The 67,743-nt window shown below is 35.1% G+C and overlaps 10 protein-coding genes and 1 pseudogene across 20 annotated transcripts in view; 4 read left to right on the forward strand and 7 right to left on the reverse strand.

The window, feature by feature from the left end:
• The window catches only part of LOC105134167 (protein YIPF1 homolog), a 4,902-nt gene extending 2,784 nt beyond the window's left edge, over positions 1-2,118 (reverse strand). For 2 of the 4 annotated variants that reach the window (XM_011038477.1, XM_011038475.1), the window contains exons 1-2: positions 286-573; positions 150-189 (exon numbers count right to left, since the gene is read on the reverse strand). In XM_011038477.1, the coding sequence (XP_011036779.1) occupies positions 150-189; positions 286-354 (109 nt within the window). In that variant the 5' untranslated portion in view covers positions 355-573. Of the gene's footprint in view, positions 1-149; positions 190-285; positions 574-1,904 lie in introns of those variants that run through there. The other 2 variants (XM_011038476.1, XM_011038478.1) reach the window with 2 other exon arrangements.
• Positions 2,119-4,588: 2,470 nt separating this feature from the next.
• On the reverse strand, positions 4,589-7,699 carry LOC105134168 (peroxisomal adenine nucleotide carrier 1). The gene is made up of 5 exons (XM_011038479.1): positions 7,366-7,699; positions 6,227-6,458; positions 5,582-5,728; positions 5,308-5,459; positions 4,589-5,230 (listed from the first exon to the last, which is right to left on the reverse strand). The coding sequence occupies exons 1-5, from the start codon at positions 7,506-7,508 to the stop codon at positions 4,951-4,953; spliced, it is 954 nt and encodes a 317-aa protein (XP_011036781.1). The 5' UTR covers positions 7,509-7,699; the 3' UTR covers positions 4,589-4,950.
• Positions 7,700-10,831: 3,132 nt separating this feature from the next.
• On the forward strand, positions 10,832-18,058 carry LOC105134170 (mitochondrial Rho GTPase 1-like). 3 transcript variants are annotated; one of them, XM_011038481.1, is made up of 15 exons: positions 10,832-10,960; positions 11,765-11,979; positions 12,662-12,794; positions 12,908-13,057; positions 13,562-13,738; positions 14,140-14,406; positions 14,510-14,578; positions 14,752-14,807; positions 15,019-15,100; positions 15,568-15,779; positions 15,894-15,963; positions 16,083-16,195; positions 16,555-16,705; positions 17,124-17,310; positions 17,807-18,058. In XM_011038481.1, exons 1-15 carry the CDS (start codon positions 10,832-10,834, stop codon positions 17,878-17,880), a joined length of 2,085 nt encoding a protein of 694 aa, XP_011036783.1. In that variant the 3' UTR covers positions 17,881-18,058. The 3 variants fall into 3 exon arrangements, with proteins under 3 accessions (XP_011036783.1, XP_011036782.1, XP_011036784.1); XM_011038480.1 differs by lacking the exon at positions 10,832-10,960 and adding an exon at positions 11,217-11,345; XM_011038482.1 differs by lacking the exon at positions 10,832-10,960 and adding an exon at positions 11,367-11,646.
• Positions 18,059-18,096: 38 nt separating this feature from the next.
• LOC105134169 (cyclin-P3-1-like) lies at positions 18,097-21,260 on the reverse strand (annotated as a pseudogene).
• Positions 21,261-26,806: 5,546 nt separating this feature from the next.
• On the forward strand, positions 26,807-29,839 carry LOC105134172 (putative UDP-glucuronate:xylan alpha-glucuronosyltransferase 5). The gene is made up of 2 exons (XM_011038483.1): positions 26,807-27,602; positions 28,793-29,839. Exons 1-2 carry the CDS (start codon positions 26,849-26,851, stop codon positions 29,734-29,736), a joined length of 1,698 nt encoding a protein of 565 aa, XP_011036785.1. The 5' UTR covers positions 26,807-26,848; the 3' UTR covers positions 29,737-29,839.
• A 2,183-nt stretch (positions 29,840-32,022) lies between these two features.
• LOC105134173 (mitogen-activated protein kinase kinase kinase 2-like) lies at positions 32,023-37,792 on the forward strand. 2 transcript variants are annotated; one of them, XM_011038484.1, is made up of 17 exons: positions 32,023-32,438; positions 32,942-32,983; positions 33,509-33,574; positions 33,662-33,772; positions 33,852-33,932; positions 34,043-34,120; positions 34,227-34,309; positions 34,918-34,999; positions 35,100-35,200; positions 35,474-35,513; positions 35,643-35,696; positions 35,773-35,822; positions 35,918-36,119; positions 36,221-36,424; positions 36,528-36,862; positions 36,950-37,005; positions 37,402-37,792. In XM_011038484.1, exons 1-17 carry the CDS (start codon positions 32,133-32,135, stop codon positions 37,503-37,505), a joined length of 1,995 nt encoding a protein of 664 aa, XP_011036786.1. In that variant the 5' UTR covers positions 32,023-32,132; the 3' UTR covers positions 37,506-37,792. The 2 variants fall into 2 exon arrangements, with proteins under 2 accessions (XP_011036786.1, XP_011036788.1); XM_011038486.1 differs by having other exon boundaries at positions 35,643-35,687.
• Positions 37,793-39,852: 2,060 nt separating this feature from the next.
• Positions 39,853-41,908, reverse strand: LOC105134174 (microtubule-binding protein TANGLED-like). The gene is made up of 4 exons (XM_011038487.1): positions 41,595-41,908; positions 41,139-41,281; positions 40,973-41,031; positions 39,853-40,828 (listed from the first exon to the last, which is right to left on the reverse strand). Exons 1-4 carry the CDS (start codon positions 41,673-41,675, stop codon positions 40,038-40,040), a joined length of 1,074 nt encoding a protein of 357 aa, XP_011036789.1. The 5' UTR covers positions 41,676-41,908; the 3' UTR covers positions 39,853-40,037.
• An 863-nt stretch (positions 41,909-42,771) lies between these two features.
• Positions 42,772-46,382, forward strand: LOC105134176 (protein DCL, chloroplastic-like). Of its 4 annotated transcripts, none has more exons than XM_011038490.1 (4): positions 42,772-42,876; positions 43,301-43,599; positions 43,708-44,444; positions 46,117-46,382. In XM_011038490.1, exons 2-3 carry the CDS (start codon positions 43,323-43,325, stop codon positions 44,175-44,177), a joined length of 747 nt encoding a protein of 248 aa, XP_011036792.1. In that variant the 5' UTR covers positions 42,772-42,876; positions 43,301-43,322; the 3' UTR covers positions 44,178-44,444; positions 46,117-46,382. The 4 variants fall into 4 exon arrangements, with proteins under 4 accessions (XP_011036792.1, XP_011036793.1, XP_011036794.1 ...); XM_011038491.1 differs by having other exon boundaries at positions 43,301-43,592; positions 43,701-44,444; XM_011038492.1 differs by having other exon boundaries at positions 43,301-43,539.
• LOC105134175 (zinc finger (Ran-binding) family protein) lies at positions 45,883-51,476 on the reverse strand. 2 transcript variants are annotated; one of them, XM_011038489.1, is made up of 6 exons: positions 50,522-51,476; positions 49,098-49,215; positions 48,520-48,872; positions 47,964-48,062; positions 46,528-47,760; positions 45,883-46,380 (listed from the first exon to the last, which is right to left on the reverse strand). In XM_011038489.1, the coding sequence occupies exons 1-6, from the start codon at positions 51,211-51,213 to the stop codon at positions 46,377-46,379; spliced, it is 2,499 nt and encodes an 832-aa protein (XP_011036791.1). In that variant the 5' UTR covers positions 51,214-51,476; the 3' UTR covers positions 45,883-46,376. The 2 variants fall into 2 exon arrangements, with proteins under 2 accessions (XP_011036791.1, XP_011036790.1); XM_011038488.1 differs by having other exon boundaries at positions 45,883-47,760; positions 50,522-51,475.
• Positions 51,477-53,517: 2,041 nt separating this feature from the next.
• Positions 53,518-60,178, reverse strand: LOC105134182 (probable linoleate 9S-lipoxygenase 5). Its single transcript, XM_011038499.1, has 9 exons — positions 59,752-60,178; positions 56,625-56,914; positions 56,306-56,546; positions 55,842-56,183; positions 55,659-55,744; positions 55,431-55,538; positions 54,996-55,300; positions 54,642-54,905; positions 53,518-54,453 (listed from the first exon to the last, which is right to left on the reverse strand). Exons 1-9 carry the CDS (start codon positions 59,951-59,953, stop codon positions 53,700-53,702), a joined length of 2,592 nt encoding a protein of 863 aa, XP_011036801.1. The 5' UTR covers positions 59,954-60,178; the 3' UTR covers positions 53,518-53,699.
• A 1,331-nt stretch (positions 60,179-61,509) lies between these two features.
• On the reverse strand, positions 61,510-66,452 carry LOC105134181 (probable linoleate 9S-lipoxygenase 5). The gene is made up of 8 exons (XM_011038497.1): positions 66,151-66,452; positions 64,426-64,715; positions 64,107-64,347; positions 63,666-64,007; positions 63,485-63,570; positions 63,294-63,401; positions 62,592-63,160; positions 61,510-62,412 (listed from the first exon to the last, which is right to left on the reverse strand). Exons 1-8 carry the CDS (start codon positions 66,359-66,361, stop codon positions 61,659-61,661), a joined length of 2,601 nt encoding a protein of 866 aa, XP_011036799.1. The 5' UTR covers positions 66,362-66,452; the 3' UTR covers positions 61,510-61,658.
• Positions 66,453-67,743: the final 1,291 nt, after the last annotated feature.

The raw sequence follows: 67,743 nt of genomic DNA on the forward strand, positions 1-67,743 counted from the left end.
AAAAAAAAACCAAACTAATCAATCAGCTCATAAAGAACAATTATCATTAACAGTAATCAAAACTAAATAATCCGATTTGAGATACTTTCTTCTCGATTTTCTCCGCTGCCAAACAATGAAGGAAATTTATATATATAAAAAGTGAGTACCGGTGAATTGGACGGTGACGTGGCCGGGATCTGGAACAGCCTACAAAATCGAATCGAAACAAAAGATAAATAGATCTGAATACGGAGAACACGTATGAAGAAAAGTATATATATATAGAGAGAGAGAGAGACTTACAGGAACAGATCCAGAGACTTGTGGTTGATTATCAATGTGTGTGTATTTGCCTACTCCTCCTGACATCATATTTCCTTCCTTCCTTCCGATTTTCTCTTCTCTTCTCTTTCTCAGTAACCTAACAGACCTCTCTCTCTCTCTCTCTCGCTCCCGCGTTGGGTTTTTATTGATTTTCTTTTCTTTATTTCCCTTCCTTCAAAGAGGTTTCTGTTGTCTTTACATGCAAAGCGTGAAGTCTCTGTCAGATCAGATTATAGCCAAGCAAAGGAATTTTATTTTTTTATTTCTTTTACCAAAATGGAATTTTTGGATCGTAGTAGTAGCTAATAAGAAGGGGAGAAAAAATTAAGGATTGGATTGGGCCGGTATTATGAACTTCTTAGGTTGAATTGGCCCAATTAGTTTATAAAAGGTAAGCCTCATGATCGTCAAACACGGTTTAGAGGCCTAAAAGAATATAGATCACTATATCAATTAATGATGAGGTTAATTTGAATTAAGTATTTTTTATTAAAATAATATTATTTAAAAAAAAAATTGAGTAAACCTAACATATTGAAATCAAGTTTAATCAAATTAACCACATTATTAAAAATTTGGCAAAGTTAATTGAATTTATCATGATAATATTTTTTCTAGTTCAACTTAAAACTTAATGAAAGATAAATTTCAGAATATAAATTTTCTTGAATGCTATGAATTAGATTTTATACTATGATTTTATTCTAATTCAATTCAAGGGGTGTGATTAACTAATTAAATATGTATTGTGGTTAGTGTTTTTCTAAAAGCGTGTTTTAAAAAATTGATGTTTTTAGATGTGTTTTTTATAATTTTTGTATCAGCATATAAAATAATTTTTTAAAAATTATTAATTTAATATCTTTTAAAATTTGAATATATCTTGAAAAGTTACATCAAACGCAATTCAAACACATTCTAAGCTGTGATGTTTTCTTTTCTTTTAAAAAAGAAAAGAAAACAAGATGTTAATTTTCAAAAACCTAAAGCAAAACGTGATTGTGCTTCTAAAACAAGATGGTGGGGAAGACAAGATGGCGGGTAAGAGATGATAGTTATCATGATTATTAATTGTCTGAAATGGGATGATTTATGTTATTGTTATTGCTGGAGGGATGCTTACAATTTTACATTGTTACAGCAATACCGTATACATGTATATAAGAATATGGTTGTGATTGTTATTTAAAGTATTTATTATTTAAAAATATATTAAAATAATTTTTTTTATTTTTTAAAAGTTATTTTTAATATCAATGTATCAAAATGATTTAAAAACATAAAAAATATATTAATTTAAAATAAAAAATAAAATAAAAATTTATTTTTTTAAAGCATTTTAAAATACAAAAACAAATAAGACTGAAGATGAAAGATAAAATTTATTATTAATAAAATTGTTTTTTTATAGACAGTTTTTACCACATATATTAAAACTAGTTGGTGATAAATATATTTAATCTAACTTTTTTTTTAAATTTAAATAGCCTACAAAATCGAATCGAAACAAAAGATGAATAGATCTGAATACGGAGAACACGTATAGAAATACTTATGAAGAAAAGTATATATATATATAGAGAGAGAGAGAGACTTACAGGAACAGATCCAGAGACTTGTGGTTGATTATCAATGTGTGTGTATTTGCCTACTCCTCCTGACATCATATTTTCTTCCTTCCTTCCTTCCGATTATCTCTTCTCTTCTCTTTCTCAGTAACCTAACAGACGTCTCTCTCTCTCTCTCGCTCCCGCGTTGGGTTTTTATTGATTTTCTTTTCTTTATTTCCCTTCCTTCAAAGAGGTCTCTGTTGTCTTTATATGCAAAGCGTGAAGTCTCTGTCAGATCAGATGATAGCCAAGCAAAGGAATTTTATTTTTTATTTTTTATTTCTTTTACCAAAATGGAATTTTTGGATCGTAGTAGTAGCTAATAATAAGGGGAGAAAAAATTAAAGATTGGATTGGGCCAGCATTATGAACTTTTTAGGTTGAATTGGCCCAATTAGTTTACAAAAGGTAAGCCTCATGGTCGTCAAACACGGTTTAGAGGCCTAAAAGAATATAGATCACTATATTAATTAATGATGAGGTTAATTTGAATTAATTATTTTTATTAAAATAATATTATTTAAAAAAAATTGAGTAAACTTAACAGATTGAAATCTAGTTTAATCAAATTAACCATATTATTAAAAATTCGGCAAAGTTAATTGAGTTTACCATGTTAATATTTTTTCTAGTTCAATTTAAAACTTAATCTAAGATAAATTTCAAAATATAAATTTCTTGAATGCTATGAATTAGTTTTTATAACTATGATTTTATTCTAATTCAATTCAAGGGGTTTGATTAACTAATTAAATATGTATGCATAATGTGGTTAGCGTTTTTCTAAAAGCGTGTTTTAAGAAATTATGTTTTTAGATGTTGAATATATCTTGAAAAGTTAAGTAAAACGCAATTCAAACACATTTTAAGCTGGGATGTTTTCTTTTCTTTAAAAAAAAGAAAAGAAAACAAGATGTTAATTTTCAAAAACCTAAAGCAAAACGTGATTGTGCTTTTAAAACAAGATGGTGGGTTAAGAGATGATAGTTATCATGATTATTAATCGTCTGAAATGGGATGATTTATGTTGTTGTCATTGCTGGAGGGATGCATACAATTTTACCTTGTTAATGCAACACCATATATATAAATTTAAGGATGTAGTTGTAATTGTTTTTTAAAATATTTATTATTTAAAAATATATTAAAAATATATTTTTAATATTAACGTATTAAAATGACTTAAAAACATCAAAAATATATTAATTAAAAACAAAAAATTATTTTTTAAAATACTTTATAATATGAAAACAAATAAGATAAAATTTATTATTAATAAAGTTGTTTTTTTATAGGCAGGTTTTACCACATATATTGAAACTAGTTGGTGATAGATATATTTAATCTAACTTTTTAAAAATAAATAAAACAATATCATTTTAAATTAATTAAAATTAACCCACCCAATTTATTATTAAAATCTTAAACTAAACCGAGTTTAATATCTTTTGGTTATATTGTTACTTGTTAGTAAATCATTTCATAGGAGATGATTTTATGATTATTACCACAAACTATGACAGCATAAAAAGGAGATCTCTGACAGTCAAACTTATAGTCGTGATTGCCATCTATGAAAAAATTGCTAGAAAGAACATCTCATGGTAGTTTGCTTTCAGCAATGGCAACTAACATGTTATTCTTCCTGCGTGGTTTTACATCCCTTTTTATTTTTATATTTTAAAATCATATTTTTACATTTTAAAAGTATTTTTTTAATCAATATTTTTTTTTATTTTTTTAATTATTTGTTTTAAATATTGTCAGATTATTTTAATATGCTAGTATTAAAAATAACTTTTTAAAAATAAAAAAAGCATTATTTAGAAAAAACCTATGCAATAAACCTCACTTTCAGTAGAGTTGAAGACTCAGTCCTGATCAAGTTTGGAATGCTTTACCGGGCAGTTTAAATCTTTTTTTCTCGTTAAATACACAGAACTCTATGGTTGTGTTGATTTAGAAAACATAGTACTTGAGATCTAACTTGGGTTGAATTTGTAATTAAACCTGACAATATATTGATTAAGACAAACTTATTCGACCTGACCAGGTTTTTAATAATCTGTTATCTCGGCAGACGATGTCCAAATCTGAGCGGGTACGACAACCAAGGAAAAATAAAGAAATCATGATCGAAATGCTGCTATTTTGATATTTGATTCAGGTTATTCCGGTGATCTGCAAGATGATCTAGAACCGGGTCTGCTAAATACTTGATTGCCCCGAGCTTTTAATGACCATGTTGACTAAGCTAAGCCGAATCCAAACCCTGGCTGAGTCAACACCAAGAAAAAAAAGAACAAAATAACATTGTTTTTCTTTTAAAAAATAATTAACCGAAGCTGACTTCGTGACCTACAGGTTGATCTAGTAAGTTATTGAACCTTATTTGTTGGTTCGATTATGATAACTATGATTGTAGAAGCAAAAGCTATGCATAACGTGCTACGGAATACATAACTGAAGTCATCAAACTACCCTAAAGCAAAACAAATCAGAAAATTTGTTCATGAGTGGCATGCCATCAGCTTCAAAAAAGGAGTTCACAAAATGTGCAAAAGCCAGGGTTTCAAGACGTAAAGTAAAACTAAAATTGAATTCCTCATCGCTGTAAATTGGATCCAGGATGGGGATCACATTCCCGTTGAAACCCACTGACTGCAACTTACTTTCCACAACTACAAATCATTTATTTGAATTTTTGAAGAACGAGAAATGATAGGAAGAATATAAATTTGCATTACAAACAATGCAAGTAATAAGTTACACAATTTAATTGGTCTCTTTGGAGAAAAATATTCCGGGATTAAATTATTTCTCTCAAATTGGAACTTCCTCATTCCAAGGATAAGTCGTGCAGGACAGCTAAAATCACAGTTACTCTCTAGCTAAAGAGTATTTATTCGTCTGGATTTGAGCTTCCTATCTAGAAATTGAACTAGGTCTTGTAAAATCCTCCCATTTTCTTGGAATTAAATATGCAACAATATCTACAAAGAATTTCAAGCATATTACCATAGCTGAATCAACATCAGGTACTTTTTAGTCTCCCCCTTGTGAGAAAGAGATACCTTCTAATCGCGAGTATAAGAACCCAAGTTGTTGCAGCTATTTTCTCCTTGATCATCAAAAGCAATGCTGAGCTTAGTACAGTCTTCAAGATCTGTGCGTGCAATCCTTTGAAAAAGCCAAATATTCCCTCTTTTTTCCATATAGCACATATGACAGCAGAAATTGTCTTTTTGGACTTTCGCTGAGCTTCCTTAGTTTCATCATCATCTGTGTCGGCAGCTTGAATCACTACCTTACACCTATATCGAGAATATAATCTCAGTTAGTTCTATAACTCAAGCATTTAAAACTACAGTTTAAGGTGATAACTGTGCACCTGATTGCAGGATATGTCAGAAAAGTGGCTATACTCTTTGAGAGTGCGCCCAGAACAAAAGCAGAGAATGCAGAAAGGGTCACTGCAGTCTTTTCTGCACCGTTCTTGTTTCTCATTAATAGTTTTTGCTTCAGCTGATCAAATACTGTATACTGCAATATATACAACTCTTGTCTCAGTGTAGTCGATTCTCTTAAGCAAAATGCAGTAACCTCCAAATGTAGATTTTGAAGCAATTTGCACTATAGTGAACCTACAAGGCCAGGTCAAGTACCTGAATTGCAGGGTTCGAGGTCAGCAAAAGAGAGATGCTGAGGCCATCAAATGCATCACTCCAGCTGCCCTCAGTCAATGTTTCCCAAAGTCCTTTCGATTTGCCAAAGGCACTTGTTTGCATCCTTGAGGAGGCTGTATCCAGGGGCTACATGATAGTAAGCCAAAAAAAAAGATATTAAACCTTTAACATTCACTCATATTGAATGGAAGAAACTCTTACAATGACAATAGACAGAAAATCGGAATAAAGCGAAATTTCAAGATAAGCTGCCATCACAACAATCAAACTGGGCAGTATGCCAAACTGAAACCCATAGTCTTATTACAAGCAAAAATCACATTTTGAAATACCAAATAAAGAGAATGAAGCAATAAGTCTAATATATATCATGTTCTGAAAAGCTCCATGTTGTAAGATTTGAACAGTTCTTTTGATTGCATATCCAGTTATCCACGGTTCTCTGTATATCATGGCACTGAGAGATGTAAAATCCATCTTTATGTTCACTCCCTCCCTTTCTCACATTTAGAAATTCATCAGTGCCATTTCATATGCATAATTTGGGAAGAAAGAATAGTTATTGTATTATATTGTGTTCAAGAAATCATAGCATAACTTGCAAAATGGTGAGTATTGACTCGCCTGTGTGATAACGGCAGTGCAAGCCCCTGCAGCAGCAGCAATAATCAAGTTTGCTTTTGTTCCAATCTTTTTAAAACCACTTTTCTCCATATATAGTCTTTTAAAGTAGCTATACCCATAGAAGTAGACAAACTGTGAAATGAAGGACTGCAGATTTTTCGTTCCTATGCCCTGGTATAATGAAAAAACTTGTCGGGTGGATATTGCTTCCCATAAAACATCAGTAAGCTTCCTGAATTAGCCATAAAAGCAACACCAGATAAAGTACAAGCTTTACAAAAGCAACTAAGTTAAACATTCCCAAAGATCTAATAATCTGAAAATCACTTGAGAGGCTGCGGAACTAACAAATGGTCCATAAAGTAAAAGGCCACGCAACTAGAAATGCACATAGCATACCATCTGTCAATGCTAAATTTCAATTGAAAAGGGCATAACAGAAAATTTAAAAGAATTTCAATACACATGCTTGATACTACATGCTCCTTAAAGAGATTGACCGGAACATGTTTCATTAAGACTTCACTCTGCTAATTATAAAATACATCAAGCAGCCACCTTTGAAGATATCACTAGCATGACATGATAACCCACCCTCTTAAACATTAAAACTAAATTGATATTAAGAATCAACACACACACGCACACCCGCGAAAAGGTGAAACCAATCTAGAGGAAATGAAAAATATTTACTTCATCCAAGAACATTCATCGTGATCAGGAAACCAACAGATACAACATAAATAGCCTAATAAAGACCAAGTAGTTCGTAGCACAATAGCACAGCATAAATTGTCAGCTTCCAGCTACACTGATCAGGTAGCTGCAGAAGAATTAGCCAATGGCCATAAACTCATCTACTACATTAGTAATAGATACCTCTCATTCAAAGCAGATGCTGTACAGAGCTAAAACTTACCGACTTTCTATGGCCATCTCCACCTAACTACAGTCTACACACGTCACCGTCCATAAAAATCAAAACTTTCAACTACCACAGTCTATAAAATTCACAACCATCACAACTTTTTTAAAAATAAAACCAGTTGACCAATCACAGGATCACACAAAACACAGAACAAAAAACCAAAAAAAAAAAAAGAAAACAAGAAAATTACGAGATGGGTATTCTTAAAAACCTGTATTTTTGCTGTCCATGAGCACGAGCCTCAGCTTGATACTTAGTCTTACACGTATCAAGAGGGTATAAGATTGTTGTGCTTAGCAGTGAACCAATAGCACCTGATGTTGCCTCTGACACAGATTCAAGATCAACACCCATCTCTCTCTGTATCAAAACACTTTTAAAAGATTAAGATTCTATAATTATGGGAGTACCAGGATGATTTATATTGAGTTTATAGGGAGGAAGACAGGGAAGAGACAACAATTTGGTAGGTGGCTGGGGCACGGGTACACAAATGGAGAGATCAAAATGAGAGGAACTGATTTTTGGATTTTTCTTGGTAGTTGCGAGAACGTGACGTTTGTCGAAGTTATGGGCCATTTCATCCCTGTAAATTCATCAATGAAGCAATAATGCCCCTATAAGCAGAAATTTCTCTATACTACCCTGCTTTAAGGGGCATTATTGAAATTTTTAGGGCTAGAGATATGAAAATGAAGTTTACATTGACGGTCCTCTGGGGCAGTTAGACGGTGGGGATCTGACGGATCAAAACATACATGAGATAATTAAATTTAGCATTTAAGACTCCACATCTCTTGATAATTAATCTAGTTTCTATGAATACTATAAATTATGATGATTTTTTTATTTATATTTTCTGTGGGGAAAAAATATTAATTATTTTAGGATGAAAACTCAAAAAGAGATAAATAGTCAAAAGATTTTATGAAAGTATTTGGTAATTTTGTTATTGTTTTTTGAGTTTTCAATACACCTAGGTTATTTATAGACTTCGAGTAAGGCTTAACAAGAGCTCTAATTATTGAAAAATAATTAATAAAATTAATTCTAATTTAATTTAAAATAGCAGCACCAGGACTTGAAACTTTTAAAGATAGGGGTTTTTTGTTTTTTGGGTAAGGATTTATTTTTTCGTAGGTTTCTCTTTCTATTTTTTGTACTTTCCTTCTATTTTCATGTTAAAAAATAATCATGATAAATATTATTTATTAAAAAAATGAAGAAATTAAACAAATCAAGATAATCAAAAAACTTATTTCTACCATTTAGTCAAAGAAAATGATGAAGCATTTTGTATAATTTGTTTTATTTTTTTTTATATGTCTTGTTATATGACACATAAATTCCACATGAATTGAATGTAAAATATGTAATTAAATTATTAAATAATATCATTCTTTTATATTCTAAATTTCAAAGCAGGTTGATAATATCCTACTCTAAATATATTAACTTCCACACTCTATATATTTTTTATTCGACTACTTAAAACATTTTGTTTTTATCATCTTCATTATTAACCTAATATTTTTATTTACTATATTTTTCAATAATAAATCAACCCATGATTTATTAACTCGTCTTCCTTTAAACCTTTATTCCTTGCTTATTGTTATATTTAAGTAGCAAACATAAAAATTTGATTAATGGTTCATGACTTTTTCCCATGATTTTTTTTTTAATGGTTGTAAGTATAAATTAAGTTAAACCTAATTATTGATAAATTAAAATAATTTATTGATGATGATTACTTTGATAAGCAATATGAGTACAATGACAATAAAAATAGTATTACACGTGTCAAACTTATGAAAAATAAAATTATCATGAGTTTAGGGAAATGTTCAGAAAATAATTAAGATAAATAATTTTGATTATTTCCTAATCAATAAAAGAAAAAAACTATGATAATGAGGAAATTATTTCTATTATCCAATAAGAAAAAAATGATCTAAGTATTTTATATAATTTGTTTTATTATATTTCCTTATATATCTTATTGCATGGATGTATAAACTCACATTAAAATATATAATCAAGCTATTAATCACTATTCGACCGTTTCATTAATTTAAAATATAAACTTTATCATTCAACCTTTTTTATTTTTTAAGAGTCAAATGATGAGCTCCATTGATAATTTGAGCAAAGGCAGGTAGATACCGGCACCAGACCAAAAGGCTCACCTTAATTTGTCGAAGTCAATATTAAAATCTGTTCACTTAAAACTCCATCCAGGTCAGATTTCGGGCTGCAAGTTTGTCGAGTCAACCTGCAGGATCATTTAATAACTCTAAGTCAACATCAGTTAGTTCAGAAGTGGTAGATAAATGGGAACTCACGGAGAAGTTGAAAATTGCAAATGATCATAATACTGACATGGATTGCATGAATATTGTACAACTTGGTCTTCACTGACTAGAAACTCGAGAGACTGATCCAGTCTGAAGAGTCTGATAATCTCTAGGGCAGAGCGTCTGCCTTGTAAGCTATCCTCCAAAGATCAAGCGTTTGTGTCTGCACGAGTGCTTCATCTCTGTGGAGAATCTAATGATGATACTGCAAGGCTACAAGAACCTGGTGTTTCTGGACTCGAGCAATATTTGCTATAGTTTCGAAACAAATGCATGACAAGATTATACTAGAGTTGCTTCACTACGAGGCATGTGATACAGAAAGACTCCGAGCTTGATGCGATCCTCTGTGATCTCCGATTACTGAACTGCTGGGTTCGGAAGGTTGGTGTTGACGAGGAGAAATTATGATATCCTGGATTTTCTGCTGGGTGCCGCAGCTGGAATTTTCTGTGTTTACCAGTTTTTGTTGCATGGCTTTGTAGTAGAGATGAGCTACTAGCTTCTAGGTTGCCAAGAAATATGAAATCTGATGCATGTTTATTTCACCCATGCTATTTTTGTAAAAAAAAAAAAAACCTGGTTTGAACTAAAATTTATCCGAGTTAGATTTTAGATAGCTAATTGTTGAATTAACCTGTTATTCTATGAAGGTTTCACTTACTATATTCCTGTGTTTTAAAAATATTTTTAAAAAACTTTAAATATTTTTATCTCAAAAATAAGTTTTTAAAAATAGGAAATTATTAACATATTTTTTTAAATAAAAAATATTTTAAAAAATAACTATAATCATACTTTTAAATATATTAAATTTATAAAATTAAAAATTAAAATTACTAATTTGACATGTCAACTAAACTTATAATTAAATAAAAACTTGAATTGATTTTCGATGTTATAAAATTTAATGAAATTTTTTTATAAATAAATTATTTTTATAAAATAATATAATTTTAATTATTTTAAAAAATAAGATTAATTCTAATAATCATATGTTAACTGCATAATTTGTAATGATTCAAGCTTTTTCACCATTTCAAGTTAAATTTAATGAATATAATTAAAACTATTTTTTTCACCATTTAAAAACAAAGCATAAAAATCTCCCACCACAAAATAATTAAAGTAAATAAAAAAGAATACAAAAGTTTTCAAGCTGTTTAGAACTAAGTTCTAACTTTTAAATGGTGTTTTTTTTATTTAACATTATTTTTTAAAATTTTTTAATTGTTTTTGTATTTATATTAAAAATAATTTTTTAAAAATAATTTTTTTTTTTTTAAATCACCATGAGACTTCCACAATCCGGGTATACGTATGCTTCTTCCCATTCTTTTCTTCTCCAAGACACGGCGCGGCCACCGTTCCCACCGCCACAAACACCTAAAATATAGGGTTTCCTCTGGTGGTATCCCCTCTAACTTCTCCATCAAACAAAACCACAAGGTATTTAACTCAAACATCTCCACCCTCACTTCTCCACTCTATTTACCATCTCGCCATCTTCATCACTCCAATCCACTGCTTTTCACTGATCACTCTGCCTTAGTGCCTTTCCTTTCCTTTTCACCCATTTTCACCCTTGATAAAACACAGATATTTATACTTTTGTCACTCCAACAACCACCAAATTTCACTATTAAGAAATAAAAAATATATTTTTTAAAAATCACCATGAGACTTCCGCAATCCGTGTATACATATGCTTCTTCCCATTCTTTTCTTCTCCAAGACACGGCGCGGCCACCGTTCCCACCGCCACAAACACCTAAAATATAGGGTTTCCTCTGGTGGTATCCCCTCTAACTTCTCCATCAAACAAAACCACAAGGTATTTAACTCAAACATCTCCACCCTCACTTCTCCACTCTATTTACCATCTCGCCATCTTCATCACTCCAATCCACTGCTTTTCACTCATCACTCTGCCTTAGCGCCTTTCCTTTCCTATTCACCCATTTTCACCCTTGATAAAACACAGATATTTATACTTTTGTCACTCCAACAAGCACCAAATTTCACTTTTGCCACTGTAGATCAATTTTCCTTTCATAAACCACCTTTGATTCTTCTTTTTTGAGCTTCCAATTTTTCTCATTACTTAAATCCCTGATTTACCCTTCCAAATCCAGGTTTTTTTCACCGTTTTTCCATTCTCATTGCTGTTTTGATTAGTTAGCGCTTTGGGTGTTTGGTTTCTGATTGAACTGGTTGTGTTTTTGTTGAACTGGTTGTGTTTTTGTCGTTTAGATGACGAAAGCAGCGACGACGGCCAATCCAGGATTTAAAAGTGGAGTGAGAATCGTTGTGGCCGGAGACCGTGGCACCGGCAAGTCTAGTTTGATTGTCACTGCTATCTCAGAAACTTTTCCGTCGAGTGTTCCGCCGGTTCTTCCACCTACACGGATGCCTGATGATTTTTACCCTGACCGCGTTCCAATCACCATCATCGATACCTCATCTAAGTATTTTACTCTCTCTCTATGTAAAAATATATTTTAATATGCGTATTAGTTAGTTTAATTTGCTAAAAATAGCGGAGTATTTGTATTGTTTTGATTGTATTTTTAGCTGATAATTAATTTAGGGTTATGGCTTAGTTAAGTTGCTGTGGTGTATTTGGCTTTGGGATAATGGAAACAATGGGAATCTTTTAATGCTGTTATAGAAAGTGTGGAGATTTTGTGAATGTCCTTTTAAAATCTATTTGTGGACTGGTGGATTTTTTGGGGTGAAGTTGAAGTACTCTGATTAGTGGGTTTTCATGGTTTTTGAAATCCAGAAGGCTAAAATCAACTCTTGAAGTGGAAAAAAAGAAAAAAAATAAAGCTTTGTGGAATAAATTGTGTTTTTGGGTAAGTTTGTTTTTGGTTGTTGATTATTATGTGTGGTAAAGAGGAAACAGTCATTTGAGTTTAGCGTATTTTGTTGGCCTCCAAGATGGGAAGAGCTGTATGTTTACCAGGTTGGGTATGTCCTGTGAATGAACCCAGGAGATCTTTTTGGGAATGATTGATGAATGTTGGAAATGAGGTTCCACATTCTTTCCATTTTTCTTGGTTGGGAAGAGGAGGTGCAATGCCACTTTTTGTTTAAGGTAACAGTGCGAGGTAAATAAGGAATGATCATTTGTCCTGTGTGTTTCAGAGTGGAGGATGCCAGTAAAGTAGCTGAAGAATTGAAGCGAGCTGATGCAGTTGTTCTTACGTATGCATGTGATAGGCCAGAGACTCTTGATCGTTTGAGTACCTTTTGGCTTCCTGAGCTTCGTCAATTAGAGGTTTCTATTCTTTGTTTTCATCCCTTTGTGTGTGTGTCTTCTGTCATTTTATTGGCAATAAATCTGTATGTTTAAATTCAATTGCTTTTGATGGTAATGTGGATGATGAACAGGTGAAGGTACCAGTTATAGTGGTGGGTTGTAAGTTGGATTTAAGAGATGAGACCCAGCAAGTGAGCTTGGAGCAAGTAATGTCACCAATAATGCAACAGTTCCGGGAGATCGAAACTTGTATCGAGTGTTCAGCATTCAAACATATTCAGGTATCCTGTTTGCTGAGTACTTTAATAGATGCTATGTTGTGAATGTTTTGGAGTTATCTAATCTGACCATTACAGTGCACTATTGTTTTCTGAAACCTTTTCTGTAATTTAGTTTCACCATTGCAGTGTAACATTGTTTTAACAGCATGCACAGTTTGCACTTTGAAGGTCTTTTCCGGCTCCTGTAATCATTGTATGCCAGGCTTCATCATGATTCCTCAATGGGAATTTCCTAATATACTGTTTGGAGTTTTCTCCTTGAATTGATAACACTTTTTTTCCATGATGCATGAGTTTCAAACCAAAGATGACTAGTATCTATTTTGTTTACACTTTTTTTCCATGATGCATGAGTTTCCAACCAAAGATGACTAGTATCTATTTTGTTTTATTCTAATCATTGAATCAGTTAGATGGATTACATTGGCGTGCGGTTTTTGTTCGTAACCTTGGGGTTTTGGAATTAACAATTGAATTTCTGATTTTGGTTTCCTTTTTCTACAGATTCCTGAGGTTTTCTACTATGCACAAAAAGCAGTGCTTCACCCAACTGGTCCATTATTTGATCAGGAATCACAAACTTTGAAGCCCAGGTGTGTTAGAGCCTTGAAGCGTATATTCATTCTTTGTGATCTTGATAGGGATGGTGCCCTTAGCGATGCCGAGTTAAATGAATTTCAGGTTTGTATTCATGTTTTTATATTATTCTTCTTTTTTCGCAATTTTGGTGGGCATGGAGTTGGATTTTGAATCTTTTTATCTATATATCTATATATATATATATTATTCCATTGCTTGGCATTTATTTCTAGCTGCACAAACTTAGTCTGTAATATCCCAAAATAGTCTTCATGGTCCTAAGGTTTTTCGTTATCTTGTCATCAGCCTTATAAGCTACAATGTCTTAAGAACATGGTTAATTGGCATATTCTTTTGTGCTTTGTGAGGAGAGAAGCTCAAGCCCAAAGCTTAAAGTCTAGCAAAGGGATGAGTTGGGCATAGTTACAATTTTCAATGCTCAAATATTATAAGTTACAATGTCTTGTGCTTAGGGTTTGTGAATGATCTAATAGCTTTAACAGGTCAAATGCTTCAATGCTCCATTGCAACCTTCTGAGATAATAGGTGTCAAGAAGGTTGTGGAAGAAAAGTTGCCTGGTGGAGGAGTCAGTGGTATGGGTGTCAATGATTGTGGCCTTACACTGACAGGATTCCTCTTTCTCCATGCATTATTCCTAGAAAAAGGGCGCCTTGAGACAACATGGACTGTACTTAGGAAATTTGGGTACAACAATGATATCAAACTTTCTGATGAATTAATACCCACATTCAAACTAGCTCCTGATCAGGTAATACTGGTTCAAAAGAACTTATTTGATGGTCTTTCTGTGGTTCTTTTCTAGTATCCACTGTTTGTATTAAACCACTTATTTTTTGTTGTCATTTTTTCAGAGTGTAGAACTCACCAGTGAAGCTGTCGAGTACTTGAGAAATATCTATGAACTGTTTGACAGTGATGGTGTATGTTTCAGTCTGTGCTTTTATCATTATTATTATTAAGCTCTTAAAAGTGTAGTTAACTAAGCTTCATTATATTTTGAGTTCTTATATCTTCACTACTATAAGTTGTATTCTTTCAACTGGTGAAGTAATTCTGAATTCTCAAAACCCCACTAATGAAAATGTACTGCCAGGATAACAACTTGCGACCTGCAGAACTAGAAGATATTTTCTCCACTGCACCGGAAAGGTACTGTATTTTTTATATATTTTTTTTTGGTAAAGTTGCTGTCATGTTGTGTCCCTTAATAATTTGCAGCCATCTTCTGTCAAGTTTTTTTTTTTCCCCTGTCATTTGTATTGCTCCAACCCTACTATCTAATTTCTTCTCATGAATTTTCAACTTTTTGCTGTTGATTTGAATTTTTTTGTTACATTAACACTTGGCTTTTCAACTTCAGCCCGTGGGAGGAACCTCCATATAAAGATGCTGCAGAGAAAACTGCATTGGGTGGGCTTTCAGCTAATGCTTTTTTGTCAGAGGTATCTCTCACTATCCCTCTGCGTGCATGAGTGAGTGCACTCATGCGGGTGCGATGTGTGTTGGGTGTGAGTGGGTACAATTCTTTTCATGCATGTATCATGCCTGAGTGATATGATTTGAGGTCTTAAAAGTTCTAGAGTATATGGGATATGTGACAAACATAAGTAATGGAATTCATTAATCAATCTGACATTGACTTTTTTGACAAAATAAAAGGTACCTGTTTAGATATTTGGAATATTAATTTCATGACAAGTGTGTTTACTTACTGACAAATATGTATTCCAGTGGGCCTCGTGACTTTTCTTAAAAGTTCAAGAGTGCATGGGATATGAGACAAACATCAGCACTGGAATTCGTTAATCAATCAAACATTGACTTTTTTGACAAAAAAGTACCTGTTTGAATATTTGTAATATTAATTCCATGACAAGTGTGTTTACTTACTAACAAATACGTATTCCAGTGGGCCCTTATGACTCTTCTAGATCCATCTAGAGCTGTGGAGAATCTGATTTACATCGGATATTCTGGTGATCCTTCTGCTGCTGTCCGCTTGACAAGGAGAAGACGTTTAGATCGCAAGAAGAAACAGTCAGACAGAAATGTTTTCCATTGCTTTGTCTTTGGACCAAAAAAATCTGGAAAGTCTGCGTTAGTGAATTCTTTTATTGGAAGGTTCATCTCAACTCATCTCAGAGAAACTTAAATAACTTATGTTTATTTATGTTTGTATTCTTCCTGGTAATTTTTTTTTCGTGGTTAATGTTAGCTTGTTAATTTTGTATTCAGACCTTTTTATGATAGTTATGCTCCAACTGCCGAAGAAATTTATGCAGTTAATGTTGTTGATCTACCTGGTGTAAGTGTTATTGAAGTAGTGAGAATATGTTTTGGTTCTTACTTTGGATTCTTTACGTTATCTAATTGCTCCAAGGCTCGCTTTTGTCTCCAATTGAATCCCCCACTCTCTGTTTGCAGGGAATAAAGAAAACCCTTGTGTTGAGAGAGATTCCTGATGATGGAGTTAAGAAACTCTTGTCAAATAAGGAGTCTTTGGCATCATGCGACATAGCAGTGTTTGTCTATGACAGGTAAGCAGAGTGGTGTCTGATGAATAGTAACCTCTTTTAAGAGTACATTTTTTTAATTTTATGGTATGTGAATTTGAGAGGTAGCTTGCTGTGACTTCGTTTGTTCAAAACTTCAATTTCCTACTTTGCTTGCTATCGATGGGTTATTGATTGGATATATTTAATTTTGTGTGTGAATAAAAGTCTTAAAAAGATCATATGCTGATGTTGTCATGGCTGCCTCATATGAGAATTTAGCCTTCCAACATAGCTAGGAACCTCAATCAAAGGTTCCCTTGGCTGGGAATGTAATGTGAGCTTGTTGCTTTGCAATTTCATTAATACATTCAGTCCATTTAAGGTATCAAATGTTATTGCAGTTCTGATCAGTCCTCATGGAAGAGAGCAACTGAATTGCTTGTGGAAGTTGCCGGCCATGGTGAGGATACTGGATATGAGGTGCCTTGCCTAATTGTTGCAGCTAAAGATGATCTGAACTCATTTCCAATGGCAATACAGGAATCTACCAGGGCAGTTACTTCTTGGCTGATTCTATTTCATGGTTGTAGATTATGAACAAAAGTTGACTTTCTCAAAGTTTTGTCATGAATTTCTGTTTGTGCTTTTGGTTCGTAACCCTTTGCTTTATCAGAAAGTCTTCAGATTTCTCTAGTGCGGTTGGTAATACTTGACTGGCTAGTAATGATCTATGATTATGGCGGCCTTGTTCTTCACAGTTAGATTATAGTTGGTTGTGAATAAGTATAAATTGCAGTTGGATGTTAGTAAGTATCAATTGCAAGTTCCCTGTTTGCCTGCTGGGCAGTAATTCCCCCTCCTCTCTTTGAAGATTGTTCAGCAGTTCTTGTTGGGATCCAAAAGTAATTGGATGGACTATGGATTCTGAAAGTAGAGCAATGCCCTTAATTGCAATTATTTGATTTTGCAGGTTAGTCAAGATATGGGAATAGAGGCTCCTATCCCCATCAGTTCAAAGATGGGTGACACCAATAACGTGTTCCGTAGGATAGTAACTGCTGCTGAGCACCCGCATTTGAGCATTCCTGAAACTGAAGCAGGGAGAACTCGTAAGCAATACAATCGACTTGTCAACCGCACTCTCATGTTTGCTTCAGGTATGTTGATGTTTGGAACTCCTAAAATTAGTGGCACTGCTATAAATATCTCTGGGTATTGTGAATTTTCTGCTATTTCCTTCAGTAATCATGTTTTTCATTTTAAGAACTCTAATTCTGTTTTCTTACTCTGGCCTAGATGTAATAGAAAATGTGCTTAGTCTCAGTCTATTCTAGTAGTTGTTTGGCTGTTCTTCTATTTCGTCGGTTGTTCAACATTTATGGAGTTGTTTGGCTGTTCTATTTCGTCGGTTGTTCAACATTTATGTCAGGTGTCAATTCTAAAATGCTGAAGGATGACCACAGTGAAATATACTCAATTACTGACCAACATTCGAACAAAATATCTCCTCTTGTTACTTGTTTTAGATGATTCTTTCATCTTTCATCTTGCTACCGCTCTATGTTTGTAGGGAAAAAACCAATTAATTGCTGTTAAATTATATATTTCTCATTGATCATCTACCATACTGATGATTTTGTTTCACCATTCTAGTTGGAGCTGCGGTGGCCATTGTTGGGCTAGCAGCTTACCGAGTATATGCTGCGAGAAAGAATTCTTCTGGTTGAAGAATGAAGATTCACCCATTAATGAGATGCAACTCACGCATTCGCCTTCCAACTCATTTGCCATCCATTAGTGTTTTATCAGTTTCGATTGGAAAAAAATGCAACAGATGTAACATGAAACCAGTTGTTGTGCAGGGCTTGTGCAATAATAAAAATTTTGCTACATATTTTTTTAATATGATCACTGTCGTTGGATGTTCTCGCTTTATTTTTTTTATATGATCACTGTCTTTGGATTTTCTTGCCTCGACACCATGTGCCAAGATGATAGTGAGTTTTTGCTATTTGCATATTTAGGATTCTTTTACTTTCCTTAAGTAGTGATGTACTGGGTTGCATGCCAAATTCTTCTTGCTTGGAAGAAGGAAGGGTGCTTCCACCATGGTTTTGTTCCTGTAACCTGCAAATTCTGGGCGCATGTTTCCCCTCATCGTTGTTTTGCCGGCCTTTGAACCCACAGGCTTGGATCAGCCTGTCCATCCTTGTACCCGCCACTTTCAATTTCTAGTTTCAAGCAGCAGTTCATGAATGCTTCGGCTGTAACCTGGAGCCTGAAATCCAAATTGAACAAGAATATCATCTCCATTCTATTCATTTCTCCGGTGCTCACACCTCCAATCCTTGCATAGTAGGCATTGTCATAACACCTGTAAGTTTGAGTGAATCAGTGAACAAAGAGGTTTTATGGCAAGCCCAATGCTATACAGCATGTAAGTATTGTGTGGACTATTTCCACATCCTATACCACTGAAACTGATTAGGAAGAAGAGCCCCTTTCCCCATAGTTGTTAGGTCCATAGGTCATTGGGACTGTTTAACATTGTTCTGAATAAAAATTATAAAAAATTAAATGATGTGGTTTTGGGCACATTAAAAAATATCCTATATTGATCGGGTCTTATCTAGGTTTAGTTGGATTAATCAAGCTGATGGTTGATTTATTAAGTCATATTTTTGATTGAGTCAATGTATAAACTTAAAAGTAAACATGACTCGAGCTACATCCTGAGTTAATAGGTCGCTAAATTAAACTCGGCTATGGCAGATCATATTTAATAATAATATTTTTTCTCTCTTTTATAAACGCTTCCTAGAAGATTTATGAGTTTTATCAATAGCGTGTTATTTTACATAAAAGTAAGTTTACCATTAAAAAATTAATTGATCATTCTAATTATTTTTTTATTACACCACCATCTTTTTTTTAACTTATGAAATCAACTCGACTCGACTTTTTACGAGCAAGCCATACCAGCAAGGCAATCCAACTGTCAACCATTATAGCTGAGCATTCTCTCTTCTAACAATTAATCTCACCTTTTCTTCCCCTTTTCCTACCACTCATTCTCTCTTTGAGGTTCACAAAAGGCAAAACTATTTGCTATCAACTAGAGAAAACCAGTAGGCAAGCATTTAAAACACTGTAAACCACTCTGTCTCAGAAAACCAAATTCTAGAAGACACCTTCTTTCAACCTTCTAATTATGTCTTGCATGTCATTCATACAGAAATCATCAGCTGAAACACTTAAAAGACAACAATCTAGATACACTCCATTGATTCAAACCCAATTTCAATAGCACTAAAAGGACCATAATCAACATGACACACAACTCCGTTGTTACCTTGACAAGGAATTTGACATGAACACTATTATATCAATAAACCATCAGTTTATTGATGCAAATTGTTCTAATAAGTAAGTTGTGTATTTGCCATAATTGGACTTCATAGATAGCCTTGAAAGAATATTTATAAATCTATAATACAAGGCTAAGTCCAAAAAGAGATTTGAGTTACGTCGAGGGATCGCCCTCATAAATAGCTACTAGATTTTGATTCAATCATGATCACATTTAAATTTGTTTAGGAGGTTCTAAAAACCTAGCTTTATAGGAGGGCTAACTATCTATAACTAGCCGAGGCTCGGAAAACCTCTAAATTAGGCTTAGAAGGTGCAATTAAGGTTTTTTTCTCTTTATTTTTTAATTTTCTAGTTAATTGAGGACTTTAATTGTTTTTTCCTTTCTAATTAGAACTCTTAATGTCCAACCTTGTTTAGATCGGTTCTACAGTTTGTTTAAAATGTTATAACCTTCCGAGAAAGCAAAATGCTTACAATAAATATTCAATAATAAATCTTGAAATTAGAATTTTTATGTCATCCTTATTATTTATTTTGTGCTATTTCACGAAATAACAGGATAAGAAATAATGAATCCACCTATTGACTGCCTAATGACTTGATCCTGAATTTTAAGTTAAGCATTTCTTAATCTACAGCAAAACAAGCACTTAGGGAAGCGAACAGAGTAAATAAATATTAAAGAATTCTTGGTTTTAATCATGCAAGTACTTACTCATCATCCAAAAATTTTGCAGCTACCATGATGCTTGTAATCAGAAGACGGTGTGCGTTTAGGGAAGTAAGATGGCCATCCGTTAGTTGAAGGAACTTGTTGATGTATATGTAAGCAACAACAAGGCAAGAACTGCTGCATCCTGAGTATTTGAATATGCGTTCGATATACTGCTTAATGCTCAAGTTGGGTGATCTTGATCCATGAAAGATTGTAACAACATCTTTTCTAGCTGTTTTTAACAGCTCTTCGTCCTTTTGAATGGATCTCTCTAAAACAGATGCAATAAGCAGCAATACCTGTGGAGTCCCTGAAACCCCTCTACTGGATTCATCTAATAAACCCAAAGCCATGCAAGTTTCTGATTCAGCAGCCATGCCATTGGGCACCAAATTTGCCATTCTGAATCAAAGCTAATAAACTAGTTAAAAACAAAACAATGGAGTTACAGTGCTTACAAGCAATTGAAAATCATGCGGTAAGGATTAGCGTTGAACCATCTTTAAGTTGGCCTATCTGTGTGAAAATTATTCTTAAATGAACTTGGGTTCAGCCTACCTGTATAGGTATAACCTGTGTCAAAATCAGAGATAAACCTGCAGTGTATCTTACTTAAGTGACCTGAGGAGTTCAAAAAAGACTCTATTCCAGTAGAGCCAATTGGGAAGCCTTTTCACTGCACTATAAAAGTTTCTAAAAGATAGCAGCACAAAGGAATGCTCCACTATTATGCACTAAGGTACTTGTGCAGCACACAAGGAGAAAAAACAGAACATAGATGTAGATTCCAGGTGTAGTAGGTGTATCAGGATAAAGTCTTAGGAAAAGTCATAACTTTTTGGAAAGTTGGTCCTGCCTTGCTGCTTGTTGAAGGAAAAGAAACAGATTAGAGTTCTTATTTTCTTTCGTGTTTTTGATAGTTAGTGAGGTATCTGTTGATCCTTTTGGCTACCACAACAGCCCTCTACTGGTTTTTTGCATGTCGAGCTAAGGTTCAGTATTTTTTTCGGCTTAGTTACGCAAAGGTGAGTATTGAACTGAGACCGGTTAAATTTCCATCGTAGTTGTGACTCGAAAACTGATAAAAAAAAAAAGATTTTAGAACGTTGGGTCACCAATCAACTGCTTTTAGTAAAACAATTTTTTGTTTTTTTTTTGTTATAAGCCATTAACCCAAATGAATTGGTAAGTTAACTAGATCACTAAAAACTTGATTATTTTAATTAAGTTAAATCAAGTTAAAGTTTCATTCGATTTAACTAGAAATCTACACGAGTTAGATTCTAAATCTATCATTTCTAGAACGAGTTAATTTTAATAAGTGTGATTTAGTTAGAATACTATAAATTAACATTTTAATATAACATATAGAGGTAAAGATAAGGTATTTCTTGTTATCATAATTCAAAAGTAGTAATCATGGTAACTTGAGTATAAAATTTTTGATTTTATTAATTTAATAAAAACTTTTTGTGACTCGTTATCAACAATGAAGTGATAGATTTCTTATGCGACATGAACACCAATGGAATTGCTTAAGTTCAAGAGTGGCTCCTAGGACCATTAACAGAATTGCAACTTGAACACCAATGGAATCGCTTAAGTTCAAGATTGGCTCCTAGGAATCAATTTCTGGTGCTGGACACAGGTTGAATGGCATTGCAGGAGCAGATGTGGACAAAGCAAGAACAGTTGTTGTATGGACCAGAGAGTTCAATAATCTTTAAAAATGGAACGAGGAATTTTCTAAGCAGTGCCATAATATTTGATTTGAGGATAGAATATTGTAGTTATCCAACCTGTTCTGTCCAATCCATGAACATATCAAGACCTGGATACATTAAATCTGCTTCAATTAATTTGTAGTTACATATAGTTTTCGAAGCACCAACTTGGGATCCTAATTAATCAATCAATTGTTGACTATATCATCAAAGATGCATTATTGGCCTTCAACATAATTAGAATGTTGAGATTCTCTGAATTAATTCATGGTGGCCTAATCCGTTTATTTATTTATTTATTAGCACTATATTTCGTTTCCATAGGAGAAATTGACACCTCAACAGCTGGGGACAACATAAAATCCAATACGAGTTGTAGCAGGATGTCATTACCTGCATATCTTAAATAAATGAATAAATAAAAACCACTTAATTAGATATAAAGATGATTTAGAGTTATAAAACCCTTTGCATCTAATAATACTTGTTAGATTATCTTCTAAATTTAGGGTGTTTTTATCCCCACATGTTAATTTTTAATGTCAAAGAACTATCTCAATCTAATAATTTAAATTATTAAATAAGACTCTAATATATAATTTATATTATTTTTTAATATATCTCTTCAAATAAAAACCTTTTAAACTTGAAATTTACACAAATTCATATTACTTTATACTTAATTTTTATTAAATAAATAAAAATAATAAAATTTAATTAAAAAACTATCTCAACCTAAAAATTTAAATTATTAAATGAGTTTTTAATATATAATTTCTATTATTTTTTATTGTATCTCCAAACATTTTTTTTTCTAATTGAATCCTCGAAATCTTGAGTTTTTTAATTGAAAATGTACAGTCTAGATCTCAAGGCTGTTGGTTAATCCATTGAGCAGAATTGGGTTTGCATAACTATACTCTCATCTATAATCGTTAATGTTTAATGTCCCTTTAAAACACCTATTAATTTTCTGCATAAAACATGTTTAAATGAGAAGATCTCACGGTGTACAATACGAATTTATGAATATTTTTAGATGAAAGTACGTACTCAGTTGAACAGGATTTCTAATAGAACATTTTTCTCTTTGAAATTTAGAAAATTTATCCTATTATAAATATATGTTTTATTTTTCCTTCTTCTTTTTCTGGGCTGAGCTAAGACCCATGCATGTTCATGGAAAGAAAGACTAATAATTAAGCACTCATGTGGTTTCAAACGTAAGCCTTTGCTTCTGATTACAGAGGCAAATATCGATATTAATTACAAGTTTCTGTTTTTTTTCTCTAAAAGACCAGTGATGAGTTCTTGTCATAATCGCATCCATCCATTTATTGCATGCATATATATATATCGAGTAATGATTTCTTTGGCTAATAATAGAGCATGAACACACACACACACACCTGGTGTTGAACTGTTAATTTCTTGATGATATATGTATATATTTGTGTATGTCAACCTTCCCATCACTTGTCTTATCTCTAACAATCCTCCAGCACTAAAAGAATGGGGTCATCTTTAGAGATTTGGCTTCCAATTGATCATTTCATGTGTGGTCTTTCTTTCTCTCGATAGAGATGCGTCACCAATATATATATATATATATATATATATATATATATATATATATATACTTCAATATAAATAATTACCTCATCATCGCATTTCTTGGAAAAAAAATAAGTAATTGCGCCCCCTTCCAGGTTATTGTTTTTTAACCTCCATCTTCGAAGCTGAATCCAAGCTTCAGAGATCACAATTTATATAAGAAAATTTAATTTAATTGTTCAATCATGATTCAGACCTAATTCTCCATGTTTCCAATTAATCATACATAAATCTCTTCAATTTGTCATCATTAAGGCGCATTAATTAATTGCTATTCTTTAACAAGGATGTTGGGGTGGCTCTTGTGGGGTTGATTTGGGACGTAAGGATAGAATTCATTAATTATTGACTCATTGAAAATGTTATGTTTTCAATCAATCATAAGAGAAAAAATAAAAAGGTATTTTAAACCTTGATTTCGATGTTTAATATGATCAAATTGTACCAAATAAATATAAGTTAAAGAACATGTTGTTTTATCTTAAGTCTGTCTACCCTTTGTATTAAAAAAAAGCATAACAATATCATAAAAAAAAAACATTATTCCTTTTGAAATTATATACTATAGTTTTATATATAGCAATGTGATTTGTAAAATTCAGTGATCAAACACCTTCATTATCAAGAGATTGACCCTCCCCGGCCCCTTGTTGATTTGAAAAGGTAAGATAGAGGAGAGGACCAATTTCAGACTTCCACGCCTATAACATTCAAAATGTCAAACGATTGGACCATCTAAATGATGGTTTTTAAAACATTATTAAAAAGATAATAATATCGTTCTCAAGAAGAACAAAAAACATTATAATATATATACATCACGATTTTTTGCTTTGATTTGTTCTTGGATAACTCTTAAAGTCTCACGTTCAAGTATGAACAATTTTACGCACCACCCTCGAATAACCAAACCATGGGGGAGGAAAGAAGAAGAAGAAGAAGGAATATCCACAAGTAACGGGTCAATGAAGACACCATGGTATTACAGCTGAATTATTATATAAAAACACAGACTCAACTGATGGAATAATTCGTAGAAAATTGATGAGTGATTAATTAAATTGCCATGAAACCAAACTATGCATGATGACAATCTTCTCCTAGTCATAGGTAACATGTTCATCATTTGTTTTTTTTCTATGTTCCTTCCTTAATTTCTAGCTATTATTGGAATTTCTTTGAATACATGTGCATCAATAATAACTTTAAAAAACTCATATATATATATATATATTATAAATTAATCTAGCAAACTTGCAAATGATTTAGAGTTTAATACAAATTGGATAACAATTTGAACCGATTTTAATATGTATTCATCGAACTTGTATCATCTAACGGGTTTGAATCAGAATAAGATCAAAATTAAGGAATTATTTTTTATTAAAAAATTAAACAGTATCATTTTAAATTAAGAAGATAAAATCATGGTAATCTACCTACCAAAGAACTCCAAAACCCAAATCCTTTACCGGCACCATACGCTAGGAAACATGACATTAGCTTTAATCAGTCTTTTTTAAAATTAAATGTACTGCACATAGTACTTTTTTCTAAGTCGAACAATGAGCTTACAAGAGCCGTATATAGTTGTTTAACCATTCTTCAACGAATAACACTTTCTATATCATGTAAAAATACAACCCTATAGCGGCAAAAGTAGAAAAAATGGCACCGAAAATGATATTTTTTCTACACAGTAGAGAAGCAGAAACAGGTTTTTGAATACTATCAATGTCTACGTACTAAAAGGACAGTAATGAAAGCGAGGAGTTGCGATGGTTATGACTACTGCCTTGGACCCAGACCCAGGACTTCCATGGCGCTGATAACAATTATTAGTGTTACGAAATTGCAATGTAATATCGATAATGAATAAAAAGAAAACTGAACTTCCTTTAATGAACTGATAAACTGCGAACAATGAGTAATAACATGACAAATCAAGGTCTATTCTCCAATTTTATGATTCATAAACACTCTTTAGAGATTTCTAAGTCCCTTAATGTTCTAATTCAGTGTTAATTATACATCCTTTGGTTAGTTCATACGTATGAAACCAACATTCTCTTTTTTCATCATTTTGATCAAAGGTGAACTATATATACATAACAAAAATAGAGAACTCATGATATGAAACACAACTATTTTTAGTGACTTTTTTTTAATAATTATTTTAATAATAAAAAAAGAGTATTATTGATGAATCATGCATGGCTCGTGTGTGTATAATCTAGATTATAATAAAATGTGATTCTTAGAATTTGTTTGTTTTTATATTTTAAAAATAATTTTTAAAAATAATTTTTATTTATTTTTTTCTTTGCTAAAAAAACAACATGAGCTTTCATTTTTTTTTAAAAAAATATCATAATAAATATCATTGAAGAAATTTATATGATCATGTAAATATATCTATATATAATTTTTTTTGTCAAATTTATTTTTTAATAATCCGTTTTTACTAGATTTATTATAGAGATTTCAAGGAAGCATGCATGGCTCGGTTTATTGTTCGATTTAGCTTCGATATAATCAATTTTCACATTGAGATGCTATATTTTTTTATATAATTATAAGTTAAGCAAGGGATATGGATCTATAAAATCTTTGTTCACAAGATGATTTATTAAATTATGTCAAAAGTAATTTCATACATTATTTTTTTTATTAGCACGACTCGATAGAATAGCCTATAAAACCCATAAGCTAACATGAGTCGACTTTAATTGAAATTGATTTTAACATTAACATAATTAAATCCATTCATGTGTATTGTTTTTTAAATTGACATAATTGTAAATAAAAATATAATTCAAGTTAACTCAACGATCCAATTACCAAGATTATTTTTTTGTTTTTTGAATGTATCTCGAGCCGAATCTAACAATTATATATATATATATATGAGAGCATGACCAGCCAACCAAACAACTAAATATGTATATAATTTATTGCAATAAAAGAACAAGGCCAATTTTAGCAAATTTCAAAAAATACTTTTACTCCTCCCATATCAAAATCAAGCGTTAACAAAGCAACATCAATACACACACACACGTATCCAAGCTACTTCCAAGGCATCGTAATTAATAGGAGCAAGTGTAATTACATTAATATTCTAAGACGAAGACAATATTTACAACAGAGAAACGTTAAGCCATGCACCCTTTCTCACCAAACTCATTTGATTTGGAGATGAATATAATAATATTCTTCAAAGCCTTGACTATATAAACACAAACATTGTATGTGATTAGGTCAATCAAAATGGCCTCCTCTAAGCATTCATGTCAAAAACTCTTCATTTCTTCTCTCATACTCCTCTCTGTATCCCTGACGTTTCTAGTCTTCTCTTTCCAGCCAAAACCAGAACATGATTTTGATGATCACCGCCAAACAGTAGTCCATCACCATAAAAAACCTTTGTCGATCAACACCCAAAAATCATTGTTCGATGATCTTATTGAGAGGAAAATCTTTAGCCAAAGAATCAAGATTGGTTTTGTCAACGTTGATGAAAATGTCAAACATGCATATGATCATATGCATGGAGAAGTCGAGACTGTTAACGTGGATTTCAGGCCTGTATCCAAGGAGTTAAAATGGGAGAATTTCTTCCCGGAGTGGATTGATGAAGACGCGAGGTGGCACGAACCATCATGCCCAGAGGTCCCGATGCCTAAGCTAGAGGATTACCGTGACCTAGACGTTATTGTGGCTAGGGTTCCTTGTGGTAGTGGAATGGAAAAGCAAGGGATTAGGGATGTGTTTAGGTTGCAAGTGAACCTGGTGGTGGCTAACCTTGTGGTGGCCAATGGATTGACCGAGGGTGGTGATGATCGGACGGTGTCTGTTATTTTCATAGGGTCTTGTGGACCCATGCAAGAGATATTCAGGTGTGATGATTTGATGACTCATTTAGGTGAGTATTGGGTGTACAAGCCGGAGTTGAGGAGACTCAGGCAGAAGGTGCAAATGCCTGTCGGGTCATGCCAGATTGCTCCTCTTCACAGAGAGACAGGTACGTTTTTGTTCATTGACATGATTTTATTTTATTTTATTTGTGTTAGGAGAAAATTATATGTACGTTGATGACATCAACAAAATATAAAATAAAGAGATTACTAATATATATATATATATCCTCATGACCCACCAAATTATATATATATTTTTTCTCTATGTTCATGAAAATGTCAATTGGAATTCTCAATTAGCAATAATATTGTATATATAAAAAAAAACTAGAAAAATTAAGTCCCTCTTGATAAATTGGTGAGGTAGCACAGCAATATTCTCTTCTACAAGAGTATAAAATCAAAATTTACTAAATTCACATAGAATATTTTTATCAATCTGCAAATGAATTAAAATAAATAGAAATTTTGTCAACAACATAATTTATGCATTTCATTTTTAATAATGATATAAACCCAAAATAATTATACAAGAGTAATATATATCTATTTTTTAACCATTATATATCTCATCAAAATAAATCTCTTCAAGCATGGCAAGAAAGTTAAGCTGTGTTTTTATTGCCATTAGCTCAATTAAACCATGTAAAATACATTGATTAGTTTGGTAACCTCTAATTAAATTAAAGGATACAGATAGGCAGCAACCTTATGATGAGTTCGTGGCATTATAAAATTGGATATTGGTGTGTTGTCAAGCAGCCAGAATCCGTGACCCTTTCACGGCCATCGTATTAAGAGGTTGGAAAATGATATTTTAAGCTGTCACTTTGCGTATTTGAGAAGAGATTGGGTCCATTAAGCTAACAGCAGGCAGTCTTAGTTTATTTTTCTAATTATTTTGTTAATTAAACCACCTAATTATAATCTTATCGATGACGACATGTATAATAATTGTCCCTCTTGTGTATCAGTTAATCTTTCTAATATATGACATCACTTGATGTTGTTCCTAAAAGTCCAAATGTTTACTTAAAGAAAGTAATTAACATGAAATTAACTCTTAATTTATATATAAATTCTATATCTCCATTTGGTGATTATCGATAGTTATTTCTGAAACATTAATCTAAGATTTTCTGTGATATTTAGGCAATAATCAACACTTCATTACACCATTAACCCAATTAAATACTCCCATGACATATTAAATCAAGCTAAACTAATAATTAAAATTCTTGAATTTGTTTATATATATATATATAATTTGATTTGTTTTTGGGGTTAAATGCAGGTAACAGAGAAATTCAGAGATATAAAATGGCAGAATATTCAACAAGAAGAAAACTCAATGACCACAAATTGTATCATCAAAGGGTTGCCTATGCAACAGTCCTCCATTCCTCCGAAGCTTATGTCTGTGGAGCAATTGCACTGGCTCAAAGTATAATACAGAACAACTCTACTAACGACCTAGTCCTCCTCCACGACTCATCGTTAAGTCAGAAGTCTCTACAGGGTCTCAGAGATGCCGGATGGAAGACAAAGCAGATACAGCCTATCCGAAGCCCCTTTGCTCGGAAAAACGCTTACAATGAATGGAACTATAGCAAACTCAGACTCTGGCAACTCACAGATTATGACAAGGTCATTTTCATAGATGCTGATCTTATAATCCTCAAAAACATCGAAAAATTCTTTGCTTACCCGCAATTGTCAGCAGCTCCAAATGACAAGGTGTTATTCAACTCGGGGATCATGGTGATTGAGCCATCAACGTGCTTGTTCGAAGACATGATGTCAAAGAGTAGGAGGTTGATGTCATACAATGGAGGTGATCAAGGTTTTCTTAACGAGGTCTTTACATGGTGGCATCGGTTGCCCGTAAAACTGAATTATCTCAAGATTTTCAAGAGAAAAGACAACCCAAATCATGAAATGGAGAAGGGCACCTACACAATCCATTTCCTGGGGTTAAAGCCATGGGCATGCTATAAAGATTATGATTGTAATTGGGACATGGCGAATCGCCATATTTTTGCTAGTGACTCGGCTCACAAGAGGTGGTGGAGGGTTTATGATGCCATGCCAAAGAAATTGCAGCAATATTGTGGACTCACGAAGCATATGGATGCAAGAATAAAGAAATGGAGAGGCAAAGCTAAGAATGCAAACTTGCCGGATGGTCATTGGAAGATTAGTGTCAAAGACCCTAGACAATACCATCTCATCGATTAGATTAAATTAATTGCTATATATATTCTTGTAGCATGCAGTGCTGTGTTGTTTCTGATTATATAATCAAAAGTGCTCAGAAGTACTAAGATTTTGACAAGCTCAACCATAGAAACCTGATCTAGTGTATATGTCCTGTGCTGAGGCGCAACCCGAAATAGCAATCTGTTATTAAATAAGACATAGAATTATAATTATCATATGTATTCGAGAATTGTCTCGGAAAATAACTTATCTCATTGAGTTATCCAGTTAATGTACAATTATTCTTATTAAAAAACATATTTTTTTATTAAAAAAATAATGGTAACCCTACTGGATCTTGATCAAGTTTAGCTGATTCCAAAAAAAATAAAATTATACAAAAATGGTAAAGAGACAAAGATATTCCCAATGCAGCCCAATGCATGATGTAATAATTCTCAATGCATCCAAGTCACCAAGTGACTTTCATTAGTGGCTGAAGGAGTTCGAACTTGTCATTTGTCATAAAAAATCAGTCTTTCCAGACACAAACAAAAAATATTATTATTTCTAGGAAAAAAAGATTGGTAAATAAAATAGCTAAAAATGGATAATCAAGCCTCAAGCTTCTATTGTAGATGTAACCAAGCCAAAGCTTCTATTGTAGTTGTGAGTGCAGAACATCAAAAAAGCAAGATAAAGGTATGTTTAAAAGCGGAATTTAAAGGGAGAAATTTGCAGGTGCCTGTTGCTGATCATATTTTGCGCGAAGGAAATATATCGATGTGCAAATTATAAAGTCAAGCGTTTAAAATTTGAAGGGAGGCTCTGGGTCAAGTTTTCTTTTGAATTAGAGTGGATGTTGGCCTGGTAAAATTTGAATTACCTAAGACATTAACCTGCTATTTAATTAATTAAGTCAAACTTGCAGGAAACTTGTTCGGGTTAAGTTTAAAGAATATCTTTCTAATTTTTATAAAAATTCAGTTTTTTTTTTTTATTTACATAGATGTCCGAACCAGCTTGTGCGCACCACGACTAATCCCATTACCTACTGAACACCCTGCAAACCCAATAGGTATGTAAGGCACCGCGAGGGTGACAGACATGCACATGAAGACTCGAACCCAGATGTAATGGAACAAAACAAGTCCCTTCCACCGCTAGGCCAAGACTCTCGATGCAAAATTCAACTTTTTTTTTTAATCTATAAAGATGTTGTTTTAAAATAAATTGTATTGATTGACAAACTCAAGATGCAGAATGTGAATAGATTCAAACTTCAAGTTTAGTCTAATAAATATATAAAAAAAGTTTTAATTTAATATGAATTTGATAAACTTGTTATATGTTAGATATTAAATTGATATTTAAAGAAAAAAACAATTATCCTTTACATCTTGTAGTTTGGTTTATATTATAATTATTTGATATATTTTGAAAAATTATTATTTATATATTAAACTTTGTACACGAGCTAATACTTAAGATCTTCATTAAAAAAAAAATCAATAAAAAATATTTAATTATTTATAAAATTATCATTATTTTTTATTTAATAACTAAAAATCTCTTGCAATACTAATATTAAAACTTTTCCATCAAATTAATATTACAACTTTTCTAAAAATTAGAAAAGAATTGAAACTTAGTATTTCATTAAACAGTTTGTCTCAATGCAACTTTAATTTTATAATTCCTATCAACACATCTCCCATAAATTGAAGAATGTTCTTCTACCACAAAAAAAAAAAAATCAGTTCCAAAAGTTATTTCTTAAATATGATAAATGCACGCTATGAGAGTATCATGTTAGCAAAAAAATTAAAAATTATTTTTTATTTAAAATAATTTTTTTATATTTTTAAATTATTTTAATATATTGATATTAAAATTATTTTTTTAATAATAATAAAATTATTTTTTAATATATTTCTAAACAAAAAATAATTATTAACACAATTCTAAATATGTACTTTATCATCATCAATTTATGTCATTACTAGTATTACTAAACACCTTTCATTACATTTTCAACATCCTCAAAACAAGACTTTGATGTTTTTCAAGTGTTTGAAAATAGAAAATTTATCTAATATTTATTATTTATTGGGTATTTTTGATTATATATATATAAAAGTGAATTTGTTTATTTTGTTAGATTTAAGATTTTTTTGTTAACTCAAGATATGAATGATAATGTTTTTAAATTATAGCAGGTAATTGTAAATTTACAAAATTATAGGATGCAAAATGTATTTTGCTTTTTTAAAAATCTCTTTATACTAAATCCATGTCATTTTCTTATTTTTCAAATCACAAATCTCCCCCAACTTTTCCCTCCTCCCCCATCCCCCCCTCATGGATGGAAAGAAACACCCTCCATTAACTCCATCAGTCACACTCTCTTTCTCTCTGTCTCTCTTTATGTCATAATGCAAGACTTCTTTAGGAGATCATTAGCATTCCGTACACCCCCTCAAGATCATCAAGATCCTGATAATCCCAATCAAGAAAGTAATTACTGCAGTTCAATTAATCCATTAACTTCAACATTAGTTGACAAGTTCAATTCTTGCGTTCGTAAATCAAGGATCTTTAGCAAATCCACTTCATCATCTTCACCTCCAATGCCTCCTCCGATCCGGTACCGTAAAGGGGAGTTGATTGGTTGTGGTGCATTTGGGCATGTTTATATGGGCATGAACTTTGATTCCGGAGAGCTTTTAGCAATAAAGCAGGTTGCTTTTCTCTTGATTCTATCTGGTTTTTGTTTATTTTGAGTTTTCAGTGTGTTTCTAGAAATGGGTTTTGGATAGTTTTTGGTTTTTAGTGTAGGTTTTTGAGTTCTTGATCTTTTAAGTGTGTTTTTGTTGAATTTTGGGTTTTGGGGACCGAATTTTAAATGGGTCTTGTTGATTTAAGATTTAAGGTATGATTTTTTGGGCTATGGGTTGGGGTTTGATGCTGAATTGGGTTTTGGAGACTTTCAAGTTTGATGCTCTTTCTCACTGATTTTGATTTTTAGTATTTGTTTCATAATTCTGGGCCTGGTTTTTCATATTTCTTAATTGGGTAGTGAGTGATTTACAGTTGGGATGGAGTCTGTTACCTATGCAGTATTTTGATTGTTGCTGTTAGTCTCTGTGTTTATGTTCATTTCACTTCCGAGAGTCTTCTTGCAGTTATAAAAAATGTTGGTTTGGGTGTAAATCTGATGCTTTTTTGCTTTGTTTTTTCTTAGGTTTCTATTGCAGCTAATGGAGCTACAAGAGAGAAAGCTCAGGTATGAATCTAAAACAATTACTCGTATGTGGCTCATTTTGATTATTTTAAATTCTCTGAAGAATGGAATCTATTTGATGCATGATCCTCCTCATGAACGATATTATTTCTTTAGCATGGCAGTATTTAAGATTAGCACACAAGTGGTTAGCTTTAAGTTGTATCAGGAACAAGGGGAGAGGATTATCTCCTCTTCTTTGTATACTGAAGGATTGTTTTCCTGTCTTATGCTGTTTTCTTTGGCTATGAAGAATTAACGTGTTTGCTAGGTTTCTGAAAACCAGAAAATTACATCAACCAGCATATAATATGATGTCTTGCCTACCTGAGTGAGGGAGCTTTAATTTGGCCAATTTTCATGCACTTGGGAACCTAAAGATTCTGAGTCAGTCATCTATAATATGAAGTTCATAATTCCAGAATCATGCAGAAACGTTGTAATTATGGTAGTTATTGTAATAGGCTTTCTCTCAACGTTGATTTTAGAAATTATTATCTGAATTCACTTGATTGTTGCTATAAGTAGGCTCACATCAGAGAGCTTGAGGAAGAAGTGAGGCTTCTACAGAATCTCTCCCATCCCAACATTGTTGTGAGTATTGAGACTGATCTTCTGTTTATCATTTGAATTGATGAAGTCTACCATAGTTCTGACTTTGCAAGTTATTCTTATCCTCAGAGATATTTGGGTGTAGTTCAGGAGGAGGAAACCATAAATATTCTGCTTGAATTTGTCCCAGGCGGATCAATATCATCTCTTTTGGGGAAATTTGGACCCTTCCCTGAGCCAGTAAGTCTTTGACTCTTTGCCAATTGAGCTTGTTCATATCAGGTGACTCAGGGCGAATCATGTGTGCTAACTTGAACAGGTTATAAGAACCTACACCAAGCAATTATTGCTGGGGTTGGAGTATTTACACAACAATGGAATTATGCACAGGGACATTAAGGTAGCTTTGAATTTTTAATTTCCTTCCCCTGATACATGTGAGGAAAGGTCTTTAGCCTTTTTCTCATTTTTATTTATGAACAATGACATGTCTTCTTCATCTTCTCCCAGGGGGCAAACATTCTTGTAGATAATAAAGGATGCATCAAACTTGCAGATTTTGGTGCATCAAAACAGGTCGTGGAGTTGGTATGCACATGTCTGGCCTGCTGCATACTACACCTACCTTGTTCTCTATGCTGTAGGAAGTATTTCTAAATATCACTTCTGATATGTGTGACCCTTGTCACTGCAGGCTACTGTTTCAGGGGCCAAATCTATGAAGGGCACACCATACTGGATGGCTCCTGAAGTCATTCTGCAGACGGGACATAGCTTGTAAGGACAACTAAGTACCATTTATTTCTCGTGTCCATTCTACTACATGAGAAACAGAAAATAAGTAGTGTGAGTTATAAGGACTGGGAAAAAATGAGGCATGAAGAAAGGTGTGACTAGGAAGGCAAAGTGCCATACATGGCTATCACCATAGAAGAAGACAGATGTTTTTTAAAATAAAAGAATCCCGAGGCTTCCTGGGGTTTAATTCAAATTAGAAGGTCCAACAAAATTGTCTTGGAATTGCCTTCCATGTTGCCATAAAATAAGTTCTATTTGACATTAAATAGTGTGGCTTAAATTTTAAAAGATGTAGTTGCAGATCTTATGTTCTTGATCTCTGTGATCCGTTTCATACAGAAGCTTGTATAGCTAATTTTTCAGCCATGTGTGCCATACACAAAAACTTACATGGTTTATATGGGAGCTTTGGAGAATTTAAATGAAGTCATGGTATTTGAATTTTACTTTAGTATTTTCTGGTCTGTGCATAATGTATCTAATTGCTTCTTCATCTATAAGTGACATGATCAAAGTGGCAGTTTTTTCTTCATCGCTTAAATTAACAGAACTGAACCTTACTGATATTCTATAAAACAATTCCCTAGCTCTGCTGATATATGGAGTGTTGGATGCACAGTCATTGAGATGGCCACTGGAAAGCCTCCTTGGAGCCAACAATATCAAGAGGTACCTAATTTTCTAGCTTTTGAACAAGTGCTCGCGTGCAGACACACAGTATTCCATGAGGTGCTTTCCAATATATTGTAATTACCAACATTTCTGTTAGGTTGCGGCACTCTTTTATATAGGGTCGACAAAGTCTCATCCAGAAATCCCCAATCATCTCATTCCAGAGGCCAAAGATTTTCTGCTCAAGTGCTTGCACAAGTAAGTTTCCTTTTCTCTTCTTCTTTGAACAATATCAATATGCAAATTACAATGGCTTAGATGCTTCATCCTATGGGGTTTAACTCCCTTAATTTGAAATACTTTGGTAGTGCTGTGGTAGTTTATAAGTTCAAATCCTATCAAAAAAAATTATAGGTTGCATTCTTACTTCCAAATAATTAAGTTTAACGTTCAACCCTCAGATACAATTAGTAAGCCCACTAATTTCGTTTTCCTCCTGAACATGGTTGGCACATGTAATTTCTAATGCAGGGAACCAGATATGAGGCCAGAGGCATCTAAATTGCTGCAGGTGATTTTAATGTTCTTAGCCTTTTGTTTATTTGAGCACATTGTAGGTAGTGGCATATTTTTTGTTCTAATACAGATTTTTTATTGATGGTTAATATTTAACAACATTTCAAACTGTCATTAAATGCAGCATCCATTTGTTACTGGGGAGATTGGCATATCTGATCATGTTATGGTCGGTATAGTTGGACCTGATTCTGTACTCTGATTTTCATGCATCCTCTCATTCCATGTTTTTAATCGAAGACTATTTCCTTCAGGAACTTTCTGGAATTCCTTTGCAGTCATATACCACTCACCCTGAAACCATGCAAGTACCTTTCTATATTTTACCTTTCCGTATTAACACATTGTACGTGCTTTACTTGTAGATGTTTCTAAAAGTAATAAAAATTTTGTTGCCAGTCAAATGCCATCTGCCTATGACACAATGGATGTCTGTAATTCGGGTAGTCTGAACTGCTCAATGGATCCTGAGAAACTGTCTGAAAGTAAGGGTGCATTGGAAACACAAAACAGTGATGACGACATGTGTCAGATTGACAATGATTTTTCTGTAAGTGAAGTAAAGCTCGGTCCTCTGTTGACTTCTAATGACTTCAATAAGGTGAGCAACTGCTTTGACATCATTATCATTGCTGGTGTAGCTTTTTAATCATTCAACAGCTTCAAAGTTATATAGTTTATTGGAAACTGTGCCTTGTTTAGAGTTCTGATCCCAAATGTGAGCTCTCTGGAGATTGGAGGTGCAAATATGATGAGAATCCAAAACTAGAACAAGCAGGCAAAAAATCAGACGCCGGTCAACCAGTTCAGGGGGGCAAAAATGCTTCATCTTACTGTGGGGCATCGCTTTCTGAGGATAATGATGCACTTACTGAGTCAAAAATTAGAGCTTTTCTTGCTGAAAAGGTTCTGCTGCTTATCTTTAATATTGAAGATTAGCCATTTCCTTGTGCTGTTTTAGATCTGGATTCACTGCATCATAATATTTAGCTTCAATTTGATTTCTCAGGCTTTGGAACTGAGGAAACTGCAAACACCTTTATATGAAGAGTTCTACAACAATTTGAATGCGCCAAGCTCTCCAAGTTTTGGTGGAAGTTCACGTGATGAAACTCCTCCAAATTACTTGAAATTACCTCCTAAAAGCAGGTCACCCAGTCAAGTCCCTGTTGGAAGCCCATCTACATCAACTGATGCTGTTAGCACCAGAAGTCCTGGGAGCAATAAACGTGCATCTAATGTTGGCAATGCAAGCGATCAAGCTTCCGAGGACAATTCACCCCCTTGGAGCAATGATCGGAAAGGGCTTCCACTTGATGATCAACCAGAAACAGTTTATCCAAGGTTAGCCCATAGATTGCATCCTTAGAGCTTCCGTGATTCTCTTCCAGGTGTGAAATAATCTGAACTATGATGATTTACTATTCACAGTGTGAGACAAAGGAAGTGGAAAGAAGAGCTTGACCAAGAGCTCGAGAGCAAGAGAGGTGTAGTTTTCTTCTTGTTCCCCATCTATTTAAATATCAATTAATTAACAGTGTTCCCACATTTGTCAACTCCAATGCTTTTACCGTTTCATGTACGTACTTGCAAGTGATACTGTTTGGAAAATCATCAGCACTGCAGTCACCACTGCCTGAATTTTCATCATCCATCAACTGTTTGGATTAGCTTATCAAGTGTTTTCTATGCTGTCTAAAAGCTAGTGTGGAAAGGCAAGATACACATTAAATCATCTTGTTATCTTGTTGGAGATAAAGTACAACTGATTATATTGCCCCCCCTCTTCCAAACCAATAGAAAAAACATGGTAGATTTTGCAATCACTCATGACATCAATGATTTTAGATATTATTGCATAACTCTGAAAACTATGTTTGCAGAGATGATACGCCATGCAGGCTCAGGAAGTAAAACATCATCTCCAAGGGATCGAGCATCAGGTCGGCAGCGAGAGCGGACAAGATTTGCATCTCCAGGCAAATGAATGCAAGGCTTGGAGTGTCATCAGGATTGGTAAGAATGTGGCCCAGTGTGGATGGTTTGCCCGATATGTGTGGATATTGCAGCAATTTTCTCATTGTTCAGCCTGAATGGCGTTTGTTATGTTGTACCGTATAGAAAAAGGAGCGGAAGTGTTATCATATTTGTTTCTCCTAGTTTTTGAGGAGGGGTGGAGAGAATTATACATGTCTCTCAGGTTTGTAACATCAATGTACAAAAAATCATACTGAGTATTCATAAGCGTCTGAAATTTTTGTCCACATTCTTCTAGGTTTCGTGTGTAGCTCTTTTTTTTTTCTTCTAGCTTTCGTGTGTAGCTCTTTTGAATCTTGATCTTGCAACATTTCATTATTTATGAAGCTTCATGCATTTGACAACTGCAATTCTATCTGGGATGGAATCTACCCATGCATGTGCAGAGTGGTTTCCCGTCTGTGTTTCTTTCAAAATGAAGCAGTCCTTATCAGGTGAATGATCTATCTCTATCAATATGTGAGTGACAAGTAAACTTAGAATTAGAGTATACTATCCCTTAGTCCCTGGATTTTGATCCTTATTATCGGTTAGTCTTTTATGTTTGAAAAACCCGTGATTTAGTCCCTTCACTCTAGTTGACCGCTTGTCAAATAAAAATATAATCACAAATGATTTTCTCTAATTTCCTGACTGGTTCAGGATCAAGGGTCCCTGCTCGGATGTGATTCCAAGTTTCCTGAAGCGCTTCTATTTGCTCCTGTGAAAGATCTGATTTATTAGAGAACTTCAGTTCCTTAATTGTCTTAATTTCCTGTAAGGGCAAACCTAGGTTTCTCCAGATAACCTAGATCATAAGTCTGATTTTCTCGAGCTTCCTTTTCCTCCGGACGAAGGGATACAGCTCTTTCATCCTCCTCATTGGTGGAATTTAGTTTGATCCAGTTGATGCTTGATTCTAACGGGATCTTCATTGCATCGGCTCGTCTGCTAATAATCCTTAGCTCAGCTGGATTGTTTGGATCCAACAATTCAGGGTTCTGGGCTTTCTTTTGGATTTTAGGTGCGGGTTTTAATTGGTTAACTACAGCAGTTGGCTGCAGTTGGGTATTTTTACTGGACTACCGAGTTCTAACACCCTCCTGGCAACAACGGCTTTACCATCTGCTACTTTTCACCTGGGTCCAGCTCTTAGCTTCTTACAGCTTCCTACAAGCTAATGCTGCCTATGCTCATTCTTGATTACCTAGCAGACCTTATTGATGAATCTTTTCACACGGGGAAAAAGGATACCTTCAGAAACTCATGTTCATCTTTCAGTGTAACTCCAGTGTAAGAAGAACGATGATCTACATGAATAACATCGGTTCTATTTCTTATAAATATAAATTGTACATAACAGGCGGCTTACTATGTCCCTAATGGCGACTTAGGGATTTATCCTAACAGAACTGTATACAAGCTATCAGCAAAGTAGAAGAAAAACAGGATAGTAATATCTAGAGAAGTTGAAGTTGAAGAAGTGAAAAGACAGGCGCTCCCTCCCTGCTTAGAGGCCTAGAATGGCCGCCTTACACAAGATTTCTACAGAGAAGAGAAAACGAAACCGCGTCCGGGTACACATTCTGAGCCCCGTTGCCAACTTGTTTCCACATGCCTCTGTCTTTGGAATCTTTTCTTTTATTAAGGTAGAGTTTATCATTGCCATTTAACTGTTTTTTTTTTTTTAATATTTTTTAATTTCAAATTATTTTTTCTGTTTTTTATTATTTTAATATATTGATATAAAAAATAATTTTTTTAAAATAATCTTTTAATATATTTTTACATAAAAAATACTATATAAAAAAAAAAATCTATATTACATTTCTAAAGAAGCCCTAAAGCCTGGCGGAATTGCTTTTGGCGATAGAACCTTTGTTTTATTCCTTCGTGAGAGACAACGTCACCTTTTTTTCATGTTTTAATATAATTAAAAAATAAAACTTCTTTTAATTAAAAAAAATAAAATAAATCTCTCTTTTCAACGTGCTATTTCAATCCTTATCTTAACATGCATTGTGATAATAGTCAATTTTTATTCTTATCCTTGGTATTCTTTTCATAACCATTTGGTGCGCACACTAGATAAATGGCCCTTATCTGTTAATGATTGTTCTTTCTTGGAAAGAACTTTCTGCGTATTTGCTTGGCAGTCCAGGGCGGGAAAAATCCGTGGCTCCTTGCCATTTTCGGATTACTAGGAAGATATAGTCTCCTCTAAGCTAGTCCAAATCCTCAGTTTCTGTTGAGTCGACCCTGCTCTGAAGAACAAAGGTATTATTAGCTCAACAGAAACTGAGCTAAAATGTAAAGAATTCGTAACATTGAAAGCCAAGGAAGCAGTTTTTATTATACAACGAGAATCCATGATCAAATTCCTCAAGAATCAACAATGTTAACCAACAATTCAAACTTGTTGGGAATGTAAAAGAATCAACTATGGACAGTGATAAAGTATCTCGATCAGCAAACAAATCAACAAACCAAAGGAAAACACAACTCAAATTCTCCCCAGTGAGAACCGTCTAGGTGCTATTGGACGCTGTTTCAGTCCACTCATTAGCACATCACTCTTTTGCACAATTTTTCTGCCTTTCAATGGGGACATCAATTTGTGGGCCAACCTTGAAGGCGAAAATGATCGACGAAATTTCGATGCAGTTGACGACTTTGGTGATTTCTTGCTCAAGTTTGTAGGTCTTGTAGGTGAGAGAGAAAGAACTGGTGGGTTCTTGATCTTTACTTGAAATTTTGAACCTGATGGAGGGGACTTGATCAAGAACTTATGTGGGGTTGTCTGCTTTTTGTTTCTTGCAATCACTGGAGACCTTGTCTTGCAAAACTTCTGCTGCTGTGTAGAATCTGTAGAAAGGAACAGAGGGTTTGGAAACAATACTGTCTTTTTAACCCATGGCCTATTCCTAGGAGAAACTCTATTCGCCAAATACCGAGCATTTTCTTTATCCATTTCTCTCTTCTTTGGAGGTGAAACCTTGAAGTTAATTCGTGATCGAGCTCTTTGAAGAGTTGGAGAGCCGAATTCTGATCGAATTGACTGCAGTTTAGTTTGCTTTTCCTTCTTCCTTTTGGATTTGAGTTCAGTGTCTTCAGGGTGGTGAGGCCTTTGTTTTCTCTGTTGGGTCAATGGAGTTTTGGGGTCTTCAAGTGTGAGTTTCTTGGTTTTGCAACAAACAGCTGCCACAATTTCTCTCGCAAATTGGCTTGCCTGTAGAATCTCTCCCATTGTCTCACCCACTAGCATTGCTGGCAATGACATTCGCCTCCATTCTCCTGCATTAAACGTTCAAGTCATTTAAATTATTCGATCAATGACTGTTCGGTTCTTCAAATTTTCAATAGCAGATTCTCATTTATCAACAACCAAGAAAAGAAAGGCCTTGTTAATAATTGAAATCAAACGAGAAAGAGAGATACCTATTGAAGTTGCTGGCAGCTTGCCCACTGGAGATTTCTTAGGAGCACCATTCTTGATCCTTCAAATTGGTAAAAACACAATACAAAATTTTTAGCAAATCTCCATAGAGATAGTCAAGGAACATCAAAAGTTCAAATTTTTATCACAGCCCAATTTCTAATTTACCTTAAAGATTCTTGCTTGCACCTAAGACTAGTTCTTAGATACCCCCTGGTACTTCTAGGACTGAGACTAACCCCAGCTATCACCTTATTCCCACCTGCCGCTGTGTACTGAAGCTCTTGCAATCTAGCCATGCATCTGTCCACCTTCACAGAATTTACAAAGCAAACCCATTATTCTAGTGTAACAGAAACATACATAATAAAAAAAGTTGTACTTGGTCGCTAGGAAAAAAAAACGAACTTTAGGACTGAAAATGACTGAAAGTCAGAAAAATTTCCTATAATCAAATGGATTCAAGCAAATGGTCCAAATCTGAAGACACAAAAGTCAAACTTATAGAAAATCAAAGACCCGAATTTGAAGATTTTCTTTCTTCCTCACCATTTTTCTCAGGCAAAAACAAAAGGGAGAGAGATCGGTGGGTTTGTTCGATATTTTGAGCTAAGAAATATGTACCTTCTTTAAAGTTTCTCTGATTAAAACTGGGTCGAGAGGAACCACCATCTTCCTCTGCTTTGGTGGGGTTCTTGCAACCATGATTGGCTAACAAATCACACAAAAGTAAGTAACAAAAAACAACTCCGAAGTGGGTCTCAAAGCTCTCCCTCTAAATTCCCATTGAACCAGAGACTTCAAAGATGGGTCAGTTACAAATTTTGTGTGTCCCTCTTGAAGTGATCGCTTCTTTTTTGCTTTGTACTCCCTCACTTAGTTCTGTCTTTGAGGTTGAGAGAACAAAACTGGAAGACCTTAGGGCTTAGGGTAACGGATCTTTTTGTCCCCCAACGGTCTAATCCATCCTCAAAATAACGTTGCTAACGGCTACTTTTGCTCCCATTTTAAAATGACAAAGGGGTGTATAATTAACATTTATTTACTAATAAATATTATTGATTTATTTGTTTACTTTTTAATTTTAATAATCATGATGCTGGTAAAAGCTTAACACAATCCAGACCAATAAATTTTATTAAATTCTTAAAAGTTTATAAGATTTTTTTTAAAATATTATCAACAATACTTGGTGGGAATAGTAATTTCATATGATCTAATTAATATTCAATGCCACCCTGGTTTGATTGTCCTCAAAACAAAGTTAGCTAAAACCCAATCTTTTTTTTTTAAAAAAAAAAAACTGGAGTTGGAGATATTATTAGTTTTTACTATTTGTTTATTATTCTTTGATTCATCCCTACCAGATTTGTTTTATACACACACCTATTAAATAAAAAATTATCTTCTCCCAACTCAATTAAAAAAATCATAATTAATATAAATGTTGTGAGGTCAGAAAATAAATATAAAAAAATATAACTCTGATTTAATAAATTTTTATTTTTATTATTGTATTTATAATTTTTCTCAAAATCTTATAATTAATCTAAATATTGCTTCCATGTTTTTTAAAAATTAAAAATAAAAGTTACATGGTCAATTTCATATTTATGGAAGACTTTCTAGAAAGTGCTAAAGAAATAAAGCTTTTTGAGAAAAAGAATAAAGTATAAATCCATTGGTCAAAAAGTCGTACATTTGTTTTAAAGGCCGAAAGCCCATATCTCAAATCAAAATTCTGAGCCTCAAAAATCCGATTTTTATTGGCCCGAGGAAGAAAACCCGTTTCTATGTGGGTGCCATTTCGGATATTTAAAATCAGTAAAAACAATCAATGGAACCCTAAAAATCCCAACTTCACACAGCCAGACAGCAGCTCCGCTTGTCCACTCTCCAGTTCCTAGTAAGTTCAATCGAAATATCTCTAGTTACCTTATATTCATGCTTGTTTGATCTCTAGCCATCAAAGCTTTTTGGATTTATTTTTTTTAATATGAAGCTGGTAGATTGTTTTTCTTACGAACCCTTATAAGCTTAGTTTTGGTTCTAGTATTACCTATGTAGAAGAGTTGTTATTTGAGTGAATTCAAAAGGAAGTCTTTGATGGCTAGAGAAAATTGAAGACAGAGGAGCAGATTGCAAATTGACATTACTTATTGTTAGTTTTATGAGTTCAGTTTTTAGGATAGAATAAGAGATGATTAACTATGTTCTGTTTATGTATGATTGCTTTGATGTATGATTAGTAGGGTGTCTTTTGGTTTGTTTGTTAATGTTTTGTGTTATTCCTTGCTGGAAACTAACTCAAAATTCTGGTTATGAAATAGGAGCTGTTGGGCTGTTTTACTGATGGCAGAGGAGATAGAAGCCGAAGCCATTGAGACCAACCTGGAGAGAGCTGATACAGCTACTGAGGAAATGGATATGGTGGAGGATGTGGCAGCAAATGGTGCTAAGCGAGCTAGAGAGGGAGAAGAGGAGGATAATGAGGATGTAGCAAAGAAGCAGAAGGTGGATAAATCTGTGGAGGAGGAGCGACTGGAGAAGCTTGAAGGAGAGGGGACAGGAGAGGGAGAGGAGAAGAAAGAGGAGGAGCAACCGGAGAAGCTTGAAGGAGAGGGGACAGGAGAGGGAGAGGAGAAGAAAGAGGAGGAGCAACCAGGTCCGGTCAGCTTAGGTCCTAAGAGTTTTGCGTCAGCAGTGGAGATGTTTGATTATTTCTACGAGGGGACAGGAGAGGGAGAGGAGAAGAAAGAGAAGGAGAATTCAGGTCCGGTCAGCTTAGGTCCTAAGAGTTTTGCGTCAGCAGTGGAGATGTTTGATTATTTCTACAATTTGCTCCATTACTGGCCTCCAAATCTTAATGTTAACAAGTATGAACAAATGGTGCTACTGGAGTTGCTTAAGAGAGGTCATACAGAGCCTGACAAAAAGATTGGTGGGGGGATCCAAACTTTCCAAGTTCGGTTTCATCCAATGTTCAAGAGTCGGTGCTTCTTCCTAATTAGGGATGATGAGTCTGTGGATGATTTCAGCTTTCGGAAGTGTGTGGATCACATACTTCCACTGCCTGAGGACATGAAAATAAAATCTGACAACTTTCTAGGTGGAGGTAAAGGTCATGGAGGGAAAGGTGGTCATGGTGGAAGAGGTGGAAGAGGTCGTGGCCGTGGTTATGGAAGGGGTGGTAGATCAAGGAACTGAATCATAGAAGACAAATGAGGATTGCATATTTTTCTTCTGTATTGTCTAGCTAAGTCTCTCTTATATCCAAGTTTTGACTCTTAAATGCTTAAATTTTGAAGGCTCTATGCTTGGTTTTGGAGATCATCAGTTTTTTCTGTTTCAATCTATTTCTTGTCCAAGTTTTGAGCTGTTTCTTTTTGGTGCCCAGTATAAATTCACGAGTCCTATAATTTTCAGTGCCAAATATAAATCCACGAAGCATGTTTTTTGAGAGGCAGCTGAAAGGTAAATTATTTTGTTAAATACTCAATTTAATACATCTTAATCTCAATAAATAGTGTAATAAACATTAATTCTCAATTTATCAAATTGTTCTTGGTCTGCATACTTGGTCTAGCTAAGTCTCTCCCCATCTTGTTCTGCAATTTCATCAGTTCCATCCGGTTGGCCATGAGACCCAGTATCCTTCGTGTCAGGCTACAGAAAATAATTTTGAAAAACCTCTTGCATATTTTTTTTATTTATTTTGCTGTTGCATTCTTTTAACCATTATGTAAGTTTGAAATTTCTGATGGGAAAGAATTTGCATGCTACCTTTTCCATGATCAAGTTTAAGATCCTTTTATCTTCGTCATAAACATACCAGCAACGAATGAAATCACCAACATGAAAGTCGTTACTTCCGACTAAAATTCTGACTCGTACTCAATGTCAATATAGATAACTGGGCATGAACTGCAATGGAGCCACTAAAGCAGGTGTACAAGCTTATGACCTTCTCCACTCTTATCTTTCAACTCGTGTAAAAGGGTTTTTGAACAGGTTTTTCCTACATATACTAAACCAGGCAATAGAGCATGCGTAATTATACTGTTGTAGATGTTACTGTTCAAGACACGAAAATAAAATAAAAAATAATACACATGAAGAGGTATAAATTTAATGAGTAATTGCATGGGATGAAAGAGGTTGCATTTTAAAATATTTTTAGCTAAAAATATTATTTTTTAAAACGATTCAAAAACAATTTTAAGTATAGAAATTATTTTATATGGTTCAAAAAGTTTTAAAAAATAATTGAAGTATAGTTACAAAAATTTAACTAAATAATCATCCCACCAAGATCCAATGACCATCACTGCTGGCCTGCAGCAATGTTTTCACCAGCTACAGATTGTTGTCCCATATCTCCACCAGTCCCATACTGTTAGGAACAAAGTGATAGGCACAAAAAGTGAAAGGCTGCAATGTTAAGTGTTTGTACTATTTCTCTACCCAGCAACAGGAATGAATTATATCACCGACATATTAAACTGTTTCTCTTGACAAGACCTGGTTTAGCCTCAAATCTATAGCATAGCTACTCCTATTATTGCTGTGAAACTACAAGTAATGCTATTGATTCTTTTATGGATAGTTTGCTGATGATGTTTGGTACTGAATCTTGCCTTGGATATGCCATCCTTTATTAATATGTATTGAAATTTAAAAAATTATTTTAAAAGATTTTTTTATTCAAGTTAAAATATTTAAAACAAACCATGCAAGACTAGCCAAGTTAAAATATATTATTAATATGTTCACTTCAAACCATCTAATTTCTACTAAAGACTCCCTGACACATAATGCATGACAAACCATGCAATAGTCAAAAAGCCAACACCATCACCCACAAAAGGTAACAGAGAAGTTTTAAGTCCACCATAAATATTATGCACGCATATGAAAGGAAAAATGGACCTCTATGCTGTTGGAGAAAAAATTGAGATACAATTAATGTTTAGTACAAATACAACAATATCGAGATTAGTAATATATACAACTGAGATAAATTAAAAAAATAAAATGGATCATTTGCTAAGAAGTATAGACCTCTGCCAGTCATTAGTTTTCTTCTCTCTTTTTTCCCTCTTTATTACCAACAACTCTACCAGGCTAATAAAATATCTTATAGCAGGTGACCCGCCATATCTCACTTACAGGCTAAAGCAGCGTTCATGGCATTATCCATGGGGGATGGAGGAGCTAGTGCCAGTCAGCGAATACATAAAAAAGCAGCACTAGCACATTTGAAGATGCTCACATTTTCCACAACTTTCTTTCAGCCAGTCTCCCCCAGGTAATCAACATGACGATTTGGTTTCAGAACTGCAAGCTATTAGCAGCAAAACTAAGCGTGTTGAGATGTGACACCTGCTTGTCATCTTTAATTCAGATTTACCTAGCTGCAAGCTATTAGCAGGGAAACTAAGCATGTTGAGATGCGACACATGCTTTTCGTCTTCAAAGCAATTTCACTTAACTGCAAGCTATTCAGCAGCGAAACTAAGCATGTGACATATGCTTGTCATCTTTAACTCAGATTTACCTTTCAATAACACGTCGGCTATTTCTAAACTCACACGGATCCATGTCCGTATTGTATTCAATTGATCTTCCTCCTTGCCGTTTTCTAAATCCTTCTTGTTTCGGTCCATTAAAATTCTGTGAACCTGCACCATTCATTTTCCACCCAGAACAGTCAGTGCCCTGAAATCCTCTATTTTTACCATGGGCACCAGGTGATGATCTACCAAAATGATCACCCCAAGACTTTCTTCTATCACCCATCTTACCCTTGGATCTCATCTCATTGTCTCTCACAAAGTCATGATCACGACCCCTAAAATGGTTACCTCTTCTACCAGATTCCAATTTGTTACCTCCAGTTCTATTTCTCCAAGAACATCGATGATTGTTATCAGATTCTGAACCAGAAAAGGAAGCATCATTCAAATCAGAATTTCTCTCAAAATTCCTTCTACCTGAACCCTTTCTACTCTGTCTCCTATGGCTCGAGCCAAAATCATCATCCACATCAGAATCAAGTTCATGTTCTTCATCTGACCCAAAACTTAATCCCTTGGAAGGACCTGCTGGAACTCCACTTTTGTTTCTAATACCAGCAACATGACTGGATTTCCATTTTGGATGAACAGAGCGCTCTTCATCTGAATCGATATCCAGTTCATCATCAGAGCCAGAGAAAGCTCTTCTGTGATGCTTGGGCTTTGATGGCTTAACAGAAGGACTTGTCCTGAGTCGTATGCCCAAGTTGTAATCAGAACCTCCATCTCCTTCCAAATCAGAAATCCCTTGGTCAGAAAAATTGTTTCGAGAAGCCTTCCGTGCAGGTTTATCATTTTGGGTATCTAGTTCATAACTATCAATATCATCTTCATCATCAAAATCATCAAACCCCCTTCCAAATCCATCACGCTCAGGAACAGAATATTCCCTTGAAATTCTTCTGGGTTCACTGAAATCATCTGTATTCTGTCCAGAATTTCCTTCCTGAGCTTGAATCCCCAGAGGTAAGTCTTCAACTATAGCTGCAGAATCTGCATGCTCAAAAGCAGCAACATCAGCCCCATCTGACTCATTGTCATCGAAGTCAAAATTACAGGCACTGGAAACTTCTGGGTGGCTGACAATCTTCTCCGACCTTGTTCTGCTACCATGCTGCCTTTCTTCCATTTTATTTTCCATGAATGCATCTGGTGGACGCTTGCAATCACAATGGAAACAAGCCATGTTTCTCCTATAATTTAAGAAGTTACACCTGCCACAGCATAGAGTGTAAAACTTGAAAATTTTACCAACAAACCGCACAAACACAGCATATTTTACAAACAAGCTGCATTGTTCTGAAGTATAGAAATAATATAGAATAAGCAGAACTATAAACGCTACATGATTTGGAAATATGAGGTGAGAGACTGCAAGGTGGAAAAATACACTAGTGATTTGCAGTTGAAGACTTACTCTGGGCATTCCCATTCCCCTGGAAGCAACTGTCTCTTGGGCCGCTTTGCATCACATTGTAAGCACACTGCATTCTTGGCAAAATTCATGAAGTCACATCTGGGAAAATACAGGCACATTCTTAGCAATAAAACACTTAAACTTTAACAATAACTTTACAGTTGAAACAATTAGCTAATGATGGCCTTAAAACACAATTTTAAAACTCATCTTTATGGTTGAGAAAATTAGGTAATTCTGGTTTTAAAACACTTGAACTTGTCATAACAATTTCATTTAACATCTTCCTGGCAAAACTTCCACATGTAATTACAGATATTCCAAGGATGCCCATAGGATTACCTAGGTCAAACCATAAACTGAACCAAAACAAGGAACAAAACAATAATAGGATTACCTAGAGAGCAGCAGAAAAGAAATGGTCCACTAATTTTTCAGAAGTTCCAGAAAAAAACCTATGTGCATCCCTAGATAAGGTATCTGGCAGCCCTTCATTAAGAACAAAAAATAACCAACAGCCCATGAGCAAAGCATAAACTCATAAAGAGGAACATACTTGGGACACAGCCAATCCCCCTTTTTCATATCAATGCCATCACGTCCAACACATTTCCTAGGAGAAGTAGGAGGTTGTTTCACTTTTGTTGGAGGCCTTTTAATCACTGGAGGGGGGAGATTTGGGTCTCTTGGTACTGCACTCAACTTTGCAACCTCATGAAGTAACTTACGAACAACAGTTCTGACAGGTTTTTGCTTCAGAAGAAACCTATTGGTTACTGATCCATTTATGGATTCAAAACCATAAGCTAAAAGAACTCGCATAAGATCAATAGTCCTTGCCTCATCCTCTTTGTTTGTTAGTAGATATCCACTTTCACATGAGCTCCTCAAACGACAGTTACTACAAACCTGAAAAACAAAAAAGCAGTTATGTTTAAAATGGCCATTACTAGGCAATCATAAATTTACCCAACCTGAAAAACAATTGTCTTGATGAATGAGATTCCAAAGGAAAACAAAATAATGAGAGTCGAAGTCATAAGATGCAATTCAAGTAAGAGCCACATGAGATAGTATATCATTTTTGGAAAGTATGAAAAGGTAACTAAAAAGTCTTAAGAAAGTAACACTTACATGCCCTTCATCAAGGTGGACATGCTTCCTCAAAAGCTTTGAAGAGAAAACAACCTTCTTGTTCACGTTTGGGCATCCATAGCCTACTAAAATTTGAATATCCTGTCTTGACAACGACCTGAAATCAATTCTTTCTCGTCACCAGTCACGAAAAATGACCATAGCTGAAATAAGATTATTTGGAATACATCAAGAAAATAAACCTAGACAAAGAATCTTAAAAGTAAAATGTGCATTTTAATAAGAGGCATCACAAAATAAAATACAAATTTAGAACTTATGTTGTTCCATACATCTAGGATTCAGGACACTGTTTACACAAGGAAAACAGAGAATTGAACATATAGCCCAAAAGGCTTATCAGCAAAGATTGAACCATCTATGTATTACACTGGAGAGTGCACAGAGCTAAAAGCAGCTATTTCTTCCATTCCCAATTTCATGAACCTTACTACAGCTGAATTCACCACAGATTCCAAACCTACAAAGTCCAATTCCATTGTTGAATGAGCTAAATACTGGCAGAATTCAGCACAGCCTCAAACCTAAATACTTTATCCATTTTGATAACAGCATTAGAAAACATGAGCATGAAAATCAGAAACCAAACAAAACCTCAAAACATCTAATTAACCACATTTTCCTAATCCTATCAAATTTTATATACATATAATCCATATCCCATAACACTTTAAAAAAAAAAAAACTCATATACATTCCCAGACACACACAAAGAACAAAACAAATAAATGCTCTTTACTTCATTTCAGCAACCAAGTTAGCAACTATTATAACAACAATATGAAATCTACCAACCAAACTCATGGTATCCAACTGATCTTTTCCAAAACTAAGAGTAGCAGTCTGAAAACACTTGAAATCCACAAAATCAACCTCTTAATCATTTCATTATTGTAATAAGCATGCTATATGTATATATAAAAAAATTAATTCGTTGCTACAACTCTCAGATTCAGGAAAACAATGTCACACTTTGTGCTATTTCAATTTGAGAAAACAGAAAAATTGAACAACAAGCCAAAAGCTTAGTTTAGCAAAGAATGTACGGTACTGTGTATATATCAGTAGATTCCTACAGGTTCTATTTTACAGTTCACAAAATCAATTTCAACCATCTTCTCCCATTCGTTCTTCGATGAACTAATCGTAGCAAGAAATATCACAAAGGGAAGCACAGACCACCATCAACTCAAACTTCTAACAAATTATAGCTAACTTGTACTATACTGTCCCACCAATTTGCATTTACAATCAAATATCTCACAAAACTCACAAAAAAATTTCCTCGAAAAAATCGTATACAATTCAACAGACCGAGAAAGGAGCAAACTAAACAACGATTTTTCATTCACTTTCAGCAATCAAGTAACCAACTTTAAAACAACAACATAAATTCCACGAACCTGAAGATATCGAACCGGTCTTTGCCAAAATTAATACAAGCAGTCTGTACAGCCCTGAAATTATTAAAATCAATCCCAACACCATCACCATCACTCTCATTCCCAACCCCAGAAACATCAAGTCCCCAACTTTCTACCATATTGTCCGCAACTTTCCTACTAGGGTCAAAATAATGCTGTTGCACCAACCTCTCCATCAACTCTATCCACTCCGGCCATGGATGCACCAACTCCACTTCCTTCCTCTTCAACTCAACCAAACCAGACTCTTCAAAAACAACAATAGAATCACCATTATCACGGAGCCCAGATTCCAGTTTTTCATCTTGAGAGTCAATCATTTCTGTTTTTTGAGTCCCATCAAGTTCTGGGTTTTGGGCAGCAACTGTTTCTTGTTGCTGTTCTTGTGGGGTGTCTTTGGATTGGCGCCAAGCACGGATTTTTTGGAGGGTTTCGAGCTTTTCAGCGCGTTCACGTTCAGTGGCATCAATTTGATCAAAGACAAAGCTCTTTCGACCAGACAGAGAGCTGGGTTTTGGTTGCTCTGTCAAGGGCTTAGCATTTTTGGTGGTTGAGTAGGGTTTCAGGTAAAGGTTGTTAAAGAGGAGGAGAGATAGTGGTGGGGGTTTAGGGTTTTGGGTAGTGAGAGTTAGGCGTCTTAAGAGGAGGAGAGAGATTGGTGTTTTTGCCATTTTTAGAGGGAGAAAAGGACATTAGTTAGAAGTGAGCAAAAACCTTCATTGGAACTGAGGGTTCTAGTTGGAAGGAGACAACGAGAGAGCAAATCCCTTCAGTTTAGGCCTTAAACCCTTGTAGGTATTGCTTGTTTGGTTGAGCAAGAAAAAGAGAGAGAGGAAAATTGATATGGGAGCCGTAAAGCCCATTTTTATAATGAGCAAATTCTATTTCTGGCCCAGAAGTGCTGGGTTGTAACAGGCCATGGGCCAGGACATGCAAAAGTAGAAATCTCTACGGCCTGTTACCTAAACCTGCTAAAAGATCCGGGTGCAATGCACCTGCTTGGTTTTTCTTTTACCGCGTCAAGTTCAATGGAAGCTAATAGAGGAGAAGAAAAGCAACAACCTGAGCTGCATATGCCACCTGCCTTGGGACCACATCCATGGCTTGTTTGCTTTCACGGAGAGCATGGACAAAGCCAGACTCTGTATAGCATGATAGAAGGTAGTTATGATCAGGTTAAAAACATTCCTCATGAGATGCAAGATATGCAGATAGCCACATGTTCGCACGGCTGGTTAGTTCTAGTTCATAAAAATAGAGATGATTGTTTTCTGTTGAGTTCCATCTCTATGTGAAAGATTCAACTACCGCCGCGAAAATCGAGCTTTCAAGTGTTGTTTACTCGCAATGCCTCCTGATGATCCGAACTGCATAACTGTGTTCTTTGGCATCATTCGAAATCATATCCACTATTTTATGTTTTGTACGCCTGGGGATATTGAATGGACTAAACACGACTTGTTGCTTCCTATTGCTGAGGATGTAGGACTAGCACATACACTATAATGCGTTGGCACTTATAATGGGGAGGTTTACATGTAAACTTCGGAAAATTCTTCTAGTTAAGATTAGCAACTGGGGCATTACGTTTTCGAATTTGGAAGTTGACGGAGAGGATTCTAGTTTGAGAGGCGGATCTTGCTGTGAAGTGTATTTGGTCGAAACTTGTGGCGAGCTCTTTCGTGTTGATCAGTATATAACTCATGAAAAAGCAGTGTTCTCAAGTTGGATTTGGAGAAGAAAACGTGGATCAGGTTAAATAGAATGAAGAATCATGCATTTTTCATAGGTGCCTTCGGTCAGATTGTTTCACCCTCGGTGAAAGACTCAGGAATTCAAGGAAACAAAATCTATTTTACTTTGCCGAAAGATAAGAGTTCCTTACGAGTATGATATTTCAATGGGATGTGTGGAAGCATCTTTACCTTGCTCAAATGTTGAAGTCGACTGCCGACCTCAGCGGATTTTACCCCTTGTTAAGGACAAGTAATTTTTAATCTTGTATTGCTTTACCTTTTTGGATGCTGATGCATCAAAAACTTAGGATTAAATGTCCCATGTTTTTCCATGGTTCAATGTTGAGAGGCATGGTGTTCTAATTTCTACTCACAAAACATTTTGACGAAGTTTAGTTGATTGTTCATATTACTCGGACTTTCACTGTCATGGTTCTACATTACACTCAGGAAGACATTTGCCACTGAAGAAGGAAAAAAACTTTCATTCAATTATGCTATTAGAAACATAATCAGATTCTTTTCGGTTTGCTTAGAGACTCGGTTTTCTGGTTTTGAATTCCATGTCAGACAGCAAGCTAGTTAAGCATGTCTGCCATTCGTCAGATCAATTTAGCAGAAAACAGACTCTTTGAGGGATGACTTTCATCAATAACAGAAATAGAAGGGAAACAATAACATAGATTATAAGTTGTAATAGGAGGCTCAATCAGCAAGATCTCTCCCTTCCCATTTTTATCTTACTTGGCCTGGCAGGGGAAGGACTGGAACTCATTTGTCAGTACATTTCCTTTAAAATTAAGCAGAATGCTGGTTCTTTGTAACAGCAAATAAAACAGCATGGCAAGCAACTCAGAAATAGAACTTAAGTCTGCTTCGTGACCAAAAATACAAGCTCGCGTACCTCTGAAAGGCTTTTCCAGAAGATAGTTTTGGTGCATCATTCATCAAGTTAAGGGGGAAACGATTCTGATTCCAAGGATCACTTCTTCACAATAGTAGCAATAACAAGAGCAAGTTTTCCCCAAGGAAATCATTAATCTAGTAGCTTCTCTCTTAGAAAGAGAGTGTGCCAGCATTTTGAACTCCTGAAGCGAGAAATGTATTTCCTAGTAACCTCTGTTTGGCATGCTTGAATTTGCTTCTGGTGAAACAAGCCATCGGAAGCACAAACACTTATCTATCTGCAAATTAGCCAATCACAACATGCGCAATATTTAAGTTAATTCAGTGCCAATCAGGGGACTAAATAACTTTTACTCTGCATTATTTATGAAGCTTATTACATCAAGCATATGTGCCCCAAAGCATCTAATAGGAAATAAAGATATTAATGATTGAAAAAGCTAAAACTTTTTACTCAAGTTCCTCCATAACAACAAATGATATTAAAGCGATACGGGTTGTCTTCAGGAGTAGATTTAGATGGAAACACTGTTAGGAATGCCCATTCCAGTGAGTCCAGCTTTACTGGTAGGAACCAACAAAGTGTATGGCATCTTGACTGGGCCAAAGCGATTCTTCAATTTATCATCTCTGTTCCTATCAAAAATCCTTTTCTCAATGTCTGCCAGTTCCTTTCTAAATTTATCCAAGGCCTCCATCGGTTTACTGTCTGTGGTCCATTCAAGAGTGTCTCGCTGCCCAAGATACACTTCATCTGATGTATGCCTTGACAGAATTTCTATAAGAGAAATTCCAAGAAGTGTTTGGTACTGGGAAGTGATTGTTTTTAAGAAAGCCTTATCAGGGTTCGACTTGAGCTCCTCATACTCGGCAGAGCCTTTCTCGGGCATCAACCTACGGCTCATGCTTGGACGATTCGGAAGGAAACCTCCAAAAGGATATTGCCCAAAGTTAATAGCTGCATGGAGGGCTGATGCCACCCATATGATTATGGTGCATGAGTCTATTAGTTCTTCACGAGTCTGCATCTTAGGCCACCAGGGTGCATCTTTTAGGTCACCATGCCCTACCTCTCTCACTTCCTTCCACCACAGTTGGATTTCATGGTCCTTCTGAACTCTATCATCAGTTTTGTAGTAGAAAGAGCAGTAGTCTCTGACCCATTCTTTGATTGCGGACCATATCTCAAGCCCATCGACAGCATATGGGTAATCTTCTATCAGTAGGCGGACACCATGTGGAGAACTTGGATCTTCAACTGCCACTCCTCTGAATAATTCAAGGTAGCATGTCATTGGAAATATAATAAACCATCATCACAGCATTTATCAGAGTTCAAGTTCTATAGTCCCTGGAGTGTTTATCAGCTTAAAATTCTCTATGTTGTTTAATTTCAAGTTCCAACAAATTATGAACAGCTATGAATTAGCCTTTACTAAAAAACTAGAATGTAGTACCTCTTCTTCAGATCTTCAGGAAGTGCTTGCTCGGTGAAATCCCAGCTTTTGTAAAGTGATGCTGACATTTCCAAGGCATACTTCGAAGGATAAACGGTTAATTCCAGGACTCCACCAGCATTGATGAGCACCTGCCTAGCGAGAGCATTTATGTTCATTGTGTCCCGGAAGTGAGGTTTTAAAAGTTCATATATTGGATGAAGCACACTGAGGTGTCTATTTGTTGCAATCACAAATGGTTCAATTGCAGCATGTGTATGTAACCTGTTATCGAAAAAAGATAATTTAGGAACAGAAATGAACTAATCAACTGCATCAATATTTTTCCTTCTGATAGATGGTTTTTCTTTGTACCAGTGGCTGATAAGCTGATGATAGCCGGAGTCATTTACTCCCACGTAAGCTTTAGCCAGCTGCCAAATGGGGCCTTCAACACCATGTTCAGCAGGGGTGTAGACTTTGCTAATGGCTCCAAATTCATCTCCTTCTTCATGGGGCAAGCTTAACTCAATTGCAAGTGGTTTCAAAGTTCCATCATCTTTCAAGAAAAGCAAAGTCCTTGTGGCATAAGTATTTTTTGAAGGAGTGTTTATCTTCCTCAGGTATGGCATTAGTGCATCATGGTGATCTAATATGAACATCCTGTTTTTCTTGATTGCCTATGCAAGAGAAACCATTTTAGCTACAATGGCTTGTTTGGGGTGACTAAATTCACTGGTTTCATCTGCGAAGCATCCTCAATCTTATAGTAAACTGAATTGTCAAAGAAACTAATCTAGATACCATTACCTCATCTGTGGTCAGTCCCTCCAGATTATTCTTTATGTCCTCCTCGGTTATTTTACTATTTTGATCACCATATTTCTCGCTGTCTAGCTTGCTTTTCGGGGGGAATTCCTGCGTTCCAATCAATGATTATTAGACATAAAGAACAAGAAGATATGAAATACATTAACTCCCAAATTTCTTCTCTGTACTTCTGAATCGGCAGAGAGATAAATATGAAACTTCATGCACCTCAAGGCGACGAATGACAACAGGGTTTAATCCAGCCAGCATTTCTCTGCCAAATTCTTCATCAGTCCTCCAGCCAGTCTTATTCCCTGTATAACACATCACAACTTAAGTTTCCATGGAGATATAAGTGAATATGTATGTAAATATAGTCCAAACAGCGAGGTTAAGTGTTTTAGTTCAAACCTTGAATCACTTGAGGCATTGGAAATTCGAAAAGATTTTCCCCATCGGTTCGGAAAATTTCCTTGAGCATCTGCAGGGGGATTTTTTCCCTAATATTATCTACCAGGGAACCGTGAGGCAGCTCAATACCTCCCTCATAGATTTTAAACACATCATCAAAAGAGTCAAACTCATTTGGGGTGCTGTCAAATAATCCTTCCAGTCCAGGTTTAACAACTTGAGCTACGAGTTTCAGTGCATAACCAAGGAAGTCAGCCATCCTCAGGTGACCAAATCGTTCATCTCTCGGAACATAGATGTTTAAGCTCGTCAGAAGTGGCAGCCTGCTCTCACTGTTGGGATCTGCTTATGATGATAAGATCATAGAACAACTTTAGAAATGACAAGAAATATAAATAACACAATCAAACAGTATAAAATCCTGACTTCTGTTTTCACTGTAAGATTCTCAGCAATATAATGACCTGATTCCGTTGCTGCTCGGCCTGTTCTTCCCCTACGAGGATAAGGGTACTCAGAAGACCCACCAAGAACTGGGCGGGCATACTTCGTACCCTCGTCCGGATCTCCCAAATCATTGTAGTAAGCATAGTCGTAAACGCGGTCCCATTCCTTAAGCTCTCCTTTTCCATCTCCTCTCAATTTAACCAGTTCTGCTTCCCTGTATTTACGTAGTGGTGCAGGTGAGTCCTGCGGCAGGTGAGTCTATACAGACGTATCAGGATTTGTTAGATCAGGATAATATTTACAGCTACCTTCAGCTTTCTATGGTTGCATAATTACCTTGTTAGTGAAGAAAACACGATCATAATCGTAACGCTTTGCAGGGTAAATCCAAGAGTTGCAGACAAAGTGGACTCGGCCCTCACCAGGTACATCTTCTAGCGTGACAGTCTTAAGGTAGAATTCACTGTGATGATTATTTCTTATCAGGAGTGCCACTGGAACTCCAATCTCCTCATCCCAATCAAATGTAACTTTAAATGCCGTCTCGCCGGCGATTAAGGGGTCGATGGTAGTAATCCAGTTCTCTAAATTTGCCGGCTTTCCTAGCTTCTCTTTCAAACCATTCTCTACAAAGGGGCACCGAAATCCACATCAGCCAGCAGGCAGTATAATTTTCTTGAGAAATTGCAGTTCCATTTACAGTGACAATCACGAACGAGGGGCTACAAACTTGATCAGTCATGATCAATATACGATCCAACATTCATGAATTTGTCCATCCTATCAGTTAGTTCAGATGAAGCCTTCAAGAACTTCGTTTCATGCAGATGTCCTCACTGCCATTTATTAAATGTTTGTTTCGAAAAGTACAAAACCTACTTCCTCCTAATTGAATTATAGCTATCAACAATTTTCAAGTTGAGGTTGTCTAAGATCTAAACTGGTCACAGATCTGAAATCTTATAAATTTAATAGATTAATTTAGATTATAAATTTTAAAAAAACAAAAAAAACTCGGAATAACATCTTTTGTTTTTAAAAAATCCACCTCATACTAAATCTCGGTTTGAACTAAACTTCAGATCCACATGCCATCGAGTTGAACCGCAAATCATACCTAGATTTTGTAACCATGGCCAATAAAGAAGCATGTTATAACAAATAAAGAATTAGCGCAGCAAATCAAGCGATAATTCTACAGCCTTACAGCCTTGTGACCCATCTACCAAGATGACTTTCGCTATCTCCACTTTAACAAACATTAAAGCAAGTCCATATCTCATAAAATCTGACAAGATCTCTGCATTAACTAACTGTTTGAGATCTCCAGTAATATTTTTATGTACCTGTCATAGGTTTTCCAATAAATCAATTGATAAGCATGAGCATGTAGGCCATGGGGTGGAATGGGCCCACATAGGAATAAATATGGCCATCATGGGCACCATGCAAACTAGGGAAAACTTCACAAATGGCCCCCCCCCAACTATAAAGAAAATCTCAAATTTATCATTAAAAAAACAGTTTTTGTATCGATTTTACTCTTAAACTTTCAGGAATTTTCAATTAAGGGTTTCTGTCTACTTTGAAGACATTCCATCCTCGTTTCCAATCAAAATTGTACTTTTCTTTTGTAAAAACATGACATCTTTTGAAAATTTAATGCTTTCCATTACATAATTCTTATAAAAGTTATAATTGAGAAATTAAAATAGTTTTAGGGGTAAATTTTGATATAAAAAATAATTTAAGTGCAAAATTGATACTAAGTTTGAGGAATTTTTTTATATTATGAACATATTTTCAGAGAAATAATCAAGTGATTACTTAGAGCTTGTTTGGAATTATAATTATATTTTTTTAAGTATTTTTCACTTAAAAATATATTAAAATAATATTTTTTTTATTTTTAAAAAATTATTTTTGATATAGTGCTAAAAATTAAAAAAAATATTAATTTGAAATAAAAAATTAAAAAAAATAATTTTTTTTAAATACTTTCCAAACACAAATACAAAAATCATAAAAAAAACATGTCCAACTCGAGATCCCCAGCAATTGACTCCTTATATATTTAACGTTTTCCTATAAACTATGACAGGCAAAAATATCCTTTTTTTTCTAAAAGCTATGACGGGCAAAAATATCCTCCATGTGTATTTAATGTTTTCTTATAAACTATGACAGGCAAAAATATCATAGGAAAAAACAATTTGTGCCTTCAAATTTGTTTCATGCGCTCTCACAAAGTAACAAGCAGTGACTATGAAGAGCTGTCACAGCTTTAATGTTCCCAGGCCCTACCATGATGTATGCATGAACATGAAAAAGTAGCAGGAGTGGGTCTCATGCTTCTTCAAGCACAACAAAGAAGTGATGATCCAGCACTAACGAATCAATGAGCACTGCAACAATAAAGCAGAAAATGAACTCATACTTGGTTCCTTTCATCGGACTTCCATGAAAAAGCTACATTTTTTCTTGCTTTACTTCTAACCATGTACATTATACCCGGCCCGGCTCCTCCTGATAGGTGTCCCACCCTACCTGAGCTGGTCTATAGTTATGATGGGAGTCAGCCCGATATCATGTTCAAACTCAATTTAAACAGTTAAATAAAATTTTAAAATATAATTTATATTATATTTTACCATAAATTAATAAAAATTAAATTGCTCTAACTGATGAAACGGGTCTTGGAGCAGGTCACTGTAACAGGATAAGGTTAAATTCTCCGACTCAAGACACAGCCTTGTACAGAGTGACCGTACGGGTCAAGTTTTAATAACAGTGATTCTAACGGTGCATATACGTGTGAAAGGAAGACTATAAACCACACATGGGAAATGGTCAACTATGGAGGATCAAGCATAAATTAATAATCTTGTCACTATTGGGTTTAAACCTGCTAATTTAAAATTCTTTGTTCTCCCCACTAGCAAATTTACTGGTTTCCCCAGCCTCCCAACTTTAATTTTCTGCTGCAAATTTATTTGATTGTGCCCCATGTGGATACTAATCTGCTGCTGATCGGTGTTGAGTGGTCTTTTGGGGTGCCTGGTAGCTAGGTTTTGTTGTTCAGGCTTCTGGCTCTACAGCCCCTGGACCTATTCATTATCTGTATAAAGCTCAGCTGGCTTGTGGCAAAAGGAGCCATGATTTGCAGCTTATATCCTTTTTCTTTTGTTTATGGACTGCCGCCTCTCATGATGATATCCTGATCTTGGGAGCAGGATAAGGTTTTTCTTGTGTTTTTCATGTATGTCTAGCTTGTCTTGCTCTTTGGCTTATACTCTCTCCCCTTTGGCTTTTTGTATGAATTTCCTCTCTTGGGTGCTTATTCTAGCCCTCTAGGTGTTCTTAATGAACTTCATCGAGCAATAAAAGAAAAACATCATGGGATTGAAAAGGCATGAAGTACTGAATCAGCAACAAAATGATGAAAGAACTGTTGTATATATACCTGGAGGGTCACTTTTGGCAGCGCCAATGACTTGCAGGGAGACTCCTTGGCCTAACAACTCATGGCCGCGATCAAGGACCGAAGCATGAAAGTCATTGAATTCTAAGACATTCTTCTTCATCAACACAACAGTGCCTTTGATCTTCATCTTACTATCCACTGTACAGCATGATGCGATAGCATTAACAATGTTCTGAAACATTTCTTTCCCTCTTGCCTGGTTGCTCTCTTATTGGGCTACCAAAAGAATCTACTAAAGCTTGGCTTGTGATGCCACCTAAGGTGAGTGGAGAAGGTCTTTATAGAGAGAGAATATATACGTGGTAAAGACTAGGAAACTTCATTTCCCACATTGCATTTCCTAGAAAAAGATGAGTTTTGTTGAAGTCTCTCTTTCATGTTGAATTTGCCCTGTTGCTAGTCTTTTTACTTTTTACTGGACTCGGGAAGACTGGCCTACTCCTTACAAGGACAGGCACTCTACAAGTCCACATGTATGACATGTGCTTTTTTATTTTTTTATTTTGAAGATATCAAATATGATAATTTTCATTATATCAAATTCAATTTGATTTGAAGACCCTGCATTGAGACAATTAATGAAGGAAGCAATCAAGGACAAATTTAGACAGAGGAGGTTCACACAGCTCCGAATCAGACTTTAATATGTGAGTGGACTAAGACTTGCTTGCCATTATTTACTTCTTTTATGCCTAGTTATCGTCACATTAAGCTCGAAGCTCGGGTCATGGATTGGCGGTGCTAAATATATATAGAAAACAAAAACTGGCTTGAGATAGGCTTATGTCGACCTAGTCAGATTACGCGAGTTAGAGGAAAGAACAAAATTAATATGTAGAAGACTATTTACTGCATTAAAAAAGGATCAATGGTTTCCATTATGAATGTACTCTCACACACAAAAATCCGTTCACAACTTACAAAGAAGAAAGGGAGAGGGAGAACTCCATTAAAAAGTATGATGCTGAAGAAAGTTTTTACAAATTCTGAAGAAACTTTAGCAACTCGCTTATGTTGCAGGAAATAAAATTAATATTTACTTCTGTAAATGATGAATTGAACGTAAAGAAAATATATGTCTAGCTCCTGTTAGTCCTAATGGTATGAACCCTAAGTGATAAGTACAGTAATAAGGAAATGTTGGTTCTTATCAAGAGCAAATTAATAGCATAGAAAGCAACTCAGAAGTAGCTGCTTCTTGATAAAACTACAAGCACACCTGAAACGTTTCCTCAGGAGTAAGTTAATGTGATAGGAAGTTCAGACTGTAAAATTTCTCCCTTCCCCAGGCTAGCCTGGAAGGGAAAGGACTGGGATGTACTAGGTCAGAACATTTATAATTGAGTAAAGGTATGTTGTTCAGTACCTTCTGCTTCTGCTGATAAAAATGCAAGCAGGCCTTACAAGGCCTTCTGAAGAGAACAAGTGTCCATGCATTTCATGCATCATTCAACAAGTTTAAGGAGGGGGGGATCTGATTTCAAGAGTCTCCTTTGCAATGGAGTCTACCTAACAGGTTAAGCTATGGAAAAATGTTAGAACAGTAACAAGGACAAGTTTTCATCATCACATAGGAAATTATCCACTTCTAATTGTAGTTCCTGCCTTAGGAAGAGAAAATGTGTCATTTCGAGCGCTTAAATCAAGAAATGGAAGTTCTCTTTAAACTCTGCTTGGTCAGCTAATTAGCCTATCAGCAAGTACGATGTTATTGTTTAAGTAAATTCAACTCCAATCAAATGACAAAAAAGAACAAATTTTATTCTGCATTATTTATGGAGTTTATTACATCAGGAGATATGTGCCTTAGATGCTAACAAGAATCAGTTACTGCTTTCATACCGACAAATGAGTAAGAATAGAATAAATAGCCTGATGGAGAAGATTTAGATTGAGACGCTGTTAGGAATTCCCCTTCCGGTGAGTCCACCTTCACTGGTAGGAACCAACAAAGTGTATGGCACCTCGACTGGACCGACACGATTCTTCCATTTCCCAGCTTTGTTCATGTCAAACATTTTGTCCTCAATTTCTGCCAGTTTCTTTCCAAATCTCTCAAACGCCTCTAATGGTTTTTTGTCTGCTGTCCATTCATGAGTGTCTCTCTGTCCAAGATACACCTCATCTGAGGAATGTCTTGACAGAATTTCTATGAGGGAAATTCCAAGAAGTGTTTGCAACTGTGCAGTGATTGTTTTCAAGAAAACCTTATCAGGGTTCGACTTGAGCTCCTCATACTCAGGAGAGCCTTCCTCGGGCATGAACCTTCGGCTTACGGTTGGACGATTGGGAAGGTAGCCTGCGTAAGGGTACTGACCAAAATTGACAGCTGCATGGAGGGCTGATGCCACCCATATGATTATGGTGCAGGAGTCTATTAGCTCTTCACGAGTCTGCATCTTAGGCCACCAGGTTGCATCTTTCAGGTCACCGTGCCCTTCCTCTCTCACTTCCTTCCACCATGATTGTAGTTCAGAATCCTTTTGAATCATCTCATCATTCTTGTAGTAGAAAGAGCAATAGTCTCTGACCCATTCTTTGATTGCTGACCATATCTCTAGCCCATCAACAGCATATGGATAGTCTTCTATCAGTAGGCGAACGCCATGTGGAGACTTTGGATCCTCAACTGCCACTCCTCTGAGTAAACAAGGTAGCACATGTCATTGAAATGAAATACAGCATTATCACAGACTTAACCGAAGTCTAAGTTCCCAACGCATTTCTCTGTTTTTTTTTTTTAATTTCAAGTTCTAAGATTCTAGCAAATTAATTATGAACGAATATAAATTAGCTTTTACGAGTAAAGCAAGGTTTACCTCTTCTTTAGGTCTTCAGGAAGTGCCTGCTCTGTGAAATTCCAGTTTTTGTAAATCACTGATGACATTTCCATGGCATACTTTGCAGGATAAACTGTTGATTCCAGGATTCCACCGGCATTGATGAGCGTCTGCCTAGCGAGCGCATTGATGTTCATTGTGTCACGGAAATGAGGTTCCAAAAGTTTATAGATTGGGTGAAGCACGCTGAGTTGTCTATTTGTTGCAATCACAAATGGCTCACTCACAGCATGAGTGTTCAAGAAATGGCTAATAAGCTGATGGTAACCAGAGTCGTTTACAGCCACGTAAGCTTTAGCCAGCTCCCAAATGGAGCCTTCAACACCATGTTCAGCTGGGGTGTAGACTTTGCTAATGGCTCCAAATTCATCTCCTTCTTCATGGGGCAAGCTTAACTCAATTACAAGAGGCTTCAAAGTCCCATCATCTTTCAAGAAAAGCAGGGTCCTTGATGCATAAGTCTTCGTGGTAGTAGTGTTTATCCTCCGCAGGTATGGCATCAATGCATCATGGTGATCTAATATGAACATCCTGTTCTTCTTGATCGCCTATTCAAAAGCAAAGTGTCTCAGCTACAACATGTCTTTAGGGAAGATCAAATTCATCAATTACATCCGTGAAGCGTTCACAGATCCGATTCTAAACATAATTGTCGAAGAAACCAATCAAGAGATAGCTTACCTCATCTATGGACAGTCCATCCAGACTATCCTTGATATGCTCCTCAGTTATGGTGCTGTTTTGATCACCATAAAGTTTGCTGTCTAGCTTGCTTTTGGGAGGGAATTCCTGCAATAATTTGTTCTTAGACACAAGAAAAACAAAAAATATAAATTTTGCAGAAAGAAAAACTTGTTGCAGCATTAGTGTACCTCAAGACGACGGATGATAACAGGGTTTACTCCAGACAGCATTTCTCTACCGAATTCTTCATCCGTCCTCCAAGCAGAATTGCTCTCTGTATAATTAATAGATCACAATTAAGTTGCTGAAAAAGAGGAAGTGACAGTCTAAGAACAGCACAAGCATAGAGTTAAATGCCTTAGTTCAAACCTTGAATCACTTGAGGCTTTGGAAATCTGAAAAGGCCTTCTCCATCAGTTCGAATAATTTCCTTGAGCATCTCCACGGGAATGTTTTTCTTAAGATTTTCTAGTAGGGGACCATCAGGCAGCTTAATCCCTCCCTCATAGAGATCCAGTACATCATCAAAGGAGTCAAACTCATTAGGGGTGCTGTCACATAAAGCTTCCAGTTCAGGCCTAATAAACTGAGCGACGGATTTCAGTGCATAAGCAAGGAAGTCAGCCATCTTCAGGTGACCGAATCGTTCATCTCTTGGAACATATATGTCTAAGCTCATGAGAAGTGGCTGCCTGCTCTCAGTGTTGGGATCTGTTTAGATCACGGAAATTGTAAGAATGTGAACAAAAAATAAAATCACAAACCATTGATGATAACATGAATGCGAGATGACGCTCAACAGGTAATGACCTGATTTTGTTGGTGCTCGGCCAGTTCTGCCCCTACGAGGATAAGGGTACTCAGAAGATCCACCAAGAACAGGGCGGGCATACTTTGCACCCTTGTCAGGATCTCCCAAATCATTGTAGTAAGCATAGTCGTAAACGCGGTCCCATTCCTTAAGCTCTCCTTTTCCATCTCCTCTCAATTTAACCAGTTCTTCTTCCCTGTATTTACGTAGCGGTGCAGGTGTCTCGTGAGGCAGATAATTCTATACAAATGTATCAGGATTTGTTAGCTCAGGAAAACATTTACAACTATCTTCAGCTTGCTATGGTTGCATAATTACCTGGTTAGTGAAGAAAACACGATCATAATTGTAACGCTTCGTAGGATACACCCACGAGTTGCAAACAAAGTGGACTCGGCCTTGGCCAGGAACATCTTCAAGTGTGACAGTCTTGAGGTAGAATTCACTGTGATGATTGTTTCTTATCAGAAATGCCCCTGGAACTCCAATCTCCTCATCCCAGTCAAAGGTGACCTTGAAAGCCGACTCGCCGGCGGTTAAGGAAGTGATGGTAGTAATCCATTCTTCCAAATATGCAGGCTCTCCTAGCTTCCCTTTCAAATCATTCTCTACAAAAGGCACCAAAATCCACTTTAGATAGCTAATTACAGAATATTCTCAGGAAATTGCAGGTCCATTTACTGTTATTATAATTACAAATGACGTGACAATTATGGTGGGATATATAGAGTCATGCAACACAAAATATCTCACTTTCATTGAAATTTCGTTTCGAGGTAGGTTGTGGCATGCGGTTTGTTGAAAGGTTGGTGAATTTATGCTTGTCAAAATCACTATCAAATGATGCATGGGGTTGGATGAGACGACAAATACTACATGGCATCTGCAAATGTCCATGTATCGAAAATAATATTTTTACCTTATCTTGATTAATAAAAAAAACATGAGGTTTCTCTTCGGGTTAAGAACTAGTTAATAGAGTAATCCCTTACTTCATAATTAAATCAACCTATAATTCTACAATTAAGAGCAGCCAATCAAGTCCCTCGATAAGCCTTATACCCCATCTACTACAAAGGCAATTATATCTAATTATGATTTATAAAGGAGTCAACTTTTTTGTTCTCCAGATCCAGAAGCCTCAAACGGCTCCATTTACCAATATTTTAATCACTTCCATTTCTTGTCTGACACAAGGTGTAATAAACTATATGCACGAGGATGTACTAAAGAAAAAGCTTAGGTGGAATGGGTGAACCTATGAATAAATATGATCATGTTGACAATATAAAAATAATAGCAGGTCCAGGAATTATACAAAAACAATAAGGATAACATATATTTCAACGCATATAGAGAGATGAAGGGGAATGGGTAAAATATATATAGCTGTAATATTTGACTCAGGCTTCAGGCACGATTCAGAAAGAAATTTAGATTATTGAAATCTACTCCAAGCACAGTGCATTCAGTTATAAATAACGTCAGAATCCTTATGCCCTTAGTCCTCGACATGATTCAGGCACGAGGTTTGGCCTCATTTCGATTTTGAAATTTACTCCTAGCACAGTGCATTTAGGTATAAATAACGTCAGAATCTTTATGCCCTTAGTCCTCGACGTGATCATCCATGCATGTCCAAAAAGTAGCAGTAGTGGGTTCCGTGCCTTACCAAATCAACTTGTCTGCTCCCTGTGGTGTTTTTGCACGAGTTTCTACTTTTTTCAAGCACAAACAATATATTAAAAAGTGTTGATTCATTCCTAATCAAGTCATTAAGAACTAATTAATTGATGACTCTTTAACATGCAGATCATGAACATGACCTTGGTTCCTCTTATCTTATTTCCTTGATACGCTACAATTTTGCTTGCTTTACTTCATCCAAGGTGAAGCACGTCCATGCATGGATACTAGTAAACTATAGAGAATGAAGCCTTAGAAGATGGCTCCCGAAGAGGTTCAGGCTCAAATTATCCCACAAAAAATGGTTTTCGAGGTTGAAAGAGCAACAAAATAAAGAAATACATATCAACGACTCACCAGAGGGATCGCTGTTAACAGCGCTAACGAGTTGCAGAGAGACTCCGTGGCCTAACAACTCATGAACACGATCAAGAACTGATGCGTTGAAATCATTGAAGTCCAGAACATTTTTCTTCATCAGCACAACAGTCCCTTTGATTTTCTTCACCATCTTTTTAGTCCCATTACTATGATCACCTGTAATGGCATCAATAATGCTATGAAACATTCTTCTGCTCTCTTTTTCTTGCTTGCTTCGTCTCTTGGCGTAAACAAAGAATATAAAGACAATTGCTTGTGTTAGGAATTATTGTGAGAGGAAGGTATGATTGTGTGGTGGTATTTATAGCGAAACATACGCATGTGGAAACTTCATTGCAGGTTCTGTTCACTTGCTTTTTAAAAAGGAAATGAAAATCACTTTTATAAAAGTCTTCTTCTTCATTTAATAATTTAGCTACCCTATTGCTAGTCTTCTGATAGATTTAGTGCGTGTTTCTTCAAAGAGAGAGTGACCTACTTCTTCCAAGGACTTGTACTCCACACGCACCCACATGGACTTTTTTATTTTGAAGATTTCAATTATATTAAATTACATTATGTGCATCAAATCCAATTTGATTTGAGGGAACATAAAAAATAATTTCAATGGAGAATTCTTTTTTTTTAAAAAAAAAAAGGGTCGTTGTTCAATTGTTGAAGGGAGCAGCCAAGTGACAAATCGTAGAGGCGGCTTCAATTATCATAAAAAATCAAGAAATTCTAGATTTTCTCCATATTAATTATTAAAATTCAGATTTTAGGTGGGAAACTCCAAAATAATTTTTTTTAAAAAAATTAATATCTTATTTCAAATCAGATAAATAATTTATTTTATTATATAAAAACTAAAATCCCCATAAATTCTTAGTTTTAATGTGAATCATTTATAGTTGATTATGACACATTTTGACTATTACTTTTTGTAGTAATTTATTTTTTAATTAATAAAAAAATATGATCAACATCCTCTTCTTTTTTTCCTCTTATAATTAAAGCTACCACCAGAACATTTTATAAATAAAACCTTCATATCTACATTTCTAAAAACAAAATCAATATCCTAAACATTTTATGAGGCAAATTAGAAGAAGTCCAAGGTATTTTACAAAGGGGACTGCGTCGCACACCATCATGGTACTTCATGGTAGCTCCATTGATCTTATCCACAAAGAGAGGTGGCCAAATTGGAACCCCGCATTGTGGTGGTGCCCCGTACGACATTTTCAACATGCTTAGTTTGACTTCTTGATGGTTTATAATTGTGACACCCATCCCTCTCTTCCCCACCACTTTCTTGTCGCTTTATTTTACCACATAACAATATTGTTTTTTTATATTATTTTTTTAATCACCATATATTATTTTTTTTATCAACCCCATTAAAGAGAAGACTGAGTTTCACCAAAAAAAAAAAACAAAAAATTGAGTGAAGTTTATTCGATGTGATCTAGTTAAAAATTCTTGTTGATTTGAAATCGTCGAATGTATCATAATTCATTGATTTTTTTTTAATAATATTTGGGGTTATTTTGCACTGGATGAACCGCTTAATCAAGATTAATAGGTTAA

Source organism: Populus euphratica, unplaced genomic scaffold (genome assembly GCF_000495115.2).
Source record: "Populus euphratica unplaced genomic scaffold, PopEup_1.0 scaffold158.1, whole genome shotgun sequence".
NCBI classification, from domain to species: Eukaryota; Viridiplantae; Streptophyta; class Magnoliopsida; order Malpighiales; family Salicaceae; genus Populus; species Populus euphratica.

Excerpts from the sequence above, each read along its gene's own strand:
- LOC105134168 (XM_011038479.1), bottom strand. The coding sequence starts at position 7,508 with ATGGGTGTTGATCTTGAATCTGTGTCAGAGGCAACATCAGGTGCTATT. Across the intron at positions 6,459-7,365 it reads CATGGACAGCAAAAATACAG|GAAGCTTACTGATGTTTTAT; the intron begins GTTTTTAAGAAT and ends TGGCTAATTCAG. Across the intron at positions 5,460-5,581 it reads CCTCGAACCCTGCAATTCAG|TATACAGTATTTGATCAGCT; the intron begins GTACTTGACCTG and ends TATATATTGCAG.
- LOC105134170 (XM_011038481.1), top strand. The coding sequence starts at position 10,832 with ATGCTTCTTCCCATTCTTTTCTTCTCCAAGACACGGCGCGGCCACCGT. Across the intron at positions 14,579-14,751 it reads AACTGTTTGACAGTGATGGT|GATAACAACTTGCGACCTGC; the intron begins GTATGTTTCAGT and ends ATGTACTGCCAG. Across the intron at positions 17,311-17,806 it reads CACTCTCATGTTTGCTTCAG|TTGGAGCTGCGGTGGCCATT; the intron begins GTATGTTGATGT and ends TCACCATTCTAG.
- LOC105134172 (XM_011038483.1), top strand. The coding sequence starts at position 26,849 with ATGGCCTCCTCTAAGCATTCATGTCAAAAACTCTTCATTTCTTCTCTC. Across the intron at positions 27,603-28,792 it reads TCCTCTTCACAGAGAGACAG|GTAACAGAGAAATTCAGAGA; the intron begins GTACGTTTTTGT and ends GGTTAAATGCAG.
- LOC105134173 (XM_011038484.1), top strand. The coding sequence starts at position 32,133 with ATGCAAGACTTCTTTAGGAGATCATTAGCATTCCGTACACCCCCTCAA. Across the intron at positions 35,201-35,473 it reads CTGCTCAAGTGCTTGCACAA|GGAACCAGATATGAGGCCAG; the intron begins GTAAGTTTCCTT and ends TTTCTAATGCAG. Across the intron at positions 36,120-36,220 it reads CTTCTAATGACTTCAATAAG|AGTTCTGATCCCAAATGTGA; the intron begins GTGAGCAACTGC and ends TGCCTTGTTTAG.
- LOC105134174 (XM_011038487.1), bottom strand. The coding sequence starts at position 41,675 with ATGGTTGCAAGAACCCCACCAAAGCAGAGGAAGATGGTGGTTCCTCTC. Across the intron at positions 41,032-41,138 it reads TGCAAGCAAGAATCTTTAAG|GATCAAGAATGGTGCTCCTA; the intron begins GTAAATTAGAAA and ends ACCAATTTGAAG. Across the intron at positions 40,829-40,972 it reads GCTGCCAGCAACTTCAATAG|GAGAATGGAGGCGAATGTCA; the intron begins GTATCTCTCTTT and ends CGTTTAATGCAG.
- LOC105134176 (XM_011038490.1), top strand. The coding sequence starts at position 43,323 with ATGGCAGAGGAGATAGAAGCCGAAGCCATTGAGACCAACCTGGAGAGA. Across the intron at positions 43,600-43,707 it reads GCTTGAAGGAGAGGGGACAG|GAGAGGGAGAGGAGAAGAAA; the intron begins GAGAGGGAGAGG and ends ACGAGGGGACAG.
- LOC105134175 (XM_011038489.1), bottom strand. The coding sequence starts at position 51,213 with ATGGCAAAAACACCAATCTCTCTCCTCCTCTTAAGACGCCTAACTCTC. Across the intron at positions 48,873-49,097 it reads TCCACCTTGATGAAGGGCAT|GTTTGTAGTAACTGTCGTTT; the intron begins GTAAGTGTTACT and ends TTTGTTTTTCAG. Across the intron at positions 48,063-48,519 it reads GGGGATTGGCTGTGTCCCAA|ATGTGACTTCATGAATTTTG; the intron begins GTATGTTCCTCT and ends GTATTTTCCCAG.
- LOC105134182 (XM_011038499.1), bottom strand. The coding sequence starts at position 59,953 with ATGTTTCAGAACATTGTTAATGCTATCGCATCATGCTGTACAGTGGAT. Across the intron at positions 56,915-59,751 it reads TGCCAAAAGTGACCCTCCAG|AGAATGGTTTGAAAGAGAAG; the intron begins GTATATATACAA and ends GCCCCTTTGTAG. Across the intron at positions 55,745-55,841 it reads AATGCCTCAAGTGATTCAAG|GGAATAAGACTGGCTGGAGG; the intron begins GTTTGAACTAAA and ends TGTGTTATACAG.
- LOC105134181 (XM_011038497.1), bottom strand. The coding sequence starts at position 66,361 with ATGTTTCATAGCATTATTGATGCCATTACAGGTGATCATAGTAATGGG. Across the intron at positions 64,716-66,150 it reads TGTTAACAGCGATCCCTCTG|AGAATGATTTGAAAGGGAAG; the intron begins GTGAGTCGTTGA and ends TGCCTTTTGTAG. Across the intron at positions 62,413-62,591 it reads CCTGAAGACCTAAAGAAGAG|AGGAGTGGCAGTTGAGGATC; the intron begins GTAAACCTTGCT and ends TTGTTTACTCAG.